Source organism: Triticum aestivum, chromosome 2A (genome assembly GCF_018294505.1).
Source record: "Triticum aestivum cultivar Chinese Spring chromosome 2A, IWGSC CS RefSeq v2.1, whole genome shotgun sequence".
Classification (NCBI taxonomy): Eukaryota; Viridiplantae; Streptophyta; class Magnoliopsida; order Poales; family Poaceae; genus Triticum; species Triticum aestivum.
The window spans coordinates 756,955,669-757,027,226 of record NC_057797.1 but is presented as its reverse complement, the minus strand read 5'-3'; the positions used below and the strand labels follow the sequence as shown (position 1 = coordinate 757,027,226).

Below are 71,558 nucleotides of genomic sequence, written 5' to 3'. Positions count from 1 at the left end.
CCCATGGGGGAGATTGTAGCTGCCGGTTTCGTTAGCTGGGACAGCACCCCCGGCGAACGTTTCTGGTCGTTCGCCAGAGCGACCCCGATACCTAAAAAGGCCCAGTTAAAATATTTTTCTTTTGTTTAAAATTACCACGTTAAAACTTTTCATAAAAAAAGACGAGTGATCTTATAAAACTGCCATCCTCTACAGAAAAATGACATCCTCTCAAGCATTAAAAAGGAAAAAAGCCCAGCTTAAGCACCACACTAAAAAAATGTCTTTATAAGTATCACATAAAAAATGACATCTCTCGATAATAAAAATGCCATCTCACACGTAAAAAAAAGTGATCTCTTAACAAAAAAATGCCATCTCTGAAAATTGAAATTGCCATCTCTTAAATAAAAATTGACATTCTTAATATAAAAAATGCATCTCTTAAATAATAAAAATGCCATCTCTTAATAATAAAATTTCATCACTTAATAAATAAAAATGCCATCTCTTAACAAATAAAACATGCCACCCCTTAATAATAATAAGTGGCATTTCTTAAAATAAAAAATGTGATCTCTTAAAATAAAAAAAGTCATCTCTTAAATAGTAAAAATGCCATCTCTTAAACTAAAAATGCCATCTCTTAAGAATAAAATGTCATTTGTTAATAAATAAAAAATTCATCTCTTAATAAAAAAATTCGTCTCTTAACTAATAAAAATACCATCTCTTAAATAAAAAATGTCATCTCTTAATAATAAAATTTCATCATTTAATAAATAAAAATTCCATCTCTTAACAAATAAAACATGCATCCCTTAATAATAATAAGTGGCATCTCTTAAAATAAAAAAGTCATCTCTTAATAAAAAAATGCCATCTCTTAAATAGTAAAAATGCCATCTCTTAAGAATAAAATGGCATCTGTTAATAAATAAACAAAAATCATCTCTTAATAAAAAAATCATCTCTTAAAATAAAATTGGTATCTCTTAAATAATAAAAATACCACCTCTTAAATGAAAATTTTGATCTCTTAATAAAATAACCCATCCCTTAAATAATAAAAATGCCATCCCTTAAATAAAAAATGTGATCTCTTAATAATAAAATGCCATATCTTAATTACTAAAATATTCCATCTCTTAATAAGAAAAAATGTCATCTCTTAGAATGAAAATGTATCTCTTAATAATAATAAATGTGATGTCTTAATAATAGAAAATGCCATCTCTCAAATAATAAAAAATGCCATCTCTTAATATAAAATTGTTATCTCTTGATAATAGAAAATGCCATCTCCTAAATGAGAAACAAAATTAGGTTTTCTGAAATATATGCATGTATTCAAATTAAAAAAGAACTTGAAGGTATATGTATGAAATTTTATTGCATTTTATGACAAAAGGACGGATTGGTACGGTGGTGGAAGCCCACCTCAATCTATAAGGAGGTCGCCGCCTTGATCCCCACTACCCGCGCCACCCGGTTTCCTTTTTGTTGGAAAGAAAAAGAAAAGGGAATTCGCCGACTAGCCGTTCGCAGCGAACTGGTAGGGGAAACTAACGTGGCACCATCGTTGCCCAAAAGCAATCTATGGCTGGATGGGGGTTTGTTGGTTCCTGGCTCCTGGCTGACGTATGCCAGGTAAGATTTACAAATTTTTGGGTGACAATTTTGCACCATACAAATTACAAGTTATAAATTTAGCCCAATTTTGAAGGTGCCCATTTGTGCTTATGGGCCAACTAAAGTTATGGAAAATTTCCAAAATTTTGGCATAATTTTGACCCAAATTACTAAGACATGGAGGCAAAGACCAACATACATAGCTCTAGGCATGTTCTAAAATTCTTATGACACAAGGCATGAGAGAGCCTTTGGATAAAATTCCAATTAGTTGGGAAGTTATAAGGGTGTAATTGTGTCCAATTAAGGGATTCATTTCGTGTAGCACGGCATTGGCTGCTATAAGTGACCAGAAGATGCCCTAGTTCACCCCCACTCAGTCTGAAACCCTACACGAGGGCCAGGAATAACGATTATGGGCAGCACATCTTGTTGTGTTCGCTTGTTGCACTGCCACCGTTGTTCGATTTGATCGACACAGTTGGTTGACCATTTAAACTACTCCCATCCGGCCATATTATTTGTCTCGGATTTGTCTAGATACAGATGCATCTAGACACGTTTTACTGTTAGATTCATCAATAGAATAGTTATCACATAGTTCTGTCATACTAGCAGATAGAGAGGACGCAGAAGCCCCCAGCCAAACCTCCCGATCCGGGAATTCTGGATCAGAGATCTCAAACCACCGACCGACCCATCTGCTAGGTAGTTACTGCTAGTGGCCAGTCACCCTTGTCAGCTTTGGCTCTGTAACGCCACGGCCATAGCCATCCTAGAATTACTCCAAGCCAAGCACACTTAACTCTGGAGTTCTTTCCGAATGGGGGCTGTCGAAAAAGAAGGAATTCCTTGTTGATGTGAGTAGTCTATCATTCCTATTGAGCTAGGCTCTCACATGCTCCTCGGCTCTATCACCCAGTTGGACGGTACCGAGGTCCTCTTCAACCGATCACCATGGACGCATCAAGGCTTCTGACGTCATGACACCAGGAGGAGGTGCACTCTTTGGCAGCTGCGGTGTCGACCACGAAGGGTTTCTTGTGAGCATGACGCCTACCCCCACCAGTCTGTCTCCCACCTTAGCTGCGGTGTCTACCCCCACCTTAGTGGCAGTGAACGTGATTGCACAAGCGGCCAATGAGACATAGAGGCAATGGCGGCCTGCATGGGACATGGACGTGTTAGAATAGTTCCCAAAGGGAAATCTGGATTTTCAAGGGGATCTTGGCTTACCAAATCCACCTATAGTCATTTCTAGCACTGTTTTGTTCAAACAAACTATACACAAACTTAGTGGTAAAGCTGGATTTAGGGTCAAGAGACCACTTAATTATGTCTCCATCACCAGAGACACAAAGGTCTGTGTGTTTCTAGCCATTGCAAAAACGCCATTCCATTTAGCATAATGATCTGGACTTAACCTTCTCCTAAAAATGGAACTAATACCTTAACTGTGCAATCATGGAAATTGCAAATGTTAAAAAACTGATGAAATTTCTCAGGAGCATATTATCAACAAAAGTACCGTTCTAAAGTTTGGCAATATTACCATTTACGGATTTCCACATGTCTTCCAACCATATAAAATTATTTCACTTTGGGAATGGCTTTCTAACAAGGAGAATCGTTGATTTTTTTAACTTTCTTTCACGATGGCTATAGTAGCTCTTTGAAATACTTAGCCATCACAATGTCTTGTCATAATACTTTATATGGCCACACTTTATCTTAGACCTGCAAGTTCTAAACCATTTCACCAGGTAATATCTTTTTTTGCCATTACCAGATTGCCAAAAAACCTCCTTCTGTGTGTTAACAAATCTCTTGATAAATGTCTTTGTCAAAAGGAACATAGACATGTACTAGTATGTTATACTAGAAAGATTAGAGTTCAAAAGAGTTAATCTACCACAAGAGGATGCTGAACTACCAATCCAAGAGTCACATTTTTTTAATGTATTTGGATTCCATGAAATCCCAATCCACCCCCCTCAGGCAAGAGAAGCTCACATGAACCCCAAGGTATTTATAGGAAAGTACCCAATCTGACAGCTAAAAATGTGAGCATAAATCTTAAGTATTTCATCATCATCTCCCACACATAGGATTTCACTTTTGTCGAAGTGATCTTTAACCCATGCATCATTTTAAACATATGAAGCAATAATCAGAGGTTCAATGCCTTGTGAGGAAGACGATCAATGCATAATACAATATCATCTCCATATTGAATAATAGCTACACCATTTTTAATCAGATCAAGAGCAAGACCTACTAATAAATGATATCCTACTATGTGTCATGCATGACAATAAAAAAAGTCATCTGTAAAATATTAATATATAATACTATGCACTACATAGATAGCATCTTATCTTTTATTCTGCAGGAATATACTAGTATCACAAATAGCGAATCATATTCCCCGCTACAGGCAACCTAGCCGATGTGATGTCTTTCTCAAATTACAAATAAGAAGATGAACACATCACATATGACCAACAAATCCATACATTTTTTGTTGTTGCAGAAAATCCATACATACATAAAAACCCGGTAATAAACTTGAGCGACTACCATCCAAACCCCCAACACGAAACCGTTGGATCATTGTACGGATTTTGGGTTCGGTAGCGATTGTGACGAGTAAGATGGAATGGCATGAATACGAAGGAAATATGCCCTAGAGGCAATAATAAAGTTATTATTTATTTCCTTATATCATGATAAAAGTTTATTATTCATGCTAAAATTGTATTAACCGGAAACATAATACATGTGTGAATACATAGACAAACAGAGTGTCACTAGTATGCCTCTACTTGACTAGCTTGTTAATCAAAGATGGTTATGTTTCCTAACCATGGACAAAGAGTTGTCATTTGATTAACGGGATCACATCATTATTTGAATGATCTGATTTACATGACCCATTTCATTAGCTTAGCACCCGATCGTTTAGTATGTTGTTATTGCTTTCTTCATAACTTATACATGTTCCTATGACTATGAGATTATGCAACTCCCGTGTGCCGGAGGAACACTTTGTGTGCTACCAAACGTCACAACGTAACTGGGTGATTATAAAGGTGCTCTACAGGTGTCTCCAAAGGTACATGTTGGGTTGGCGTATTTTGAGATTGGGATTTGTCACTCCGATCGTCGGAGAGGTATCTCTGGGCCCTCTCGGTAATACACATCACTTAAGCCTTGCAAGCATTGGAACTAATGAGTTAGTTGCGGGATGATGTATTACGGAACGAGTAAAGAGACTTGCCGGTAACGAGATTGAACTAGGTATTCGATACCGACGATCGAATCTCGGGCAAGTAACATACCGATGACAAAGGGAACAACGTATGTTGTTATGCGGTCTGACCGATAAAAGATCTTCGTAGAATATGTAGGAACCAATATGGGCATCCAGGTCCCGCTATTGGTTATTGACTGGAGACGTGTCTCGGTCATGTCTACATTGTTCTCGAACCCGTAGGGTCCGCACGCTTAAGGTTTCGATGACAGTTATATTATGAGTTTATGCATTTTGATGTACCGAAGGTTGTTCGGAGTCTCGGATGTGATCACGGACATGGCGAGGAGTCTCGAAATGGTCGAGACATAAAGATTGATATATTGGAAGTCTATGTTTGGATATCGGAAGTGTTCCGGGTGAAATCGGGATTTTACCGGAGTACCGGGAGGTTACCGGAACCCCCCGGGAGGTATATGGGCCTTAGTGGGCCTTAGTGGAAGAGAGGAGAGGTAGACAAAGATGGGCCGCGCGCCTCTCCCCCCCTTGGTCCAAATAGGACAAGGAGAGGGGGCCGGCCCCCCTTCCTCCTCTCTCTCCTCTTTCCCCCCTCCACGAATCCTATTCCAACTAGGAAAGGGGGGAGTCCTACCCCCGGAGGGAGTAGGACTCCTCCTGGCGCGCCTCCTCTTGGCCGGCCACCCCCTCCCTTTGAGCCTTTATATACGGAGGCAGGGGCACCCCCTAGAGACACAAGTTGATCCACGTGATCATATTCTTAGCCGTGTGTGGTGCCCCCTTCCACCATAGTCCTCGATAATATCGTAGCAGTGCTTAGGCGAAGCCCTGCGACATTAGTACATCAAGATCGTCACCACGCCGTCGTGCTGACGGAACTCTTCCCCGACACTTTGCTGGATCAGAGTCCGGGGATCGTCATCGAGCTGAACGTGTGCTAGAACTCGGAGGTGTCGTAGTTTCGGTGCTTGATCGGTCGGGCCATGAAGACGTACGACTACATCAACCTAACGCTTCCGTTGTCGATCTATAAGGGTACGTAGATCACACTCTCCCCTCTCGTTGCTATGCATCACCATGATCTTGCGTGTGCGTAGGAATTTTTTTGAAATTACTACGTTCCCCAACAGTGGCATCCGAGCCAGGTTTTATTTGTTGATGTTATATGCACGAGTAGAACACAAGTGAGTCGTGGGCGATATAAGTCATACTGCTTACCAGCATGTCATACTTTGGTTCGGCGGTATTGTTGGACGAAGCAGCCCGGACCGACATTACGCGTACGCTTACGCGAGACCGGTTCTCCCGACGTGCTTTGCACATAGGTGGCTTGCGGGTGACAGTTTCTCCAACTTTAGTTGAACTGAGTGTGGCTACGCCCGGTCCTTGCGAAGGTTAAAATAGCACCAACTTGACAAACTATCATTGTGGTTTTGATGCGTAGGTAAGATTGGTTCTTGCTTAAAGCCCGTAGCAGCCACGTAAAAATTGCAACAACAAAGTAGAGGACGTCTAACTTGTTTTTGCAGGGCATGTTGTGATGTGATATGGTCAAGACATGATGCTAAATTTTATTGTATGAGATGATCATGTTTTGTAACCGAGTTATCGGCAACTGGCAGGAGCCATATGGTTGTCACTTTATTGTATGCAATGCAATCGCGCTGTAATGCTTTACTTTATCACTAAGCGGTAGCGATAGTCATGGAAGCATAAGATTGGCGAGACGACAACGATGCTACGATGGAGATCAAGGTGTCACGCCGGTGACGATGGTGATCACGACGGTGCTTCGGAGATGGAGATCACAAGCACAAGATGATGATGGCCATATCATATCACTTATATTGATTGCATGTGATGTTTATATTTTATGCATCTTATCTTGCTTTGATTGACGGTAGCATTATAAGATGATCTCTCACTAAATTATCAAGAAGTGTTCTCCCTGAGTATGCACCGTTGTGAAAGTTCTTCGTGCTGAGACACCATGTGATGATCGGGTGTGATAGGCTCTACGTTCAAATACAACGGGTGCAAAACAGTTGCACACACGGAATACTCAGGTTATACTTGACGAGCCAAGCATATACAGATATGGCCTCGGCACACTGAGACCGAAAGGTCGAGCGTGAATCATATAGTAGATATGATCAACATAGTGATGTTCACCAATGAAACTACTCCATCTCACATGATGATCGGACATGGTTTAGTTAATTTGGATCACGTAATCACTTAGAGGATTAGAGGGATATCTATCTAAGTGGGAGTTCTTAAGTAATATGATTAATTGAACCTAAATTTATCATGAACTTAGTACCTGATAGTATCTTGATTATGTATGTTTGATTGTAGATAGATGGCCCGTGTTGTTGTTCCGTTGAATTTTAATGCGTTCCTTGAGAAAGCAAAGTTGAAAGATGATGGTAGCAATTACACGGACTGGGTCCGTAACTTGAGGATTATCCTCATTGTTGCACAGAAGAATTACGTCCTGGAAGCACCGCTGGGTGCCAGGCCTGCTGCTGGAGCAACACCAGATGTTATGAACGTCTGGCAGAGCAAAGCTGATGACTACCCGATAGTTCAATGTGCCATGCTTTACGGCTTAGAACCGGGACTTCAACGACGTTTTGAACGTCATGGGGCATATGAGATGTTCCAGGAGTTGAAGTTAATATTTCAAGGAAATGCCCGGATTGAGAGATATGAAGTCTCCAATAAGTTCTATAGCTGCAAGATGGAGGAGAACAGTTCTGTCAGTGAGCATATACTCAAGATGTCTGGGTATTGTAATCACTTGATTCAACTGGGAGTTAACCTTCCGGATGATAGCGTCATTGACAGAATTCGCCAATCACGTCCACCAAGCTACAAGAGCTTCATGGTGAACTATAATATGCAAGGGATGAATAAGACTATTCCCGAGCTCTTCGCAATGTTGAAAGCTGCGGAGGTAGAAATCAAGAAGGAGCATCAAGTGTTGATGGTCAACAAGACCACTAGTTTCAAGAAAAAGGGCAAAGGGAAGAAGAAGGGGAACTTCAAGAAGAACAGCAAGCAAGTTGCTGCTCAAGAGAATAAACCCAAGTCTGGACCTAAGCCTGAAACTGAGTGCTTCTACTGCAAGCAGACTGGTCACTGGAAGCGGAGCTGCTCCAAGTATTTGGCGGATAAGAAGGATGGCAAGGTGAACAAAGGTATATGTGATATACATGTTATTGATGTGTACCTTACTAATGCTCGCAGTAGCACCTGGGTATTTGATACTGATTCTGTTGCTAATATTTGCAACTCAAAACAGGGACTACAGATTAAGCGAAGATTGGCTAAGGACGAGGTGATGATGCGCATGGGAAATGGTTCCAAAGTCGATGTGATCGCGGTTGGCACGCTACCTCTACATCTACCTTCGGGATTAATATTAGACCTAAATAATTGTTATTTGGTGCCAGCGTTAAGCATGAACATTATATCTGGATCTTGTTTGATGCGAGATGGTTATTCATTTAAATCAGAGAATAATGGTTGTTCTATTTATATGAGTAATATCTTTTATGGTCATGCACCCTTGAAGAATGGTCTATTCTTATTGAATCTCGATAGTAGTGACACACATATTCATAATGTTGAAGCCAAAAGATGCAGAGTTGATAATGATAGTGCAACTTATTTATGGCACTGCTGTTTAGGTCATCGGTGTGAAGCGATGAAGAAACTCCAGACTGATGGACTTTTGGAACCACTTGATTATGAATCACTTGGTACTTGCGAACCGTGCCTTATGGGCAAGATGACTAAAACGCCGTTCTCCGGTACTATGGAGAGAGCAACAGATTTATTGGAAATCATACATACAGATGTATGTGGTCCGATGAATATTGAGGCTCGTGGAGGATATCGTTATTTTCTCACCTTCACAGATGACTTAAGCAGATATGGGTATATCTACTTAATGAAACATAAGTCTGAAACGTTTGAAAAGTTCAAAGAATTTCAGAGTGAAGTTGAAAATTATCGTAACAAGAAAATAAAATTCCTACGATCTGATTGTGGAGGAGAATATTTGAGTTACGAGTTTGGTGTACATTTGAAACAATATGGAATAGTTTTGCAACTTACGCCACCCGGAACACCACAGCGTAATGGTGTGTCCGAACATCGTAATCGTACTTTACTTGATATGGTGCGATCTATGATGTCTCTTACTGATTTACCGCTATCGTTTTGGGGTTATGCTTTAGAGACGGCCGCATTCACGTTAAATAGGGCACCATCAAAATCGTTGAGACGACACCTTGTGAACTATGGTTTGGCAAGAAACCAAAGTTGTCATTTCTGAAAGTTTGGGGCTGCGATGCTTATGTGAAAAAGCTTCAACCTGATAAGCTCGAACCCAAATCGGAGAAATGTGTCTTCATAGGATATCCAAAGGAGACTATTGGATACACCTTCTATCACAGATCCGAAGGCAAGACTTTTGTTGCTAAGTTCGGAAACTTTCTAGAGAAGGAGTTTCTCTCGAAAGAAGTGAGTGGGAGGAAAGTAGAACTTGACGAGGTAACTGTACCTGCTCCCTTGTTGGAGAGTAATGCATCACAGAAACCTGTTTCTGTGACACCAACACCAATAAGTGAGGAAGCTAATGATAATGATCATGAAACTTCAGAACAAGATAGTACTGAACCTCGTAGATCAACCAGAGTGAGATCTGCACCAGAGTGGTACGGTAATCCTATTCTAGAAGTCATGCTACTAGATCATGATGAACCTATGAACTATGAAGAAGCGATGGTGAGCCCAGATTCCGCAAAATGGCTTGAAGCCATGAAATCTGAGATGGGATCCATGTATGAGAACAAAGTGTGGACTTTGGTTGACTTGCCCGATGATCAGCAAGCGATTGAGAATAAATGGATCTTAAAGAAGAAGACTGACGCTGACGGTAATATTACTGTCTACAAAGCTCGACTTGTCGCAAAAGGGTTTCGACAAGTTCAAGGGATTGACTACGATGAGACCTTCTCACCCGTAGCAATGCTTAAGTCTGTCCGAATCATGTTAGCAATTGCCGCGTTTTATGATTATGAAATTTGGCAGATGGATGTCAAAACTGCATTCCTGAATGGGTTTCTGGAAGAAGAGTTGTATATGATGCAACCAGAAGGTTTTGTCGATCCAAAGGGAGCTAACAAAGTGTGCAAGCTCCAGCGATCCATCTATGGACTGGTGCAAGCCTCTCGGAGTTGGAATAAACGCTTTGATAGTGTGATCAAAGCATTTGGTTTTATACAGACTTTCGGAGAAGCCTGTATTTACAAGAAAGTGAGTGGGAGCTCTGTAGCATTTCTGATATTATATGTGGATGACATATTACTTATTGGAAATGATATCGAATTTCTGGATAGCATAAAGGGATACCTGAATAAGAGTTTTTCAATGAAAGACCTCGGTGAAGCTGCTTACATATTAGGCATTAAGATCTATAGAGATAGATCAAGACGCTTAATTGGACTTTCACAAAGCACATACCTTGACAAGATTTTGAAGAAGTTCAAAATGGATCAAGCAAAGAAAGGGTTCTTGCCTGTGTTACAAGGTGTGAAATTGAGTCAGACTCAATGCCCGACCACTGCAGAAGATAGAGAGAAAATGAAAGATGTTCCCTATGCTTCAGCCATAGGCTCTATCATGTATGCAATGCTGTGTACCAGACATGATGTGTGCCTTGCTATAAGTCTAGCAGGGAGGTACCAAAGTAATCCAGGAGTGGATCACTGGACAGCGGTCAAGAACATCCTGAAGTACCTGAAAAGGACTAAGGATATGTTTCTCGTATATGGAGGTGACTGTTGGAAATATGCCCTAGAGGCAATAATAAATTGATTATTATTATATTTCCTTATTCATGATAATCGTTTATTATCCATGCTAGAATTGTATTGATAGGAAACTCAGATACATGTGTGGATACATAGACAACACCATGTCCCTAGTAAGCCTCTAGTTGACTAGCTCGTTGATCAATAGATGGTCACGGTTTCCTGACCATGGACATTGGATGTCGTTGATGACGGGATCACATCATTAGGAGAATGATGTGATGGACAAGACCCAATCCTAAGCATAGCACAAGATCGTGTAGTTCGTATGCTAAAGCTTTTCTAATGTCAAGTATCATTTTCTTAGACCATGAGATTGTGCAACTCCCGGATACCGTAGGAATACTTTGAGTGTGCCAAATGTCACAACGTAACTGGGTGACTATAAATGTGCACTACGGGTATCTCCAAAAGTGTCTGTTGGGTTGGCACGAATCGAGAATGGGATTTGTCACTCCGTGTGACGAAGAGGTATCTCTGGGCCCACTCGGTAGGACATCATCACAATGTGCACAATGTGATCAAGGAGTTGATCACGGGATGATGTGTTACGGAACGAGTAAAAGAGACTTGCCGGTAACGAGATTGAACAAGGTATCGGGATACCGACGATCGAATCTCGGGCAAGTACAATACCGATAGACAAAGGGAATTGTATACGGGATTGATCGAATCCTCGACATCGTGGTTCATCCGATGAGATCATCGTGGAACATGTGGGAACCAACATGGGTATCCAGATCCTGCTGTTGGTTATTGATCGGAGAACGTCACGGTCATGTCTGCATGGTTCCCGAACCCGTAGGATCTACACACTTAAGGTTCAATGATGCTAGGGTTATAAAGGAAGTTTGTATGTGGTTACCGAATGGTGTTCGGAGTCCCGGATGAGATCCCGGACATCACGAGGAGTTCCGGAATGGTCCGGAGGTAAAGATTTATATATAGGAAGTCCTATTTCGGCCATCGGGACAAGTTTCGGGGTCATCGGTATTGTACCGGGACCACCGGAAGGGTCCCGGGGGTCCACCGGGTGGGGCCACCTATCCCGGAGGGTCCCATGGGCTGAAGTATCCAGCCTAAAGTGGGCTGGGGCGCCACTTTCCCCTAGGGCCCATGCGCCTAGTGTGGGGGAAACCCTAAGGAAGAGTCCCAAAAGGGGAAGGCACCTCCTAGGTGCCTTGGGGAGGAGGGATTCCTCCCTTGGCCGCCGCCCCCCTAGGAGATTGCATCTCCTAGGGCCGGCGCCCCCCCTTGGCCCCCCTATATATAGTGGGGGAGATGGATGACTCCTTACCTTTGCCTTTGGTGCAGCCCTCCCCCTCTCCCAAGTCCTTCTCCTCTCCCGTGGTGCTTGGCGAAGCCCTGCAGGATTGCCACGCTCCTCCACCACCACCACGCCGTTGTGCTGCTGCTGGATGGAGTCTTCCTCAACCTCTCCCTCTCTCCTTGCTGGATCAAGGCATGGGAGACGTCACCAGGCTGTACGTGTGTTGAACGCGGAGGTGCCGTCCGTTCGGCACTAGGATCTCCGGTGATTTGGATCACGACGAGTACGACTCCTTCAACCCCGTTCTCTTGAACGCTTCCGCATAGCGATCTACAAGGGTATGTAGATGCACTCTCCTTCCCCTCGTTGCTGGTTTCTCCATAGATAGATCTTGGTGATACATAGGAAAATTTTGAATTTCTGCTACGTTCCCCAATAGTGGCATCATGAGCTAGGTCTATTGCGTAGATTCTATGCACGAGTAGAACACAAAGTAGTTGTGGGCGTTGATTTTGTTCAATATGCTTACCATTACTAGTCCAATCTTGTTTCGACGGTATCGTGGGATGAAGCGGCCTGGACCAACCTTACACGTACTCTTATGTGAGACCGGTTCCACCGACTGACATGCACTAGTTGCATAAGGTGGCTGGCGGGTGTCTGTCTCTCCCACTTTAGTCAGAACGGATTCAATGAAAAGGGTCCTTATGAAGGGTAAATAGCAATTGGCATATCATGTTGTGGTCTTTGCGTAGGTAAGAAACGTTCTTGCTAGAAACCCATAGCAGCCACGTAAAACATGCAAACAACAATTAGAGGACGTCTAACTTGTTTTTGCAGGGTATATGCTATGTGATGTGATATGGCCAAAGGATGTGATGAATGATATATGTGATGTATGAGATGATCATGTTCTTGTAATAGGAATCACGACTCGCATGTCGATGAGTATGACAACCGGCAGGAGCCATAGGAGTTGTCTTTATTTTTTGTATGACCTGCGTGTCATTGAGAAACGCCATGTAATTACTTTACTTTATTGCTAACCGTTAGCTGTAGTAGTAGAAGTAATAGTTGGCGAGACAACTCCATGAAGACACGATGATGGAGATCATGATGATGGAGATCATGGTGTCATGCCGGTGACGATGATGATCATGGAGCCCCGAAGATGGAGATCAAAAGGAGCAAAATGATATTGGCCATATCATGTCACTATTTGATTGCATGTGATGTTTATCATGTTTTGTACATCTTGTTTACTTAGAACGACGGTAGTAAATAAGATGATCCCTCATAATAATTTCAAGAAAGTGTTTCCCTAATTGTGCACCGTTGCGACAGTTCGTTGTTTCAAAGCACCACGTGATGATCGGGTGTTTGATTCAGACGTTCACATACAACGGGTGTAAGACAGATTTACACATGCAAACACTTAGGTTGACTTGACGAGCCTAGCATGTACAGACATGGCCTCGGAACACAGAAGACCGAAAGGTCGAGCATAGTTGAAAGGTTCAAAGAATTTCAGAGTGAAGTGGAAAAATCATCGTAACAAGAAAATAAAGTTTCTGCGATCTGATCGCGAAGACAAATATTTGAGTTACGAGTTTGGTCTTCAATTAAAACAATGTGGAATAGTTTCACAGCTCACGCCACCTGGAACACCACATCGTTATGGTGTGTCCGAACGTCGTAACCGCACTTTATTTGATATGGTGCGATCTATGATATCTCTTTACCACTATCGTTTTGGGGTTATGCATTAGAGACAGCTGCATTCACGTTTTAAAATAGGGCACCATCTAAATCCGTTGAGACGACACTGTATGAACTATGGTTTAGCAGTAAACCTAAGCTGTTGTTTCTTAAAGTTTGGGGCTGCGATGCTTATGTGAAAAAGTTTCATCCTGATAAGCTCGAACCCAAATCGGAGAAGTGCGTCTTCATAGAATACCCAAAGGAAATTGTTGGGTACACCTTCTATCACAGATCCGAAGGCAAGACATTCGTTGCTAAAATGGATCCTTTCCAGAGAAGGAGTTTCTCTCGAAAGAAGTGAGTGGGAGGAGAGTAGAACTTGATGAGGTAATTATACCTTCCCCCTTATTGGAAAGTAGTTCATCACAGAAATCAGTTCCAGTGATTCCTACACCAATAAGTGAGGAAGTTAATGATGATGATCATCAAACTTCAGATCAAGTTACTACCAAACCTCGTAGGTCTTCCAGAGTAAGATCCGCACCAGAGTGGTACAGTAATCATGTTCTGGAAGTCATGTTACTAGACCATGATGAACCTACGAACTATGAGGAAGCAATGATGAGCCCAGATTCCACGAAATGGCTTGAGGCCATGAAATCTGAGATATGATCCATGTATGAGAACAAAGTGTAGACTTTGATTGACTTGCCCGATGATCGGTGAGTCATTAAGAATAAATGGATCTTCAAGAGGAAGACGGACGTTGATAGTAGTGTTACTATCTACAAAGCTAAACTTGTCGAAAAAGGTTTTTAACAAAGTTCAAGGTGTTGAATACGATGAGATTTTCTTATTCGTATCGATGCTTAAAAGTCTGTCCGAATCATGTTAGCAATTGCCGCATTTTATGATTATGAAATTTGGCAGATGGATGTCAAAACTGCATTCCTGAATGGATTTCTGGAAGAAGAGTTGTATATGATGCAACCGGAAGGTTTTGTCGATCCAAAGGGAGCTAACAAAGTGTGCAAGCTCCAGCGATCCATTTATGGACTGGTGCAAGAATCTCGGAGTTGGAATATACGCTTTGATAAGTTGATCAAAGCATATAGTTTTTGTACAGACTTACGGTGAAGCCTGTATTTACAAGAAAGTGAGTGGGAGCACTACAACATTTCTGATAAGTATATGTGAATGACATATTGTTGATCGGAAATAATGTAGAATTATTCTGCAAAGCATGAAAGGATACTTGAATAAAAGTTTTTCAAAGAAAGACCTTGGTGAAGCTGCTTACACATTGAGCATCAAGATCTATATAGATAGATGAAGACGCTTGATAAGATTTTTCAATGAATACATACCTTGATAAATTTTTGAAATAGTTCAAAATGGAACAGTCAAAGAAGGAGTTCTTGCCTGTGTTGCAAGGTGTGAAGTTGAGTAAGACTCAAAGCCCGACCACGGCAGAAAATAGAAAGAGAATGAAAGTCATTCCCTATGCCTCAGTCATAGGTTCTATAAAGTATGCCATGTTGTATACCAGATCTATTGTATGCCATACCACTGAGTTTGGCAAGGGAGTACAATAGTGATCTAGGAGTAGATCACTGGAGAGCGGTCAAAATTGTCCTTAGTGGAATAAGGATATGTTTCTCGATTATGGAAAAAGGTTCGTCGTAAAGGGTTACGCCGATGCAAGTTTGACACTAATCTAGATGACTCTAAGTCTCGATCTTGAAAGTGGGAGCAATTAGCTAGAGTAGCTCCATGCAGAGCATTGTTGACATAGAAATTTGCAAAATACATGAGGATCTGAATGTGGCAGACCCGTTGACTAAGATTCTCTCACAAGCAAAACATGATCACACCTTAGTACTCCTTGGGTGTTAATCACATAGCGATGTGAACTAGATTACTGAATCTAGTAAACCCTTTGGGTGTTGGTCACATAGCGATGTGAACTATGGGTGTTAATCACATGGTGATGTGAACTATTGCTGTTAAATCACATGGCGATATGAACTAGATTATTGACTCTAGTGCAAGTGGGAGACTGAAGGAAATATGCCCTAGAGGCAATAATAAAGTTATTATTTATTTCCTTATATCATGATAAATGTTTATTATTCATGCTAGAATTGTATTAACCGGAAACATAATACATGTGTGAATACATAGACAAACAGAGTGTCACTAGTATGCCTCTACTTGACTAGCTCGTTAATCAAAGATGGTTATGTTTCCTGACCATGAACAATGAGTTGTTATTTGATTAACGAGGTCACATCATTAGTTGAATGATCTGATTGACATGACCCATTCCATTAGCTTAGCACCTGATCATTTAGTATGTTGCTATTGCTTTCTTCATGACTTATACATGTTCCTATGACTATGAGATTATGCAACTCCCGTTTGCCGGAGGAACACTTTGGGTGCTACCAAACGTCACAACGTAACTGGGTGATTATAAAGGAGCATTACAGGTGTCTCCAAAGGTAGATGTTGGGTTGGCGTATTTCGAGATTAGGATTTGTCACTCCGATTGTCGGAGAGGTATCTCTGGGCCCTCTCGGTAATGCACATCACATAAGCCTTGCAAGCACTGCAACTAATATGTTAGTTGTGAGATGATGTATTACGGAACGAGTAAAGAGACTTGCCGGTAACGAGATTGAACTAGGTATTGGATACCGACGATCAAATCTCGGGCAAGTAACATACCGATGACAAAGGGAACAACGTATGTCGTTATGCGGTCTGACCGATAAAGATCTTCGTAGAATATGTAGGAGCCAATATGGGCATCCAGGTCCCGCTATTGGTTATTGACCGGAGATGTGTCTCGGTCATGTCTACATTGTTCTCGAACCCGTAGGGTCCGCACGCTTAAGGTTACGATGACATTTATATTATGAGTTTATGAGTTTTGATGTACCGAAGGTTGTTCGGAGTCCCGGATGTGATCACGGACATGACGAGGAGTCTCGAAATGGTCGAGACGTAAAGATTGATATATTGGAAGCCTATGTTTGGACATCGGAAGTGTTCCAGGTGAAATCGGGATTTTACCGGGTTACCGGGAGGGTTACCGGAACCCCCCGGGAACCATATGGGCCATCATGGGCCTTAGTGGAAAGGAGAAAGGGGCAGCCCAAGGGGGCTGCACGCCTCCCCCCTTCCCCTAGTCCTATTAGGACTAGGAGAGGTGGCCGGCCACCCCTCTCCCTCTTTCCCCCTTGGGAATCCTAGTTGGAATAGGATTGGGGGGGAGTCCTACTCCCGGTAGGAGTAGGACTCCTCCTGCGCCTCTCCCTCTTGGCCGGCGCCCCCTCCCCCCTTGGCTCCTTTATATACGGAGGCAGGGGCACCTCTAAACACACAAGTTGACACAAGTTGATCCACGTGATCTATTCCTTAGCCGTGTGCGGTGCCCCTTGCCACCATATTCCTCGATAATACTGTAGCGGAGTTTAGGCGAAGCCCTGTTGCTGTAGTTCATCAAGATCGTCACCACGCCGTCGTGCTGACGAAACTCTTCCCCGACACTTTGCTGGATCGGAGTCCGGGGATCGTCATCGAGCTGAACGTGTGCTCGAACTCGGAGGTGCCGTAGTTTCGGTGCTTGATCGGTTGGATCGAGAAGACGTACGACTACTTCCTCTACGTCGTGTCATCGCTTCCGCAGTCGGTCTGCGTTGGGTACGTAGACAATACTCTCCCCTCGTTGCTATGCATCACATGATCTTGCGTGTGCGTAGGAAAATTTTTGAAATTACTACGAAACCCTACAGTTTGACACCACAAAAGTAGAAATCAAGAAGGAGCATCAATTGTTGATGGTTGGTGAAACCACTAGTTTCAAGAAGGGCAAGGGCAAGAAGGGATACTTCATGAAACAGCAATTCAGCTGCTGCTCTAGTGAAGAAACCCAAGGTTGAACCCAAACCCGAGACTAAGTGCTTCTGTAATAAGGGGAACAGCCACTGGAGCAGAATTACCCTAGATACTTGGTAGATTAGAAGGCTGGCAAGGTACATAGAAGTATATTGGATATACATTGTGTTGATGTGTACTTTAATGGTACTCCTAGTAGCACCAGCGTATTAGATACCGGTTCGGTTGCTAACTGTTAGTAATTCGAAATAAAAGCTACGGAATAAACGGAAACTAGCTAAAGGTGAGCTGACGATATGTGTTGGAAGTGTTTCCAATGTTGATATGATCAAGCATCGCACGCTCCCTCTACCATCGAGATTGGTGTTAAACCTGAATAATTGTTATTTGGTGTTTGCGTTGAGCATAGACATGATTGGATTGTGACTATTGCAATACGGTTATTCATTTAAAGAGAATAATAGTTGCTCTATTTATTCGAATAGTACCTTCAATGGTCTTGCACCTAAAATGAATGGTTTATTGAATCTCGATCGTAGTGATACACATGTTCATGCCAAAAGATATAAGATAGTAATGATAGTACCACCTACTTGTGGCACTGCCACGTAAGTCATATCGGTATAAAACGCATGAAGAAGCTCCATGTTGATGGATCTTTGGGCTCACTCGTTTTTGAAAAGTTTGAGACATGCGAACCATGTCTATTGGTGTATATGCATGAAGAAACTCCATGCAAATGGACCATTTTGACTGACTTGATTTTGAATCACTTGAGACATGCAAATCATAACACATGGGCAAGATGACTAAAAGCCTCATTTTCAGTAAAATTGGACTAGAAAGCAACTTGTTGGAAGTAATACATTTTGATGTGTGCAGTCCAATGAGTGCTGAGGCATGTAGTGGATATCGTTATGTTCTTACTTCACAGATGATTTGAGTAGATGTTGAGTATATTTACTTGATCAATCACGAGTCTGAATTATTGAAAGGTTCAAGTAATTTCAGTGTGAAGTTGAAAGATCGTCGTAACGAAGAGGATAAAAGATCTATGATATGATCATAGAGATGAATATTTGAATTACGAGTTTGGCACAGAATTAAGACATTGTGGAAATTGTTTCACAACTAATACAGCCTGGAACACCATAGTGTGATGGTGTGTCCGAACATCATAACTGCACCCTATTGATATGATGCATACCATGATGTCTCTTATCGAATTACCACGATAGTTTATGGGTTAGGCATTAGAGACAACCGCATTCACTTTAAATAGGGCACCACGTAATTCCGATGAGATGACACCGTATGAACTATGGTTTAGAGAAACCTAAGCTGTCATTTCTTAAAAGTTTGGGGCTGCGACGCTTATGTGAAAAAGTTTCAGGCTGATAAGCTCAAACCCAAAGCGGATAAATGCATCTTCATAGGACACCCAAAACAGTTGGGTATACCTCCTGTCTCAGATCCGAAAGCAATAAGGGATTGTTTCTAGAATCGGGTCCTTTCTCGAGGAAAAGTTTCTCTCGAAAGAATTGAGTGGGAGGATGGTGGAGACTTGATGAGGTTATTGAACCGTCTCTTCAACTAGTGTGTGACAGAGCACAGGAAGTTGTTCCTGTGGCACCTACACCAATTGAAGTGGAAGCTTATGATAGTGATCATGAAACTTCAGATCAAGTCACTACCAAACCTCGTAGGATGACAAGGATGCGTACTACTTCAGGGTGGTACGTAATCCTGTCTTGGAAGTCATGTTGCTAGACAACAATAAACCTATGAGCTATGGAGAAGCGATGGTGGGCCCGGATTCCGACGAATGGCTCAAGGCCATAAAATCTGAGAGAGGATCCATGTATGAAAACAAAGTGTAGACTTTGGAAGAACTACTTGATGGTCGTAAGGCTATTAGGTACGTATGGATTTTAAAAGGAAGACGGACAATTATGGTAAATGTCACCATTAAGAAAGCTCGACTTGTCGTTAAGATGTTTCCCGACAAGTTCAAGGAGTTGACTATGATGAGACTTTCTCACTCGTAGCGATGCTAAGAGTCTGTTGGAATTATATTAGCGATTAGTGCATTATTTATGAAATCTTGCAGATAGGATGTCAAACATTGTTTCCTCGACGATTTTCTTGAGGAAAGGTTGTATGTGATACAACCGAAAGGTTTTGTCAATCCTGAAAGATGCTAATAAGTATGCAAAGCTCCAGCAATCCTTCTAAGGACTGGAGTAAGCATCTCGGAGTTGGAATGTATGCTTTGATGGGATGATCAAAGATTTTGGGTGTATACAAAGTTTATGAGAAACTTGTATTTCCAAAGAAGTGAGTGGGAGCACTATAGAATTTCTGATGAGTATATGTTGTTGACATATTATGGATCAGAAATGATGTAGAATTTCTGGAAAGCATACAAGGTTATTTGAAAGTGTTTTTCAATGGAAAGCCTGGATTAAGCTACTTGAACATTGAGCATCAAGATCTATAAGGATAGATCAAAACGCTTAATGGTACTTTCAAATGAGCACATACCTTGACATGATCTTGAAGGTGTTCAAGATGGATCAGTCAAAGAAGGAGTTCTTGCCTGAGTTGTAAGGTATGAAGTTAAGACTTAAAGCTCGACCACGGCAAAATAGAGAGAAAGGACGAAGGCCGTCCCCTATGCTTAAGACATAGGCCCTACAGTATGCTATGTTGTGTACCGCACCTGAAATGTGCCTTGCCATGAGTCAGTCAAGGGGTACAAGAGTGATCCAAGAATGGATCACAAGACAGCGGTCAAAGTTATCCTTAGTAACTAGTGGACTAAGGAATTTTCTCGATTATGGAGGTGGTAAAAGAGTTTGTCGTAAAGGGTTACGCCGATGCAAACTTTGACACTAATCCAGATTATTCTGAGTAGTAAACTAGATTCGTATAGTAGAACAGTTATTTGGAATGGCTCCAAATGTAGCGTAGTAGTTGCATCTACAAGATGACATAGAAATTTGCGAAGTACATACGGATCTGAATGTTTCAGACCCATTGACTAAAACCTCTCTCAAGCAAAACATGATCAAACCCCAGAACTCATTGAGTCTTAATCACATGATGATGTGAACTAGTAAACTCTTTGGATGTTGGTCACATGGCGATGTGACCTGTGAGTGTTAATCACATGGCGATGTGAACTAGATTATTGACTCTAGTGCAAGTGGGAGACTGTTGGAAATATGCCCTAGAAGCAATAATAAATTGATTATTATTATATTTCCTTGTTCATGATAATCGTTTATTATCCATGCTAGAATTGTATTGATAGGAAACTCAGATACATGTGTGGATACATAGACAACACCATGTCCCTAGTAAGCCTCTAGTTGACTAGCTCGTTGATCAATAGATGGTCACGGTTTCCTGACCATGGACATTGGATGTCGTTGATGACGGGATCACATCATTAGGAGAATGATGTGATGGACAAGACCCAATCCTAAGCATAGCACAAGATCGTGTAGTTCGTATGCTAAAGCTTTTCTAATGTCAAGTATCATTTCCTTAGACCATGAGATTGTGCAACTCCCGGATACCGTAGGAATACTTTGGGTGTGCCAAACATCACAACATAACTGGGTGACTATAAAGGTGCACTACGGGTATCTCCGGAAGTGTCTGTTGGGTTGGCACGAATCGAGACTGGGATTTGTCACTCCGTGTGACGAAGAGGTATCTCTGGACCCACTCGGTAGGACATCATCATAATGTGCACAATGTGATCAAGGAGTTGATCACGGGATGATGTGTTACGGAACGAGTAAAAGAGACTTGCTGGTAACGAGATTGAACAAGGTATCGGGATACCGACGATCGAATCTCGGGCAAGTACAATACCGATAGACAAAGGGAATTGTATACGGGATTGATCGAATCCTCGACATCGTGGTTCATCCGATGAGATCATCGTGGAACATGTGGGAACCAACATGGGTATCCAGATCCCGCTGTTGGTTATTGATCGGAGAACGTCACGGTCATGTCTGCATGGTTCCCGAACCCGTAGGGTCTACACACTTAAGGTTCGATGACGCTAGGGTTATAAAGGAAGTTTGTATGTGGTTACCGAATGGTGTTCGGAGTCCCGGATGAGATCCCGGACGTCACGAGGAGTTCCGGAATGGTCCGGAGGTAAAGATTTATATATAGGAAGTCCTATTTCGGCCATCGGGACAAGTTTCGGGGTCATCGGTATTGTACCGGGACCACCGGAAGGGTCCCGGGGGTCCACCGGGTGGGGCCACCTATCCCGGAGGGTCCCATGGGCTGAAGTGGGAAGGGATCAAGCCCAAAGTGGGCTGGGGCGCCACTTTCCCCTAGGGCCCATGCGCCTAGTGTGGGGGAAACCCTAAGGAAGAGTCCCAAAAGGGGAAGGCACCTCCTAGGTGCCTTGGGGAGGAGGGATTCCTCCCTTGGCCGCCACCCCCTAGGAGATTGGATCTCCTAGGGCCGGCGCCCCCCCCTTGGCCCCCCTATATATAGTGGGGGAGATGGAGGACTTCTTACCTTTGCCTTTGGTGCAGCCCTCCCCCTCTCCCAAGTCCTTCTCCTCTCCCGTGGTGCTTGGAGAAGCCCTGCAGGATTGCCACGCTCCTCCACCACCACCACGCCGTTGTGCTACTGCTGGATGGAGTCTTCCTCAACCTCTCCCTCTCTCCTTGCTGGATCAAGGCATGGGAGACATCACCGGGCTGTATGTGTGTTGAACGCGGAGGTGCCGTCCGTTCGGCACTAGGATCTCTGGTGATTTGGATCACGACGAGTACGACTCCTTCAACCACGTTCTCTTGAACGCTTCTGCATAGCGATCTACAAGGGTATGTAGATGCACTCTCCTTCCCCTTGTTGCTGGTTTCTCCATAGATAGATCTTGGTGATACGTAGGAAAATTTTGAATTTCTGCTACGTTCGCCAACAGTGACAAAGAGCTCATCGTAAACGGTTACGTTGATGCAAGCTTTGACACTGATCCGGACGATTCTAAATCGCAAACCGGATACGTGTTTACATTAAACGGCGGAGCTGTCAGTTGGTGCAGTTCTAAACAAAGCGTCGTGGCGGGATCTACATGTGAAGCGGAGTACATAGCTGCTTCGGAAGCAGCAAACGAAGGAGTCTGGATGAAGGAGTTCATATCCGATCTAGGTGTCATACCTAGTGCATCGGGTCCAATGAAAATCTTTTGTGACAATACTGGTGCAATTGCCTTGGCGAAGGAATCCAGATTTCACAACAGAACCAAGCACATCAAAAGATGCTTCAATTCCATCCGGGATCTAGTCCAGGTGGGAGACATAGAGATTTGCAAGATACATACGGATCTGAATGTAGCAGACCCGTTGACTAAGCCTCTTCCACGAGCAAAACATGATCAGCACCAAGGCTCCATGGGTGTTAGAATCATTACTGTGTAATCTAGATTATTGACTCTAGTGCAAGTGGGAGACTGAAGGAAATATGCCCTAGAGGAAATAATAAAGTTATTATTTATTTCCTTATATCATGATAAAAGTTTATTATTCATGCTAAAATTGTATTAACCAGAAACATAATACATGTGTGAATACATAGACAATCAGAGTGTCACTAGTATGCCTCTACTTGACTAGCTCGTTAATCAAAGATGGTTATGTTTCCTAACCATGGACAAAGAGTTGTCATTTGATTAACGGGATCACATCATTAGTTGAATGATCTTATTGACATGACCCATTTCATTAGCTTAGCACCCGATCGTTTAGTATGTTGCTATTGCTTTCTTCATAACTTATACATGTTCCTATGACTATGAGATTATGCAACTCCCGTGTGACAGAGGAACACTTTGTGTGCTACCAAACGTCACAACGTAACTGGGTGATTATAAAGGTGCTCTACAGGTGTCTCCAAAGGTACATGTTGGGTTGGCGTATTTCGAGATTGGGATTTGTCACTCCGATCGTCGGAGAGGTATCTCTGGGCCCTCTCGGTAATACACATCACTTAAGCCTTGCAAGGATTGGAACTAATGAGTTAGTTGCGGGATGATGTATTACGGAACGAGTAAAGAGACTTGCCGGTAACGAGATTGAACTAGGTATTGGATACCGACGATCGAATCTCGAGCAAGTAACATACTGATGACAAAGGGAACAACGTATGTTGTTATGCGGTCTGACCGATAAAAGATCTTCGTAGAATATGTAGGAACCAATATGGGCATCCAGGTCCCGCTATTGGTTATTGACCGGAGACGTGTCTCGGTCATGTCTATATTGTTCTCGAACCCGTAGGGTCTGCATGCTTAAGGTTTCGATGACAGTTATATTATGAGTTTATGCATTTTGATGTACCGAAGGTTGTTCAGAGTCCCGGATGTGATCACGGACATGACGAGGAGTCTCGAAATGGTCGATACATAAAGATTGATATATTGGAAGCCTATGTTTGGATATTGAAAGTGTTCCGGGTGAAATCGGGATTTTACCGGAGTACCGGGAGGTTACCGGAACCCCCCGGGAGGTATATGGGCCTTAGTGGGCCTTAGTGGAAGAGAGGAGAGGTAGCCAGAGATGGGCCGCACGCCTCTCCCCCCCTTGGTCCAAATAGGACAAGGAGAGGGGGCCGGCCCCCCTTCCTCCTCTCTCTCCTCTTTCCCCCTCCACGAATCCTATTCCAACTAGGAAAGGGGGGAGTCCTACTCCCGAAAGGAGTAGGACTCCTCCTGGCGCGCCTCCTCTTGGCCGGCCGGCCCCCCTTTGAGCCTTTATATACGGAGGCAGGGGCACCCCCTAGAGACACAAGTTGATCCACGTGATCATATTCTTAGCTGTGTGTGGTGCCCCCTTCCACCATAGTCCTCGATAATATCGTATCAGTGCTTAGGCGAAGCCCTGCGACATTAGTACGTCAAGATCGTCACCACGCCGTCGTGCTGACGGAACTCTTCCCCGACACTTTGCTGGATCGGAGTTCGGGGATCGTCATCGAGCTGAACGTGTGCTAGAACTCGGAGGTGCCGTAGTTTTGGTGCTTGATCGGTCGGGCCGTGAAGACGTACGACTACATCAACCTAACGCTTCCGTTGTCGATCTACAAGGGTACGTAGATCACACTCCCCCCTCTCGTTGCTATGCATCACCATGATCTTGCGTGTGCGTAGGAATTTTTTTGAAATTACTACGTTCCCCAACAGAATATTGGTACCATAGCACTCCCTCTGTAAATTAATTTAAGATCGTTTAGATCACTAAATCTTATAGGAGTATATTAGTTTATAGAAAAGGGAGTACTGATAATCTTTTGATATTTTCTTCTGAAAATAGCCAATAGGCAGTGGAGAGTATTTGACAAAAAACTACCACATTAGGGGTATCCGTCCCACAGAACTACCACTTTCAAAAAAGTGACTAATAACTACCGAAAATTTCAAATTTTGTGACAAAAAACTACCAAGTCATGTTGATCGTCCAGTTAGCCGTTTTAACCGCTTAACTGACAAGGATGGCCCACATGGCAGGCCGACGGCGGCCCTAACGGCTAACGGACGCCGCTCGCGGCCGTTAGTGGCCCGGCTCAGTCGGAACCAGCCAGGGGCTAGGTCAAAACGACTGACCGACCGGCCGACCGGCCGAAACTCTCACTCACTCACTCCTCTCCTCGAGCTCTCTCTTCTTCCTTTGTTTCCTCCGACGACTGCGACGCGGCGGCGCGAGGATGCCTTCCTAGCCCAACAGCAATGAGACATCCAACGCCGACGATGACGAGTACATGGATGAGTACAGCAGCATGCAAATGGAGTATTTTGTAAGTGAGCTCACTCTGTTCTCTCCTATGCTAGGGTTAGGGTTAGGGTTTGAGCTCACTCTACTCTTCCATGTAATTCTTATGTGTGAGGTGTTGTGGCTGATATATATGGGGTTGGTACTGCAGCAAACTCCTGACACGGTGATAGATCCAAGTTTCAGTGGGCTTGTGGTTGAATCTGACCATAGGTGCATCCTGCACAGGCAGAGACCAGGCAGGTTTGTGGCATTTGAAGGGACTGACACTGGAAGGAGATTCATTGGATGTGCTACTACGGTAAGAGCAACTAATTGTCAGTGGTTTTCATGTGTAGATTTATTTGGTGGTACATAGTGCAAACAACATTGATATTCTTGTTGTTTCAGTATCTGTTTACTGTAAACTGAAGTACAAAGCTGGTGTGGTGTTCATGTGTTAGCTAAATCTCTGATAGGAACTGAATTTAGGGAACATCTAAAATTGGTCTAACTGAATTTCTTTCTTACTGCATTCAGACAAACATTGATATGTATGTATGAATTATGTAACTGAATTTTACTGGATTTAGGTATCATTAATATTTCACTGCATTTTCAGGATGGTGTGAACTGTGGTGTTCTGGAGTGGGTAGATGCCCCTTGGCCAGTAATTCTGCAGAGGTGTTTAACCAAGCTGTGGGATATGTATCATGAGGAGAACCTTGGTAGAGTCCAAGACAAAGAAGCTCATGAGATAGAGGCTGAGAAACTGAAGAAGGAGCTGGATTCTCTTGCCAATCAGTACAGTCAGCTTGTGGATGATGTATCCAAGCTATTTGATTACCAGGATGGGCAGAAATCCCATGACATGGATTACACAAGCCAGGCAATCAATGAACTTAAGGAGAAGAAGCATCAACTTGATGAGAAGGCAAAGATTGAGGTTCAAATGGAGAAGCTTAAGCTGAAGAAAGAACAGAGGTGCATCCTGCAGAGTCAAGCTGATATCATTCAAAACACCAGGAAGGCCATGAAGGAGATAAAAGTGGAGAGAGACCTCCTTAAAGAAGAGAAGAAGAAGCTGGAGCATGTCATTTCTGAGCTACTGAAGGCTGCTCATGGGTGCAAGGAAAAGCTAGACAAGATCAGAGAAGTTGTCATGGAGGAGTGATTTTTTAGGCATGGTTGGTAAGTAAATATGAGGCCTTTATATATAACTGGCCTAGCAATGAAGGAGTCTGATGCAAATATGCATCTCAGTACTAATATTAGCTAATGAACTGCCTAAGCCTAAGAACTGTCTATGGTTTCAGATCATTTTGGTTGTGGTGTGGGGTGCTGTTATGGCCCTGATCTGTAATGCTCTAAGATGATGTTATCTTTAATGCCCTGATGCTAAGTTAAGAACCTTATTATCTAAGCCTGCTGTAGTTTCTATCTGTCTTTTTTATCCTACCTGCAATATGGTCTTGAGAAGTTTGTTGTAACATTTCACACATTGCACAAACTTGGTAACACTGAACAAAGGTAGGTAGTTCACATAGGAGGCACCATAGGTAGCATTACATAGATAGCACAATACTTGCTAAAACTGAAGATTACTGACACTGACGAAACTGACATAGGTAGTTCAATTGACGAAACTGACATAGGTAGTTCAACTACTGACGAAACTGAATCTGAAACTTATACAGTTCAACTACTGACGAAAATGAATCTGAAACTTATAGTTTCAGATTCACTTAGTTGTCAGTCCTGCTAAGTGTCCAGATCGTCGTACCTCTTGCTTCAGTTGGGTGGGATTTGGCTGCACCTCCACCTCCTCTTCCTCTTCGTCTTCATCGATGACGATGATGGGAGGAGGACGGCGGCGAGCCTGCAGTAGGTCGTCGTCGTCTTCGTGCACCTCTGCTGTGTTTGCATTTGATGTAGCTTGTGCTGGAGCGACATAGCGGTGGTCTGCCCACCGCTACCTCTGCCCATCATCGCCGGAGTCGGCCTCCTTCATTGCCCATAGGAGAATGTCGATGGGCATGACCACCTTACCTGGGTTTTCATAGCGCTGCTCCATGCGCTGCTTCTCCTCGCTAGTCGCCTTCTTCCTCACTGCCTCTGCTGCATCTACCATCCCAATAGCGCTGGTGTACCTCATGGCGACCTTCATGTAGTCGAGGAAGAGTTCTTAGTCGCCGCGTGCTGAACCAAGAAGCATGGCAACCCATCCCTTGCCAGTTGGGAATGGGTTTAGCCATGGGTCTGGGGAAGGGGAAGAGGAAGAACCAGCCATGGTTGGAGCTAGGGAGAGGAGGAGTAGTTGTGGGTGCGGCAGAAGTGAGGTGGATAGATGCTGGAGTAGTAGTTATATGGATGAGTTAAGTGGGGGGGAGGTGTTGTGTGGCAGTGAAGTAGTAATAGTGAGGAGATTTTACTAGTCTGTACAGGTGGTAGATGTGCTGTATTTAATGTTCACATTTTCAGTGTGTTGAAACTTGTGATAATTTGCTGCCATTTCTCATCGGGAAAGTGAAAGTTAGGTAGCATGCTCTCAAGTATTTGCAAGACATTCATGAACGTAAAGCTAATTCATAAACTTAAACCAAATTTAGAAACATTCAGCAATGCTTAAATAGCATGATCCTTAACCAGATTCAGACATAGATAGAGACGAAACTTTCAGTACCACGCATTAAAACGCATAAAACATAGATAGTTCGAGCTGATTTAAGCAAACTTAGTACTAATACAAACGACGAAGATGACGATAATTTGCTGCCGCATCTCCATTGTTGCATGCTCTCTCACTCTGCAGACGACGAAGATGACGCCGCTCTGAACATTCAGAAGTAACAACAATAAGTGCAGGCAAATGTAGTATGAAGGAAGAAATAAGTTCAGAACTTACATAAACAGAAAACACAGAGCAATCAGAGAACATGCGGAGAACTAATCCTCTCTTGCTTCCAACGCAGCCAACATCCTAGTCCATCGAGTCCTTGTTACTTGGAATCGATGGAAGCTTGCCCTGTCTCTTGCCCACCAGATGACAAGGTCATCTATGATGTGCGTTCCTTCTGGGAACGCCTCATTGAACTGCTTGACATCGTTGGCGTTGCGTTCTGCCATAATCCTGGCAGCCAGCCTCCGCCATCGCTCCAGCGCACGCGCTCTGCGATTGGCCCTCGCAGCAGCCCTATCAACCTCCTCATGGTCATCCACTACCTCTCCTAATGTTGGATCCATCTCTGGCTGAACTAGGGTCCGCGTGCTTCTGCAGCGGCTAGGTTTTATGCTAGGGGAAAGATGTTGTACGACCGCTGCGTCTTTTGTAGACAGAATGGCAGGCTTGGGAGGGGGGTGGGCAGAGAGATTCAATAACCGAGCCCAGTACCAGGCCCAACATAATAAAGCATAACAGGGCAGCAGGCCCATCTTAGACAAGTTCAGTTTCACACAAGTTCAATTTCAGACAAGTTCAGACAAGTGCAGAAAGTAAGAGCAGAAACTAAGAGCAGAAACTAAGTTCAGAAACTAAGTTCAGACTTACCATTAGTTACCACTTGCATAGAAGTAGCCCTTCAATTTGGAGCTTGGATACCTCTTCCTTTTGGTCCTTGCCAAACCTTGTGCAGAAGTTGTGGCAGATCTTGGTGCACAGAAACCAGAATTTCTCTCTCTACCTGCAGGTCTGCCCCTTCTGGATGTAGCAATAGGGGCTGGTGCTGATGCAGAAGGTCCTGGAGCAGAATGTGATGCTCTATTTGCTATTACAGCAGGGACTGATATGGTAGGATTGGCTCTTCTTCCAGTTATAGCATGGCCTTGAGCTGGTGCAGCTGGTGTATCTGCATAAACTGCCCTGTTTTCCTGCATTCAAGAACCAGGACACATTTAGTGAGGTAAATACCATAGAAAAAGGAAATTTGTAAGTCATGTAATTACCTGATGTTTGTTTTTCCTCATCTGAAGCTTAGGCCTCAGAGCCTTCTGGCAACTTGTATACTTGTGTCCTTCTAGCCCACAGTTGCTACATGTTATAGTCCCCATCCTACTACTATCTCTTGGACCTGGAACTTCAAACTGCCCTTTCCTCCCTGCAGTTTGTTTTTTCCCTGCCTTTTCTTTAAAAACAGGAGGCTCAATGTCTGGTGTGTTTGTTTGAGGCTAGCAATCTGGACCAGGGATAGGGTATATAATTTCTCTGTATGTCTCAAAATATAATGTCTTCTTGAAAAATTCACTAACATAGTCCTCAGGATGCAGTTTTTGCTTTGTCATTGCAGATATGGCATGACTGCAAGGTACTCCTGACATGTTCCATCTCTTGCAATCACAGGTACATTTTTCCATGTCAACAGAATATTGTTTTTCTTTGCTGGTAACTTGCCATATTGTTTCACCTGCTCTATCATCCTGGCAATACTTGGCATATTTCTTGTTCTCTTCTAAAATCTCTGCATAATTGGGTGTGATTGTCCACCTGCTAATCTGTAACTTCTCTCTGGTCTGCTGCCTCTTGATCATCTGCTTGGTCCTAATCCCTTCAAACATTGTCCTTATAGGCTTAGCCCTAACATCCAGTATCATCTTGTTGAACACTTCACTCAGGTTGTTCACCACTAGATCTGTTTTGCATGTATGATCCATAGCAAACCTAGCCCAAGCAGAAGCATCAATCTTTTTTAGCCATTTCCAAGCATTCTCACACTGTGCTTTCAAATCTGCCATCCCTAATTCATGACCATGTTTTGTGTAAGAGTAGCTAGCCTGGTCCACACATTTCTTTAGTTCCTGCCCCCTAAATCCAGCTGCTTGGAAATTTGCATATATGTGCCTAAGATAGTACCTTTGAGGTGAATCAGGGAATACCTCATTTATTGCCTTAAGCAAGCCCTGTGCATTAACAAATTAGTAATGCACATGATCAAACTTAAATAATTCCAATATTTACTAAAACAACATTTATCTAACATATTTGTGCATAAGACACTAACCTTTTGCCTGTCAGATATGATGGTGTATGTTCCAAACTTGTTGCCACTACCAATGCAACATCTCAACTGAGTTAAAAACCAAGTCCAACTCTCTCCGTCTTCCTTGTCAACCACACCAAAAGCTATGGGGTAGATGTTGTTGTTGTTGCCATCCCTTCCTGTGGCTGCAAGTATTTGTTGTCCAGTGGTTAACTTGATGAAGCATCCATCAAGACCTGGATTAAGTGACAAATTAGCTACAACATAGAACTACTAGGAAACCACTAATTAATAACAGTTAAATCTTCAAAAGTTACCTATAAATGGTCTGCAACCATTAAGGAAACCTTCCTTTGAAGCTGCTAAACAGTAGAAAAGATACTTGAATCTAGGAGTAGGTGCTGGGTTTTCTGGATCTTCAAATGTTGTCACTATACACCTGCTCCCAGGGTTTGTATCAAGAACAGCTTGAAGATAATCTCTTAACCTCAAATACTGCTGCTTGTGATCACCTTGCACCACATCAACAGCCTTCCTCCTTGCCCTATATGCCACACTCCTTGACACATCCACTGAAAACTTGGTCTTTGTCTTTTTAATTAATGCATCCACAGGAGATCTAATGTCTTCTCTCAATGCTTCCTGTACTGATCTGGACAACCACTTTGTAGTAACCTTTGTGGACTCTGCACATGCTCCACAAGTGTGCACAATATCACACTTCTTAATGCAGAAAGTTTTCTCATGAGCTATTTTAGAGGCAGTGATATAAAAATCACATCCTTGTGCTCTCTCTGAGCACCAAACAATAATCCTATCTGGGGCATTTCTATGGTATTGAAAGTTCCTCAATGTCCTAATGTGAAAATCCCTAAGTGCATCTCTGTACTCATAAACACTGGTGAAGCACAATCCCTTACAAAACTGATCTTCTGGGTTTGGTAGTTTGGGATTGAACCATACCCTTTCCTTCAACTTCATATTCCTTCTCTTCCTACCACTTGGTAGTTTATAGGATCCTTCAGGCTCATCTTCTTCATCACTAATGCCATAATCACCAGGAAAACATTTTTCATCAGCTTCAGGCACCAATCTGGTGTTTCCATTTTCTCAGCCTCATTGTGTGATCTAATTGTTGGACCAGGATTTCTCACTGGCTTTAGTTTTTGTGCCATTGGTCTATCTTCATCATCAGATGAAGAAACTGCTTGCAGTTCCACACTGTTGCCATCTGAATCAGACAGAAATTTTGATACATCAGTGTCACCTTCAAAATGATTGAGGTCAGCTTCTCTCTGAAGAATACTTTTCTTAAGCTCTTCCTTTCTGTCCATGCTTGTATCCACCAACTTAGTGCAACTTTGTTGGGTGTTAATGCAATGATCAACAAAATAATAATCTCTGTTTTCATCTGCATTACACAGCTCATTTTCTCTCACAACTCTTATGTTCACACTCTTTTCATTTAGAGAGTGGAGCAACATCTATTGCACATCATCTTCAGAAGATGTTTTCTCTAAGCCTTCTATCCCTTTATGAGCATCACTAACATAGTACATATAATCATCAGAGCAGCAACCCTCACTCATAATAAGAGATATCAGAGTCCCAAATGATATGTCTGACTGGTACATGTTTCTAACAACTGAATCTCTGCCTTCTAAATGGAACCAAATTCCCCATTTTGGGTCATCAATACTGGACAAAAATGGAATGAATTATTATAAAGAATGCACACTGCTAAAGTTTCTAACAATTTGCAATTACTCTGTTATCATACATTAGGGGAAATTACCTAAAATACATCCTGTCAATAAAACTGAAAAGGAAGAAGATATGTTGTACCTGCCGCCTCCCGCAGGAGGAAGCTTGCGCCGGCCACGAGGTGCACTTCTTGTCGTCGTCGGTGGTGGAGCCGCCACCAACTCCTGGGATGGCTCGCCGGTGGTCGAGCCGCCGCCGCCAACTCCAGATTCAGGCTGTTGGGTCGCAAAGCTAGAGCTTCCTAGCCACGTATCGACCTCCGAAAGGTCGACGCGGCCCCCAACTACGTCAGGAGGTTGGCCGCCGAACAAATCGCCGTCGGGGTTTGGATCCAACGCCGCCATTACCACCGCCGCCTAGGAATACAGAGGAGAGAGCTCGGGGAGAGAGATGTGGTTCGGCCGGTCGGCCGGTCGGTCGGTCGTTTTGACCTAGCCCCTGGCTGGTTCCGACCGAGCCGGGCCACTAACGGCCGCGAGCGGCGTTCGTTAGCCGTTAGGGACGCCGTCGGCCTGCCATGTGGGCTATCCCTGTCAGTTAAGCGGTTAAAACGGCTAACTGGACGATCAACATGACTTGGTAGTTTTTTGTTACAAAATTTGAAATTTTCGGTAGTTATTAGTCATTTTTTTGAAAGTGGTAGTTCTGTGGAACGGATACCCATAATGTGGTAGTTTTTTTGTCAAATACTCGGCAGTAGACAAGGAAAAAGAATCCGGTTCGGTGCCCCCGGCACCGCCGCCGCGTTGCCCTCCGACGCTCCCCCGTCCCGTCCGTAGCCGCTGGCTATTTCGGCCCCCCGCCCTCCCTCGCCGCCGCCCGTTCCGTTTCTTCCTTCGCAAGTTGGTCGCGCGCTCAAGGAGCCGAATCGCCCACCTTCCCCCCCAAGCCCCGCTCCCCCCTATCCCACCGAGCGAGCGGAGGACACCCGAGATGGCGGCTCGGCGGCTGGCCGGCGCGGGCCGCGCGGTGCTCTCGCTGCCCAGCGTGCGGCGGCGGGCGACCAACTCCTGGGCCGCCGTCCGCGACACCTTCTTCTCCACCAAGGTAAGCTCCCCCCGCCCCGCCCCGCCCAGATCAAATCAAAGTTAATCCCATCCCTGACGCGCCCCCGACCCGCGCGCCCCTCGTGATCTGGTTTTGATGCCCCGACGCGGTGCGTGCGTGCAGGAAGTGTTCGAGAGCCACCGCGTCGTCTTCACCATCGGCACCTCCATCGCCTCCGTCCTCACGGCCTGGGCCGGTAAGCCCCCTGTTCCATCCCCTGCCCTGCTCTCCCCCGCCGTCCGTATGCTGTCTTCGGGTTCAGAGTGTATCGCTGGCCCGTCCGCTTGATTACCTTTTTGTCTTCAACAATCGCCGCTGTATCTGAATGGAGAGAGTCAGGGAGTGATGCAATTGTGCAGCTGCTTGCTGCTGAACCCTAATTAGTTTGTTTGTCTTATGTAATACCATTGGGCACACCTCAATTGGAACCACAGCTGCACCAGAGCAATTTTGTTTCAGAATGCCCCTTGTGGTGGTGACTGAATGCAAGTGCACCAAGTTACAGTCTAATTGATGATTTTTTTCTCCCCAATCACTGCACACTAGTACAGTAGTAATTATTTCAATTGAAATGTTGAATTTCTTTGGTGATCCTCTGTTTAGTTGAGTTGTGGAACTACTTTCGCCCCTCACCTGACTAGTAAATGGTAAGAAATTCCAACATGTGTGCTTAATTTGAAGTCAGACTACTTGCCATTTTCAACTCATAGGCCCCCTTTCATGTACTACGATTATCAAGGGAAGTCCGCTTTATGAGCTGTTTTTGTTCATGTTGGTAATGCATGCCGAGTGGAGCATATGTCATTATGCTGTACATCTGCACTGTTTCTTAAGTTAGTTGGTAATTCTCTCTTTGGATGATTTACGGTTTCTAATACGTTTTTAATTTCTTGTTATAGGTTATTCTCTTCGTCATATGCAGCAAACAAAGATCGACAAGAGGCTCCATTCCATTGAGGAATCTGTAAGCAATTTAGGAGATAGTCTGTTAATGTCATGGTTATTTTGTTTTGTGAATGGGTTACATTCTTCTCCTTTTGTAATGTGCATTTCTCGGTGTACGACTTATAGAAATGCCAATAGGCAGTTAGACTCTTGACAGAAGTTCAAGATGGCTCCAGGGTAGGCTTAGCATAAGACAATCAGAACCCTGTGTGCATATGTCTTACTTTGTCAATTCAGTGCAACATGCTTTCATGTTTTCTGATGATGAGATTAACATGTATTTTGTTGTTTGTTTCATCTCTTTTTTAAAAAAATTTGAGGTGATGATATTTAACATCTGTGATGAGTTATGGTGTGTTTATAACAGTGGAGTTTTACACTCTGATGGTCACAACTTTCATACAGTTAGAAACATTTGCTTCCGTTTCCTGTTTCATTCTAGACGGCGGATCGACTACCTGATGTGCCTTCAGTATTTATTTGTTACTTTTATTGAATAGGTACTCTGGAGTCTGGACAATCTTTGATATATTTCTTCTCTTTTATTTTCTGAACAGTTGAGGAACACCCACAAAGTTGAACATGATGAGATCAAAAAGATTGTTACCTCCTATAACATTAGCACTTCAGCTTGTATAGCCACTGCATTGACAACTACGGTTGTTGGGTATGTTCATGCTGTTCTTAATATATATACTACTGTGATCCAAACCTTTTTCAATATTATATGTATTGGTAGCACCAGGCATATGTTACTTACTCTCTACATACATAAGGTTTCAATGCCCTAGTGAAGCTTATATATACTCTGTATGCTCATATTAATATAGTCAATGCTGATCAACATGCCTCAACTCTCAATCAATCATAGAATCATATGTTCTTATAAACATTGGCTGTAACATATATACTACAGTGAGTTAGGATTAATACTGAGTTAGGATGTGAAGGCCTATTTACTTTTGTGTTATTTTATTGGTTGCTTTCAAGTTTATTTTTTATTTTTCTGCAGTATTTAATATCACGGCTGGTTTTCTATTTACCTGCTCCAACTTAGTGTAGCCCTCATGCTGCCACATATTTAGTTGAATACCCTGCTCCAACTATACACATTACTGGGACATGCGTAGACGACATAGTTTTGCTGTGATCTTCTGTATATGTTCCAAAGGAACTCCATGATTGAAATCCGTACTAAAGTTCCTGTTACATCCGAGTTCATTTTGAAATAATTAAGAGTGAATGCTGCACATAGGCTATTTACTTTGGGTTATTTTATTGGTTGCTTTCGAGTTTAGTTTTAATTTTGTGCAAAGAATGCACAGTATTTAATATTGCATCTGGTTTTGAATACCCTGCTCCAACTTGGCACCACCTGGATATGCATAAAAGCAAAAGTGTAGTAGCTCTGATGCTGTCATTTATTTAGAATAGCACCCTCCTCCAACTATATGCATCACTGGGACATGCACAAACGACATAGTTTCGCCGTGATTGTGCGTATTCTCCGAATTTTGAAAGATATGCTAAACTTCCTGTCATGCATCAGTTCATCTGAATCAAATACGAGCGAGTGCTGCACATAAGTGGTCCTGGTCTCTGCCGTGAATCTTAGAATCCATTCTGACACCAACTCTCAATTGTCAGTGTTATCATCCTGCAAACCTGAATGATGAAACCTGCCAATCTTATGTTACTTTCAGATACGCCCTGGGGTGGCGCGGCGGAGCTTGGTACACCCGGAGGATCGTCCGGAGGGAGCAGCAGAAGCTGATGGGCCAGATAAAGTCGCAGAACCGGTGGCACTGGCGCCCCTTCAGCAAGCTCAGAAGCAGGTTCAGGAGCAACCGGCACGCCTCCAAGAGCTCTGACGCCCCGCCACTTCCCGGCAAGGATGCCGAGGCCCCCTCGGTTAGCGGGGTGTCTGTCAACAAGGCTCAGGGCGCCGAGGCCCTTTCGAACAACGCGGCCTCTGCGAACGTCAGCAGCGGCTCTCGGCCAGCAGCAGCGGCGGCGGCAGGCTGCAGATGACTCTAATTAGAAAGAAAACGCGGGGTCTTGAAGTGAACAGTCGATGATGCGCCTGGGAATCGAGGGCAAAGATGCTAAGATGATGTTAGTTTCGAATGGACTGGCGGTCAGCCAGCCGCCAGCCGGTCTGATTCGGTGGTGGATAATTTTGTAGCACTAGCCACTAAACCTGCTGCTTGATTGATAGTAAGTAACAGACGGGGCTGACGCACCATAGTCCTGAAATCCTGGCGATATTTGTGTCGTCGCCATGTGTTTTTTTTTTGGAAGCTCGTCGCCATATTTGTGTGTGGATAACTCAGCATGCGGTTGCCTGGTAGGTAGTGGCATGCTTGACCTCCGTTCGAAAAAGCTTGTCTCTTAAATGGATGTGTCTAGCAGACTAGCACTAACTTGATGCTAGATATGGGACAAGCTTTTTGGGAGGGAGGGAGTAGTTCCGATGTCGATCGTGCTGCCCGGCGGGTCACAGCCGTACAGATGTTAGAGTCACGGCGAATGTTGACCGAGTTCGTGGCGTGCGCCACCTCCCACTCTGCCGCAACCCGTTTGGCACCGGGGGGACACGGACGGCACGAGCCACGGGTGAGGCCTCCCCCGCACTAGCGATCAACCAGCGTGGCCGGTCGGCAGCACTAGCCGGCCCACTGCCCACGCGCACCCGGTCGCGGTCACGCTAGCCTCACTTCGCCTCCTCCGTCCGCCGCGCCGTCGTTTCCGCGGCCGTCGCGCTCCCGCCTCCCCACGACGACAAAACGCCCCACGCGCCGTGCGCCCGCGCGAATATACCCACCACGGCACCACCCCACCATTCCCCTCGCCGCCGAGCCGCGCCCCTCTCGCACACACTGCCACATCCCCCAGACCCCGGGCAAATATCGCCATGGCCGCCTCCGCGGCGCCACTCCGGGCCGCGCTCGCCCGCAGCCCCGCCCCCGCCGCCGCGCGCGCTCCGCCCGGCTTCCTCCCACTCCCTCCCCGCGCCCGCCGCGTCCGCCTCGGTCCGGTCGCCCTCGTCTCCGGGTAACCCGCTCGAATCGATCCCCCACTCCCTCCTCGCCGTTCCCCTCTCCGCTCGGCCTGTTGATTTCGTGTCTGCGCAGGAGGGGGAGGAGGATCCGCGCGGAGGCGACGGCGAGGACGCGGCAGGAGAAGGAGCAGCAGGAGGCCGAGGTGTCCGCCGTCGAGGACTCCTTCGCCGTCAGGGAGGCGGCCGCAGCTCCTCCCCCGGAAGAAGAAGGTGGATTCGATGAGGAGCTCACCCTCGCCGGCGAGGACGGCGACTGGGTCGTCAGGTTCGAGCAGTCCTTCAACGTATTCCTCACGGTGAGTGTCTGACTCCAGCCCTGATTCCCGGCGCATTCGAGGTCATCAGATTTCACTCTCGGCCTCAACGTTTGGTGTGTCCGTCCGCAGGATACTGTCATCTTTATACTCGATATTCTGTACCGCGACCGCGACTACGCCAGGTTCTTCGTGCTCGAGACCATCGCCAGGGTGCCCTATTTCGGTGAGGATCTCATCTTCATGTCTGCAGCTCACTGAATTCTGCCTCTACATATATGGTTTTGGTATGGTCTGGCATACAGTACAAATTTAGTCACTGTCTTGTTAACTGACTGATTGATTGTTGAACAGCGTTTATATCGGTGCTTCACTTGTACGAGACCTTTGGGTGGTCGAGAAGAGCTGATAACATCAAAGTGCACTTTGCTGAAAGCATGAATGAGTTCCATCACCTCTTAATCATGGAAGTATGCACAAAAATCTTTTATATGTCTGTTCATTCAATGTTTTTATGTCAAATTGAATTCTGATTATATCCTGTTTTCTTCCTAGCCCTTAACCTGAGCTCTAGATATATAGTTTTCTGTTTGATTATGTTATTGCATATTTCTTACTTTCTTCCTTCGCTCGGTTCCTATCAGGCATTGGGTGGTAACTCTGTATGGCTTGATCGCTTTCTTGCGCGGTTTAGTGCCTTCTTTTACTACTTCGTCACTGTTGCCATGTACATGCTGAGCCCAAGAATGGCATGTGAGTGCACATATTACTTCAACTCATGAAGTAGATGTTTCTTTTTTATTACTGTGTTTTTGTGATGATAAAGCTGCTCTGAACTCGAATATCTTGTATGCAGACCACTTTTCTGAATGTGTTGAGAGGCATGCATACTCAACTTATGACAAGTTCCTTAAGCTCAATGGAGGTAAGGCAACTTTACTGGGCTAAGTAAATTCTTCCTGTTGTGCAAGTTCTCTATCTAGGATTTTATGGAATAACAGCACCTTGCCTATTGAATACAGAGTATTAGCTTATATAGTCAAGTTGGTTATCTCTTGTTTCCCATGTTTGATTTGAAGTATTTAACCTTCTGTTCAGAATTTTTTGAGCTGAGGGGCTGAGGGCCAAATCATTGTAACTTTGTAATGGAATCCATTTTGCAATTTATATCATTATCCTTTAACCTATATTTAAATCTGCCCTTCCTAATCCTACCAAAAAATGGAAAGCTTAAATCGTACAAACCATTGATTGCTCTTTGCTTAAATCATAGTTTTGGTGCCTACCTACCTGGGCACTGGGAAAGCTGCTAACTCAGTTAATGTGTTCTCCCAATGCAAACATTTTTGCTTTGCTCTAATGACAATTCCAATTCCGTAATAATGTCAGCTACTCGTTCTTATTTCAGAGGAGTTGAAAAAACTACCAGCTCCAGAGGTGGCTGTAAACTATTACATGAATGAGGATCTCTACATGTTTGGTAGGCCCTTACTTCACTTGTGTTCTTTTCTAGATGTACCTTAACCTGTATTTATTCTATGCTTTATATTAAACATTAATATCTATGCTTATTGCTTGCATGGCTTGTTTCCCAGATGAGTTTCAAACATCAAGAGCTCCAAATTCTAGGAGGCCTAAAGTTGGTATAGTTCTTTCTCCCCCCTGGCAGTTTTACTGAGTTAAGGTTTTCAGAATGTCAGGGCTTAACAAGTTGCCTGTAGCTTTGGGAATTAATTTCACTGATTTGTCTGTTCAAAGACATGAGTTCATTGGAAAAGTGTGCTAGCTGCCACCTTTTGCTGGAACATATATTATAGAAAACCCATCAAATCACAGTTATGATTCATTTCAGTAGAGAAAATTCCTTATTTGACACTATCTTAAAATCTGCATCCTTATTTGACACTGGAAAAGTTTTTCTTCCCTATTTGACACAAGTTCTAAATTTTATTTCCTATATGACATTTCCGTCCATTTTGAGCTTAAATGACACCTGAAAAGACTCTTTTGCCCCTCACGTGGTATGTGTGTGGGGGACAATAGCGCACACACGCAGCATCAATGCGAGGGCAGGAGCACACACGCAGCAACACATACACATGCACCAACACACACGCACGCGCACACACACGCAACAACACACACACACACGCAGCAACACACATGCACGCGCACACACGCGCAGCAACACACACGCACGCAGCACACACACATACACACACACGCAGCAGCAGCACACACGCAGGCAGCACATAGGCACGCAACAGCACACACACACACGCGCGCGCACGTACACACGCAGTAGCAAACACACACGCAGCAGCACACATGCACACACACACATGCAGCAGCAGCACACATGTGCGCGTGCACCCACACACGCAACAGCACACATGCGCGCGGACACACATACCGCATGAGGGGCAAAATCGTCTTTTCAGGTGTCATTTAGGCTCAAAATGGACGGAAGTGTCGTATAGGGAATAAAATTTAGGACTAGTGTCAAATAGGGAAGAAAAACTTTTCCAATGTCAAATAAGGAACCGGATTTTAAGATAGTGTCAAATAAGGAATTTTAACCCTCTGTGCTTGATCTGCTGACTCTCCTACTCCTGCCATTCGGATTTTAACCCTCTGTGCTGATAATATAGCGCCTATAAAAAAACCTGGACTCCCCCCTTTAATGCTGTCCATAAAGATTATGAGTATGAATGAACTGTTCACTGCTCCCCTTATCCAATTGCAGATAACTTGTATGATGTATTCGTGAATGTACGGGACGATGAGGCGGAGCATTGCAAGACAATGAAGGCCTGTCAAACGCATGAAACCCTCCGTTCTCCTCATGCCGTGCAGAGCTCACTAGAAGCTGACGCAGAATGATTCTGTCAAGAAGTCCCTTGGAAATGAAGACTGACCGTTTGTACGTACCTCCGTGCTAGAGCATCGTAGAGTATCATACTAAATTTTTGTGATATATTGTATTCCATCCTTTTTCTCCCTTCTCTTCGTATGTAGACATTAGCCAGACTTTCGTACTTGTGAATCTTACATAGTGAATATAGGTTTATAAATGCATCACAGATTTACAATGAGAGATGTGTACTGTTGGTCAGGCATTACCGCGGGCCATGAACGGTGTAATCCAGCTGTGTTGTGGTCTGTGTAACATCAAGGGTTTTGAACTTTTGTTGCTTGTTGAAGGAAAAGTCTTGATGTTTTGCTGATTCAGTTTTTGCTGTTGAAAAGACATTGGGAAAACCGTGATGACGATACGTGTTGCGTATATCGTCAGTTTAGCTCAAGATTGGAAATGGTATTAAGTCTGTCCAATCAATCTATTGTATTATATTCATAAGGGTTAAAAAAGGCTTGAACATTCGTTCTAGGAGATTATAAAATATATAGCTCAAAGGTAATGTATCGACAATGCTTATTTCTGCTGGTCTAGATATATAATGGTGTAGAATAGTAAAATAAGCATTAGTACTCTTACAGGTGTATAAGGAACGCAAATGGATTTTTCACATATAAATAGTACAGATAGCAGGCAAATATAACTGTTTTTGTGACCAAATTGCCCCAAGTACGGGGTTACTTTTTCGTTTCAGTGCTCTTAGCATCTGCAGGCTGAACTTTTATTGAACTAAAAAAAAAAAGTGCATATGTGATGTTGCATAACCAGAACTAAACACTAAAGTTATCTATGTATGGAACTGACCGCAGAAGCAGATGTGGAAGTATTTGACATGGAAATGGAATCATGAAATCAAATTTAAAATAGCCGCAGCAGGTGCCCAGTTGATACAGTATCTGACGCTTATTAAGCTGCCAACGGAATTCAGAATACAAATTCACCACAAAAGGAACAAGGAAAAAAGAATCCAAATACAACGGTGAAACATCACTAAGCATTTGATTTGTCGGGGGACCCTGTTACATATCTCGAGCAGTTTTCAGCCTTCAAATAGCTCTCCCAACATCTCCTGCAAAACTTCAGGACTGCTGCTTTCGCGGCCAACATGTTTCTCCAGCTCTGGATGCTCCTCTAGGTAGCTGCGGTACCCTGAAACGACTCTTTGGGTGATAACTGTCCTCAGCTCATCTCTGAGCTGAGGGTCTGGAACCTTCCACAACTTCTGAGTCTGGTACGTTTTGTGAAATGACGACTCGAATTTGGCCAGTGAAGAGGTGTTGATCCAACAATGGATCGGTCCAGGAAATCTCGATTTTGGTATGCAGGAGAGCACATGTCCCCAAGAAACATCGAGATAACTATTCATGTAGTTCTTACGTTCAATCTTAAGTTTAAGTGTGAGGTGCCTCATCTGAGGAATGGAAGATCCTGATGACTCAGACACCACATGAGCTACGAAATAGGTATTGTTGAGCAGGAACAAGTACCTGAGGCTTTGATCCGAGCATGACTCGGATTTTGTGAAGAGCAGACCCTTGAGATAATTGATTGTGCCATTGATCAAGCCACCAAGGTTTTCAGTGTGGTGGCTCGGTGCAGTGTTTTGCGTTGAAGTGTGTGCATTCATCATGGATACTATGCAATTCATGATGAACTGAGTGATGTTGTGAATTTCGCCGCCTCCTCGCGAGATCTCCATAGCCCATGAGTCATCATCTTCCTCCACGAGTGTCCTCACTTCCTCCATCGTGCTTGCTATCATCTCGCTTAGCCTGTTTGCTTGTCTCTCTAACATGCTGCCTATCACGTTGAAAATGCTTTGGCCTTCTGATGAAGAGATGTCGACCGGCGTAAGTATGTGTGACGCACCACAGACACCGGTAAACATGTCAAGCACGACCTGTAGATTATAAAATATATAGCTCAAAGGTAATGTATCGACAATGCTTATTTCTGCTGGTCTAGATATATAATGGTGTAGAATAGTAAAATAAGCATTAGTACTCTTACAGGTGTATAAGGAACGCAAATGGATTTTTCACATATAAATAGTACAGATAGCAGGCAAATATAACTGTTTTTGTGACCAAATTGCCCCAAGTACGGGGTTACTTTTTCGTTTCAGTGCTCTTAGCATCTGCAGGCTGAACTTTTATTGAACTAAAAAAAAAAGTGCATATGTGATGTTGCATAACCAGAACTAAACACTAAAGTTATCTATGTATGGAACTGACCGCAGAAGCAGATGTGGAAGTATTTGACATGGAAATGGAATCATGAAATCAAATTTAAAATAGCCGCAGCAGGTGCCCAGTTGATACAGTATCTGACGCTTATTAAGCTGCCAACGGAATTCAGAATACAAATTCACCACAAAAGGAACAAGGAAAAAAGAATCCAAATACAACGGTGAAACATCACTAAGCATTTGATTTGTCGGGGGACCCTGTTACATATCTCGAGCAGTTTTCAGCCTTCAAATAGCTCTCCCAACATCTCCTGCAAAACTTCAGGACTGCTGCTTTCGCGGCCAACATGTTTCTCCAGCTCTGGATGCTCCTCTAGGTAGCTGCGGTACCCTGAAACGACTCTTTGGGTGATAACTGTCCTCAGCTCATCTCTGAGCTGAGGGTCTGGAACCTTCCACAACTTCTGAGTCTGGTACGTTTTGTGAAATGACGACTCGAATTTGGCCAGTGAAGAGGTGTTGATCCAACAATGGATCGGTCCAGGAAATCTCGATTTTGGTATGCAGGAGAGCACATGTCCCCAAGAAACATCGAGATAACTATTCATGTAGTTCTTACGTTCAATCTTAAGTTTAAGTGTGAGGTGCCTCATCTGAGGAATGGAAGATCCTGATGACTCAGACACCACATGAGCTACGAAATAGGTATTGTTGAGCAGGAACAAGTACCTGAGGCTTTGATCCGAGCATGACTCGGATTTTGTGAAGAGCAGACCCTTGAGATAATTGATTGTGCCATTGATCAAGCCACCAAGGTTTTCAGTGTGGTGGCTCGGTGCAGTGTTTTGCGTTGAAGTGTGTGCATTCATCATGGATACTATGCAATTCATGATGAACTGAGTGATGTTGTGAATTTCGCCGCCTCCTCGCGAGATCTCCATAGCCCATGAGTCATCATCTTCCTCCACGAGTGTCCTCACTTCCTCCATCGTGCTTGCTATCATCTCGCTTAGCCTGTTTGCTTGTCTCTCTAACATGCTGCCTATCACGTTGAAAATGCTTTGGCCTTCTGATGAAGATATGTCGACCGGCGTAAGTATGTGTGACGCACCACAGACACCGGTAAACATGTCAAGCACGACCTGTAGATTATAAAATATATAGCTCAAAGGTAATGTATCGACAATGCTTATTTCTGCTGGTCTAGATATATAATGGTGTAGAATAGTAAAATAAGCATTAGTACTCTTACAGGTGTATAAGGAACGCAAATGGATTTTTCACATATAAATAGTACAGATAGCAGGCAAATATAACTGTTTTTGTGACCAAATTGCCCCAAGTACGGGGTTACTTTTTCGTTTCAGTGCTCTTAGCATCTGCAGGCTGAACTTTTATTGAACTAAAAAAAAAAAGTGCATATGTGATGTTGCATAACCAGAACTAAACACTAAAGTTATCTATGTATGGAACTGACCGCAGAAGCAGATGTGGAAGTATTTGACATGGAAATGGAATCATGAAATCAAATTTAAAATAGCCGCAGCAGGTGCCCAGTTGATACAGTATCTGACGCTTATTAAGCTGCCAACGGAATTCAGAATACAAATTCACCACAAAAGGAACAAGGAAAAAAGAATCCAAATACAACGGTGAAACATCACTAAGCATTTGATTTGTCGGGGGACCCTGTTACATATCTCGAGCAGTTTTCAGCCTTCAAATAGCTCTCCCAACATCTCCTGCAAAACTTCAGGACTGCTGCTTTCGCGGCCAACATGTTTCTCCAGCTCTGGATGCTCCTCTAGGTAGCTGCGGTACCCTGAAACGACTCTTTGGGTGATAACTGTCCTCAGCTCATCTCTGAGCTGAGGGTCTGGAACCTTCCACAACTTCTGAGTCTGGTACGTTTTGTGAAATGACGACTCGAATTTGGCCAGTGAAGAGGTGTTGATCCAACAATGGATCGGTCCAGGAAATCTCGATTTTGGTATGCAGGAGAGCACATGTCCCCAAGAAACATCGAGATAACTATTCATGTAGTTCTTACGTTCAATCTTAAGTTTAAGTGTGAGGTGCCTCATCTGAGGAATGGAAGATCCTGATGACTCAGACACCACATGAGCTACGAAATAGGTATTGTTGAGCAGGAACAAGTACCTGAGGCTTTGATCCGAGCATGACTCGGATTTTGTGAAGAGCAGACCCTTGAGATAATTGATTGTGCCATTGATCAAGCCACCAAGGTTTTCAGTGTGGTGGCTCGGTGCAGTGTTTTGCGTTGAAGTGTGTGCATTCATCATGGATACTATGCAATTCATGATGAACTGAGTGATGTTGTGAATTTCGCCTCCTCCTCGCGAGATCTCCATAGCCCATGAGTCATCATCTTCCTCCACGAGTGTCCTCACTTCCTCCATCGTGCTTGCTATCATCTCGCTTAGCCTGGTTGCTTGTCTCTCTAACATGCTGCCTATCACGTTGAAAATGCTTTGGCCTTCTGATGAAGAGATGTCGACCGGCGTAAGTATGTGTGACGCACCACAGACACCGGTAAACATGTCAAGCACGACCTGTAGCTTCTTCTCCGCTTCGAGAGCGGTGATGATAACATCCACGACATCAAGCATCTCGGTGATGCTCGCTTTGACAAACCGTGCGTCCGCTGCCGTCGTGGGGAAGGGGAATACAGACTCAGTGATACTGGCGGCAATTACGATAAGAGCCCGGATCCACTTCTTGACCAATTCTTGCGTCATCGCCGGCTTGTCTCGAAGCAGCCGCCGAAATCCTTGCTCGTCGTGGATTTGGAGAACCCAGTCGACGTCGAGCTCCGAGAACCAATTTTCCAGGGCATGGACCGGGCTGCCGAATGCTTGTGCGAATGAAGCGTCTTCAAATGCTTGGACCATGCGCCGGATGTACCCGTGGCTGATCATTTGGCGAGCAATCCTTGTGAGCTCTTGGTTGCCAAAGCGGTCCAGCGCAACGGCGGACGCTGAACCGGAGGAGTAGGCGGAGTTGGTGGAGGGGCAAGAATTCGAAGCACTGGAGTGGCTGGATCCGCCATGACCGAAGATAGTTGATCTTCTCCACACGCCGGACACGGAGACGGCCTGGATCTGGTCGCGGTAGAGTCCCACCACCGGCGGGTGGTCAGCTTTGGCGCCGTCCGTGCTCCCCTCCGGTACGGCAGCGAGCCGCCCCGGCCCCCCTCCGGTACGGATGCTGATATTTGGTGGATGGATGAACGCCATTGGTTTGGTTCGATGGACGATGAGACTGGCAGGGGAGAGAGAAAAGCACCGTGTGAAGTGCAGTACTGGGAGTGGGAGTCCGGGCGAGAAGAATAAATACTGATATATCGGAGCCCCGTGACGAGACCGACGAAGAGTCAATTACACGGGTGGTGCTAGAAGTTGGCGTAAACAGTCACTTTAGTGCTAGAACTTGCGGCATACATTGAACTGGTGCAAAAACTTGGCTCGAACATGCAAATACGGTGCTAATCGTGTTTCTATACACCGGTGACACTGACGGGTCATGCCAGCATGGCATCAGGCCCATTGTCAGTGACCCCATGGTGGAGTTGTGACATGTGGCATGCTCCTTTTGCGAAAAACCCCTTTGATTTTTATTTTTCAATTTTTTATGGAAAGGCCCCTTAGGTGTAAACTAATTGTATGTGTGGCCTCAGGTGGGTTTCATCTGTGAGCCAACATCACAAAATTTATCAGAATTTTAAAAATAGGTCGCCCAACATTCTAACTGGAGACATCGGGATAACCCATGTGCGTAGCTAGCCAACAAACCCACATAACAATTCAGGTCCCATTAGGATAGTGACCATTTATATCTTTTAGCTAAATGATATGAACTCTAGAATTTTATTCGAAAAGAAAAGACAAGGCAGACGGGTTTCAACCCAGCGACCTGATAGATACCATACCAGCAGGAAGAACTACCAATACAACCACGGGCTTGGCTTAGCTAGAATGGATTTTTAGCATCTATGTCTACGACAGATCGCCCGCTGGACAAAATCAGACTACAGTTTGAGCGACGGATTTTAAATGTATTATTTTTTCTTTTCATTTTTCCAAATTTGTAAAGAATATGTAAACTATAATTACAATTATAGTTATAAATATGTATTTATTTGAGAATCCATAGTCTGCTGGCACACTAGGCTCATATTTTTTCCATACGTATAGTTATAGTTGTTTTAAATACATTTTTTATAAAACACATAAACTTTATTAAAATGCATTAACAGTTTTAAAACACCATAAAATTTTTAAAGCATGAACACTTTTATATAAAACATTAATATTAATTAAAATCTTTTATATGATCGATTTTCTAAATATATCTTCTAAAATTAATTAAAATGCACACACTTATTAAAATTATACAAATAATTCATAATTTAATTTGATGGATTTTCTAAATTAATACATGAACAATTTTAGTATATTTTATTGTATATTATTTATATTGTAATTTATATTTAAGAAAATCAAAAATGAAAGAAACTAACAGAAATTATAGCCCACGGGCAGGTTCTGCTATAGACAAAAAAAACTACAACAATTCTACATAGGCATGAGATTCCATAACTTGGAGTGGCACGCCTTCTTTCTTTTACACGGGTCGCTGGTTAGAAACCCGTAACTGGATTGAAATTCTTAATTTATGTTAGGCATGTACAATGGTGCTAGCTTAGTAGTGCCACGTAGATTAAATGTTGAGGTGGAGGAGAGAGAAACCGAAAAAAAGGTCTTGCCTTCGCTTAATTAAGCGATGACATCTTAGCCCCGATTTTGACGCGATCTGTGATCCGTGCGCCGAACGGCCACAGCCGGATCCTTCTCGTTGCCTCGCGCGAAAATTTTCTTCTTGGCGCGCCTCTCTTCCTTCTCGCCCGTCCTGCGCGCCAAATTTCTCATCCCGATCCTGGAGCCCGCCAGAAGAAACCTAGGCCCGCTGCCCCCATAAATCCACAGCAGCAGACTCCATCTTCCACCCGTGCGACTTGCAGGTTCCTTGAGCACCAACATGGCTGGCCATGGGAGGAAGAAAGCGGCGCCCCCATCCCAGGTGATGGACGGACCAGACGGACAAGACCCAAAATATGGCGCCCCTCCCCTGCCGATGGGGCGACCTAAAGCTGCCGCAGCAGCCGTAGCGGCATCGAACGCTTGGTTGGCTGGGCATGCTGCCGCTAGATCCGATTCTTCCCTTCAAGTTGATTGGTAAGTTTCACCGTCCTCTAGTTCCATACTTCTAAGATTAAGCTTTCATATGTGCTCGTTCAAGTAGGTGCCTGATTAATCTTTGGATCTGGACAGTACGGTCGATCTTCCATCTAAATTTGTTTCAAGTCAATTTGTGCAGTTTTAATTTTGTATCAGTCCAATGCTATATAGTTTATTATGAGAATTAAGCTTGCGCCAGATCATGTTGTACAACGAGGTGATGATTCATATACTGATACATTAGTCACATTATTTATTTTTCTAGATCATGCCCATTTCAGTGCCGGATCATGCAAATAATCAGTGCAATTTTTACTAGTCCAATTTGTGCACTTGTTGATTAAGTATTATAAGAATTAATTTTCAATAACCATATGCGTACTCTTGTTCTAAGGATGGTTTCACGAAAATAATCCGGATGCAATGAATTAGTTCATGATCGTTTCGTAACAATAATCCAGATGCAATTACTCAGCCTTGCTTTAGTTATTGTGTAATAATTTGTAGTAGCACATGTTCATAAATTCTTCGCTGAACTGAGGCTATATGAACATACACGCATTTCTTATGTTTGAGTGTCTACATTCTTTTAGGGGAAATGATGTTTACCCACCTGGTGGTTTTGTAAATTATTTGAACAATTCATCGAGCTTCAGTCTTCCACAACAAATTCCTCCTCCACCAGCCATGACACATGGTGCTAATTTCGCGGCACCGCTGACATTTGCATCTCAAAAGAATCCAATTACAGCAGTGAAGAAACGATCCAAACGTGCCCATGTTGAAATTGCGGATGATGCAGGAGAAGGTAAAACTATGAAGAGATTTCCATGGACATCAGAGGAGGATGATAGATTGGTAAGTTAACCATTATATTTATCATATTTAGTACTCCATATGGCTATGCCAATATTCACATAAGCTTTTTGTTTACAATATAGATGAGTGCTTGGCTCAAGAACTCAAATGATCCTATCGGTGGTAATTTCAAGAAGAATGACAAATATTGGGGAGATGTGGTCGTGGACTACAATAGCAACACCCCCTCAGATCGCAAAAGACAAGTCAATCAAGCTATGAACCGATGGCATCGAGTTAACAAAATGATAAATAATTTCCATTCCATCCACGGGGAGATTAGCGGTGTATATGCTAGTGGGCAGTCCAATCAGCAATTGATGGAGAAAGTCCACAAAGCATATGAGAACAGACACGGAGGACCATTTCTTCTGGAAAGTACCTGGCAGGTTGTTCGTCACTATCCGAAGTGGTCTACGTACAATGCAGAACTGAATGGATTGAAGAAAATAGATGTGGCCGACCTGGGGAAGGCAGAGGATCATGAGGCAGCTGATAGTGATGATATCCCACGGCCTCCAGGTACTAAAACAGCTAAAAGAGATGGGAATGGCAATGACAAAAGAAAGTTGAAGTCAGAGGATTTAGAAGAGCTTGAGAAATTCTTAGAAGCCCAAAAAGAAGCTACTAAAAGTCGCACGGATGTCCTTGAGGTTCAAAAGCGTATTGCAACCGATAAACTTGAGTCGTCGAGGCTCATTCTCCTTGCAGCGAAGGAGAACAAGGAGGCAAAAACAAGAGGGAAAATGCTAGAACAGTACGGTAAATTATTGACACAAGATATGGCAGGGATGACCGAGTTTCAGAAAGCTGAGCATGCGATTGCACTTAAATTGATGCGGGAGGAGTTATTCCCCAACGCTCGTCAATAAGTTTGGAAGGTATGGTTTTGTGTTCCTATGAGGCTTTGTTGTATCATGCCAGGTTCTAAGATGTTGCATTGTACAACTATTCAATATGATAATTGTTTAACCTCCACGCTTTTTGTATGCAGGAACCTGTTCCTGTTTGATGAATGAAGAGAGAAGAACAGCCAATGAAGCAATGTGGTTCATGTCCTAGTACTGATGCTTCAGGAGTGCACAAGCTTGTTTTTGTTTTGTTGACAGAAGTAGTTATTATCAATAGATTTCTGTTGGTCTCGAGCTAGTTATTTATGTATGTCAACTTCTTGCTTAAGTACTTCCAAAAATTGTTTTCTAATCCGAAGTCAGTAATAATCATTAATCCGTAATGATTAAAATACTAGAAGTCGTATTGATCTCCGACTTTGCTGATCCGTGCGTGCCAAGGACTTGTAGTCCTTTTCTACATGGACTTTGATAGATTAGATTAGTATATTATATATAGCCTACGCCCTGAACAATCTCTCCGTGCCAATTGTTTCTTTGCAATTTGTGCATGCACTATGTCCCAATCTAGCTCTAGTTCCTCGGGTGATCATGATGCCATGGATGAAGACATTGACAACCTAGTCGAGGTCTACACAATGGAAGACTTCATGGCCGAGCAAGAAATTCTAGACGTACTTAGTCAGCACATCGGAGAGAAGTTGAAGGCCATGCTAGAACAAAGTGTTGACTCCTTTCATCGCCGAAGTGGTCCGAGGAGGTTCATACCTAGGGATCATGCAGATGCACACGGCCGGCTTGTTGCTAATTATTTCTCTGAAAATCCCCTCTACACTGAGCAGTTGTTCCGTAGAAGATTTCGGATGAGAAAACCCCTTTTCCTACGAATTGTAAGTGCTCTTGGCGATTGGTCTCCATATTTTACTAACAGGGTAGATGCTACTAATCGTGAAGGGCTCTCGCCACTCCAAAAGTGTACAGCGGCTATTCGTATGCTTGCCTATGGGACCTCGGCCGACCAGCTTGATGAGGTGCTAAGTATCGGCGCAAGCACATCATTGGAGTGTTTGGGTTATTTTGTGAAAGGTGTGATTGCTAAGTTTGGTGAAGAGTATTTGCGACCTCCGTCGGTAGATGAACTTGAACGTTTACTGCAAATTGGCGAGTCTCGTGGCTTCCCTGGCATGATAGGAAGCATTGATTGTATGCATTGGCAGTGGGAGAATTGTCCAGTTGCATGGAGGGGTCAGTTTACTCGTGGTGACCATGGTGTCCCAACTATGATACTTGAAGCGGTTGCTTCGCACGACCTTCGGATATGGCATGCTTATTTTGGTGTTGCTGGGTCCAACAACGACATCAATGTTCTGAATCGGTCGACACTGTTCACCAATACTTTGAAAGGAGAAACTCCTAGGGTGCAATTTACTGTCAATGGGAGACAGTATAACTCAAGTTACTATCTCGCTGATGGAATATATCCAGAATGGGCTGTCTTCGTGAAGACAATACCACTTCCTCAAAGTGAAAAAGATAAAATATTTGCAAAGCGTCAAGAAGGGGCGAGGAAGGATGTCGAGCGAGCTTTTGGGGCATTGCAAGCTCGCTTTAATATCGTTCGTCGTTCGGCTAGACTGTGGAAACGGAAAGCCATCGGGGATATCATGAGAGCTTGTGTCATACTTCACAATATGATAGTTGAGGATGAACGAGAAACCTTTCATGTTCCACTCGACTTGAATAACGATGCGGGGTCATCATTTGCTCTACCACCGGAAGTCATCGTCGGTCCACACGTCGCATTCGCAGACTACCTACAGAAAAGTTCCGCTATTCGTGACCGGCAAACGCATCTCCAGCTGAAGGATGATCTAGTTGAAAATATTTGGCAACGTTTTGGCGGCGAATAATGTTTATGATTACTTTAAATACATTTTATGATGCAATTTGTGTTATTATATTACCTATTCAAACTATTTATTCTTTCCGTATACTTTACACCAAACATTATTATATTTGACAATGACACAAGCTTATTCTGGTATGCATCTCCAGCACGATCCGTGCAGCTACCCATGCAAATTACGTTCATGCAATTCATTTGCTCATGTAATTAGCCGATGTATAAAGCTGACACAAAAGAGTCTACAAATATGCTGCTACAGTGGATCACCACATTTTTAGTCACCTGAGATAAGGCTAAGAGATAACCGTTGTAGATCATGTTTTTATTGCCTTATCTTGCATACGTGGCAGACTTAAGATAAGACTACCTTATCAACCATTGTACATGCCCTTAGTGTGAAGATATAAGGGCATGTACAATGATGCTATTTTAGGAGTGCCATGTAGGATAAATGATGAGGTGGAGGAGAGAGAACTCATAAGAAAAAGACTTGTCTTCTCTTATTTAAGATAAGACAAGAGATGATATCTTAGCACAATATATGTCACCATATTTTTAGGAATAACTAGTTATGAAGATAAGGCTAAAAAATGATTCATTGTGAACATCTTTTTTGTCATCTCTTAATTACATGCAAGATCTAAGATAAAACTATCTTATCAACCACTGTATCAATCAACTCAACTCTGGGCTGGGTGCTAGCCATGCGTGCGTGGTTGACCGATGTCTCTATACCTGACAGGGGCCTTTTATGAGAAAAAACAAAATAAAATAAAATACAGTCGTTTCTTGAAAAAAGAGAAAAAAATACAGGCGTTTCTTGAAAGAAAAAAACGCCACAGGCCCATCTTCGCCATGCAGTCACTGACATCATATGTTGTCATGCCCTTTCAGCATCATCGGTGTATACAAACGCGATTAGCACCGTATTTACACGTTCAAGCCAAATTTTTGCACTACTTCAATGTATGCCGTAAGTTTTAGTACTAAAGTGACCATTTACGCCAAGTTCTAGCATCATTGATGTAATTGACTCACCGACGAATGCAAGATCTGGATCAAGTCAACAACATCAAGTAGTGGAGCCGCGTGACGACGGTTGGCGGCCACAACAACAGCTTCTACGAAAAGCGCTCGCACATGCCTTCACGAAAGGATCCAAAGCCACAGCATGCGGGTTCCGTAAAAAAAAGGAAAATAAAAAAGCACAGCATGCCGGTGCCGGGCAACAGCGGGAGTGTTACAGTGTTGCTGGTTGTTTTCCAAGGAGGTTGAAACTCTCGGCTTCTCCATCGATACACATAATTATTTTTATTAAAGTTAATGCAAAACAACGAGGCTACAATAATGAAATAAGCAACTACATCTGAACCGTTACAAGTTATGAATGTAACACATCCGACTAGGTCGATGTTCGCACACGAATACATCATCATATACCTCCAACGCTGAGGGTGATGCACCGCAATTCACGTCCAAGAGGACCCGTCCATAAATGCGGTACACAAGCAATCTGGCGGTCGCTTTTGACCACCTGAAACCCCACGTGTCCGGAAGGGACCCTGTTTGGATGCGCGGCGGCTATGAGTTGCCCTAGATCGGTTCGCCCACCGCTAGACCCTCGAGGATCATTGCCCTTCAACATGAAGAACGAACGAAGAACGAGAGAGAAAGAACAAAAGAGAGATGTAAAATTAGGGTAAAAAGTAGATGTGTTTTGCGATTATGTGTTGTTGTTCAATCGGTCGTCACCTCTTTACTATATTATTATTTTATTGAGGGGTCATCACCATGCTTTATTTTAATCTCAATAATGTTTTTGGTACAAAGACAACAGTAGGGGTGGTAGATAACCAAAAATGCCGACCGGCGTCGAGAGAGGCCGAAGCCTTGGCCAGATCATGGGCTTCAAAAATTGGATTACCTTCCCCCATAGCAACATAGCAACATAGGAAAGTACAACATACGCATTTCAACATAAGAGGCGGATGGATAGCAACATAGGAAAGTACAACATACGAATCGAATCACGTTTGACGTGAGATCCCATCCCTAATTCAGTACCCTATTCTTTTTTTTGGAACAGGTTTTCGCCCCATTTTATATATAAATCATCAACCAACCAGAGTACACGGCCGAACGATATAAACGGATCGGTGTCCCTCAAACAATGCCGATCCCAAGCTAACTGATCACGCAACATGCACACAGCTATGCAACCGAAACAGAGTATAGGAAGAAGTGAAAACAACACCACCCTAAGCCCTATAGCACCTAAGTTCCACGACAATGCCCCCGGGAGGGAAAACGGCGTTAGGCGTCGCCGTTGCCGAGTTCCGATAGACATAGGTTTACACTCGGAACCCGGACATAGAGAGGAGCACCACGACGACGTCTTCAGGAAGATAACTGCGCCCGCGAGCGTCGCCGTCGTCGGTGACAAAGCGCGGAGCTTTCACTCGACAACTCTGATGAGCACATGACTACCTTGGATACGACCAAAAATATTGCATACATGCATATTTGTGAGGTGATTTCTAATGCAAACTATGCAATAATTTATTTATGTTATCGAGGACAAAAATACTTCACAGACTTTTGTGTCATGTCTAATTGCAGGTGTATGAGACATTTGTACAATTCACATATGAAGATAATGAAAAAAGAGAAGTTTAGGTGCCGTTCAAAAAGTCCTCTCACGTCACTTTTGGACCAAAAGAAGATAGAGTCAAAGTCTCACATTCTGACTCAAAACGCCAAGATCCCTTCCATCCGGACTTCGAATTGGGTGATTCTTCTTTTCTTGAAAAGTAGAATACATGCTCTTTCCAACCCAATTGGATTCATCTTCAAATTCGTTCGGAGCTTTGAGATATTGATGAAACAGTATGACACTGCAGCAGAATCTGAGTGAAATAACAAGTTCAAAGGTGTCGCATCACCTCCACTTGGCCCCATGGGCCTTGTATGACCTAGGGTCAGTTTTAGGCTGCCTTGGGACCTCCTCCGACCTCCTTGGCCGCCACCCCTTGCTCCTATATAAGTAGATCAATCTAGTAGCTTTTTTGCTTGGGATTTGTTTAGTTAAAAGTTAGCCATTGCAACTTCGTGTACTTTGTTTGTGTCCAACGATCAGACCAAGACCGCTTTCGGATCCCCACCTTTATCAATACTTCATCTATATTCGCAATATTCAGATTGCATTATCATATTCTTGCTTATCTTCGATTGCGTGCAGGAATAGACCTTCGTGGTCAGGCTGATCGTGCTTCCGGCATCATCAGTAACCACGGGAGATTGGTTTAGCGGTTGCTAAGGCGTAACGTCATGCACGTTTGTAGTCAGATCGTCAAAGTAAACTCCACCAAATCGATTGTTATCATCTCATCCAAAGATCGAGACATCCTCGCCTCTATCAAACTCCATCGTGTCCCTAAACGAGGTCTCCAGGACAAGCGTGCCGAGCCCATAACTCCAGATCCAGATCAGGGCACCACCATCATCAGGGACAAGAGTGCGCTCGAGCCACCCGCTGCACCACCTCTTGCCTCCCACACGACCAAGAGAGAATGACATCACCGTCGCCATGGTGCCCGCCAGAGAGCCAACCATGCGGACCGCCATCCGGGGCTGCCACCCCGGCTTCCATGTCCAAGGCTCCACTAACCATCCACGTCACGTTGCATCCACCATGATAGGAAGAGTAAAAGGGATCTCCTTTCACTCCTAGCCCCACATCAGTCGTAGAGTATGGGCCGACGCCTCCACGGTAGGAGGCACCCACGCCTGCGTCTCCAGCCAGTCCTGGACTCAGGCACCCAGGACTCACGCACATCAGCCTTGGCAATTGACAGCGCCGAGCTCCTCCGGCCGGTATCTAGTTTCCAGGCACTGGGCATGTGATGTGGACTGCAGACGGGAACACGCACATCAATGAGTGCCTCATTGCTGAACGTCTAGTCACCGAAGCCGATGTGATTGGTATGAGTTATATCATCGTACTACTACCTATTCCCCAGTCCTTATATGTATGTTGCTAATTAAAGTAATTTACCTTCGCATACATAAATGATGCATATCTTGCAGTGATAATTTTTTTGAACACAAGGAAGGCGCCATCAAGAGCCACTATTTCATTCAACTCATAGACAATGTACAACATGAATTACATAGCCCTGAACCTAGAAATTGAGAAGGGACTGCAGAAAAGGGCAAGGTACATTGGCATGAGAAGAACGTGAACAACTAAAGAAAGGTTCTACTCTCGAGTTGAGAACCTGATGAGCACAATTGTGAGCAATTCCATTGGTATTCCCGGAGATGTGATAAACATCATTAAGAGAATGAGAGATTTGAAAGAACTCGCTAATTGGTTGTCTGCACCTCCAGCTGATGTTGGTGTTATTGATATCTCTTGAAGCAGCCATCTTTGCTATTGAAAGATTGTTAGTGAGAAAAGAACCTTGTTGAAGTTGAAGCCTGCAAGAGATTTTAGCAGCAAATACAAGTGCATAAACTTCAGCAATAAGTGGTGAACAAACATCATGAGTAGAGGCTTGAATCATTATTCTTGAACCAGAATCGTCTTTGGGGAAGAGGATGTGAACACCAATACCAGTAGCCGGATTGCCACCATACCCAGGCACATTCTTCTTATGCCAAGAAGCATCTGAATATATTTTGGTACCTGAAATAGCCAACACTACTAGGAAAAGGCCTACTAATGGCGCACCTAATTTGGCCATTAATGGCGCATTAGTGGTGCGTCATTAGTGCCACGCCATTAGTATATTTTACTAATGGCGCACCACTGGTGCGCCATTAGTATCTGATATACTAATGGCGCACCTCAGATGCGCCATTAGTATATACAACAGTGCGCCATTAGTATGCCTCCCAGGGGGCCATGTATACCCAGGTGCTTTGGCATACTAATGGCGCACAACAACAAGATGCGCTATTAGTAACTTCGGCATACTAATGGCGCACTGTTTAATGATGCGCCATTAGTATCCTTTGGCATACTAATGGCGCACTGTGATGTGATGTGCCATTAGTATGAATATTAGGTTTTTTTATTTTTTAATTTTCTATTTTTTGCACAGGATACAAAATGTATAATTGGACAAAATATAGACAGCACATATCAACAACAGATTCATCGAATACAATAGAAGATTAATCTCTGAATACAATTCATCATATTAGTCTCCGAATACAATTCATCATATTAGTCTCCGAATTGAAAAGACCGAAGAAAGATAGAACATTATATTACAAGTCTCGAGACCGCGAGTAGCGAGTTTGTCTTCACATTACAAGTTGATATCGATCATCTAAACTACCATCAGATAGAAGAGAGCTGCGGTCATCATGATGAGCATCATCACGATGAAGCTCGTCTTCATCCGGTTCCTCCAGCGCTCCCTCCCCTCTCCCGCTAGATAGCGGGCGTATCTAGATTCGGCCTCGGCCCTAGTGGTGTACCCTTTGTAACTGTTACCGCTGAATCGATGAACCTGTCTCCGACACTCCTTCCAATCGTCGTAGACTCCGGAAACCTTACCCTTGTACACGACATACGACGGCATCGCTATGCAGTAGGCAAACGAAACGTTAGTACCAATTCACAGACAATACATAAGCAATATATAAGTATGCAACAGAACGATCGGAAGAGAAAAGCAAGACATTAATAGCATCGATTACATCTAAGTTGAACGACTCTCGAAACCAAAGAGACATACTACAAGTTCATTAAAGTTTAATTACAACATGAGCCAATCGATGTTTCAGAACTAGACACAGCATCACTGCTTTCGACTCGACTCAAGGGACCGGAGCGTGGGTGAAGCCGCCGTCTATCGTGGGAGTCATGAAACAACGGTCGTTGTCAGCCTGCATTTGTAGCATTGTGTCGATGTCACTGTTGGACGGTTGATTTCTGAGGTAGAACTGCCCCGAGGTATGAAGGACATCTTGATGGATGATTTCCGCAAACTCCGACTGGATGCGAAAGAATTCTTGTCTGATGTCCGCGTCCTGGATTACCGACATGCTAGCGGCCCAATCTTTGAGTTTACTCGGTAGCAGAAGTTGATGATGGTCCCGTACGATCGCCCGCATGTGATGGATGGCGTAGTAGGCACCCTTCTGACCGCCAGGCGGCTGCTTGACGCAGCAGAACGTCGTATTATGGGAGAACACGTGCTTGCCGTACTTACGAATAGGCCTGGTGAAGGTGCCTCCAGATTTGACGTAGCCGGGGAGAACATCATCAAGAACCTTCTTGACATTTGTGTAGTCTACGTTCGACTGACGGTCCGGGACGAAATACGTGGCCATGGAATATTTGGGGCTTAGGAGGATGAGCGTGCAATGTGTGTCACTGTAGAAAACACGGAATGTTAAAAGAAAAATGATCGAAATCTAAGAATTCATATGTTACGGGGCGGTTGAGGGGAGGACTTACTCGGGAAAGTAAGGCACGAGGAAGTTATCCTTATCTTGGTTTGCTAGAATGACACCTTCGCGGTAAGAAGTCGCGACTTGCCGGTCCCCAGCGCTGCCCAAGATCTTGGCACGCATGTAGAAGGGGTCGACTATCACGATGTCCGGGGTCTTGTCGCGAATGATCCGCATCTCCATACTCAGCGAAAATAGCCGAACGAAGGTGTAGTGCAGCGGATGAAGGTTCAACATAGCGTGGATGTCACCAAACCGCAGGACGATCGTACCCCCGATGGAGTTATCCACAAAGCCCTTGCCCTCTGGCACCTTGGCCGCGAAAACCGGGTATGCCACATCCTTCTCTCCGAGACGCCGCTTCTCCAAAGAAAGAACACTGTCATGCAGACTCCGCATTGCACCGGTTGCAGCATCGAGCATATTTCTCGGTAGCATCGGCCTACCCGCCACATGCACCCTCCTCGAGATATCCTCAGGTGAAGGTGGCTCGTCCTGAGCACGGATCGTACTCGGTGCTGGCTGGCCCGCACCCTTGTTAGTCTTTCTTTTGCGTGCCTTCTTCTTCTCCTGTAATGGGACCGAGTTCTGCTCACAGACCGCCTTCTTGAGTGTGTTGGGGCTGATAATATTTTGCACCTCCCCTATCTGAGGCTCGGTGAAGTCGGCAGCTGGAGGCGTCTCCTGAGAGCTGAACGGCAGACGACGCCTGTTGCAACTTGGCTTCTCCGCGGTACCAGCTAGATCGCGCACGTCTTTTGTTGGGTTGGGTTCTTGAGAAGGAGGCCCCATGAAGTCGCCACCGTACCCATGATCGGTAAAGTACTGATCGACGTTGGCAAATGTATCGTCGTCACCGTTCTGATCCTGTGCCATATGCATGTTTGGATCCAGTGGCATAGGGATGTCTGGCACCGTTGCGGCGGTCTTGCCATGGGGCCGACTTGGCACCGGCATGACTGGCGGTGTTGTCTTTGGGGTGGTGTCCCCGCCCCCAAACGAATCTGGCTCTTCGGCCAAAGCAGGGGCCAGCTCAGGCAGGCGCTGAGGGTCATCATGTCATCATCATCGGCCCCGACGGGTCGAATCGGAGGTAACAACTCGTCGCAGCCTGGCAGCACCCGAACCAGTTGAACCCTAAACAGGTTGGGTGGCATCTGGGTACCGTGGAACAAGGGGTTGCCCGGTTGAACGATTTTGCCCTTGGCGACATCGACCAACTCGTTGTTCACGAAGTGCAGGAGAGTGCACGGAACGTCGGTGGTGCCCTGCGAAAACATGTAGGGCGTCAGGGATGCCCAGTCAAAGGCAAGGAGATGAAGTCCTCGGCCGAGAGAGGCTTAATTAGTTACCGTGATGATGGCGTCGAGCTCGGCTAATGTCGAGGCACCGCCAACGGCGGGCGTGCAGTTGACGGAGGGGCCGCTTGCTGCAGAGGTGCCGGCCGGCGTACACCCGGGTGCATTAAGCTCCCGTGCCGGCGTCGGAGACACCAATGCCACCTCCACCGGAGACACCAATGGCCCCGCCATCGCGTTCTGCGAGTTGCTGGCCGTGAAGCTAGGAATCGGGGGCGGCCCCTGTTGGCCGCTCGCAATCCACGCACTAATCCCCTGGATCAAGGTAGGCACAATGGCGGTGATCGTCGCTCTGAATTATTGTTGCACTTGCTCTTGGACAATCTCCGGAATCCGCGCCACCTGTGCCCTGAGTTCTTGAACCTCGCGCGCTTGGCTTTCCGAGCTGGTCTTTTTCTCCTTTCGCCCACCAGTGTTATAGTATGACGACCATTTTGTCGACAAGCCTTTGCCGGCCACACGACCAGCTGACGTCGGCTTACTGAGCTTATCCTTGTTCTTCATTATATTCAACGCCCTATTTAGAGTGGTGTCCCAAGGGTTGCTCTTAGTCGACCCCGCGCTACTGCTTTCAGTCGCCTGCGGAAGGAATGTGAACCATTTAGAAATTTGGCTTCATTAATTAGAATGCAACCATATGGAGCTAATTACGCGGGGGTGTATTCCTTACCAGAACAAGCTCAAGCGCCCGGGTCTTCGGATCCGTGGTAAGCTCCTTTGTTTTCGGGTCCTTCTTGTACCGGGCCCTGACAAAGTTCCTGGTCTGCTTGTCACCGTATTTATCGAAGAGGGGCGGTAGGCCTTGCTCGGCACGGTCCGCCTCCTCCTTGTCCCATATAGGCTCCGCCACTCTGTAACCGCTGGGACCGAGTGTGTGTTCCCCTTAGTTCAGCTCTCGCATTTCTTTCCCCCACTTACTTGATTCGGAGTTTGCGGTGCTCGAGCAATTGATCTTGAAGTCGTTGTAGTCATCTTTGGTGATCGAAGGATTTTTCTCCTTGATCTTCTCATAACTCTCACCTTTCTTGATCATTCTCTTCACATTGCTTTTCTAAGTAGACAGGGCCTTGCTCATCTTCGTGAGGGCAGCATTGTTCACTTTATTCCCTTTGAGGCTTGTGTTTTCAAATTCAGCGGGGAACTTGTATCGTTCGTGCAGCTTCGTGAAGAGGAGGTTGCGCAAATTCCCTCGGTCAGGATGCCTCAGGTTCTCGGTGTTGATCGAGACGGTGCTCCGGAGAATGCACCCGAGCTGAAGCGAGTACCCCTTGACTATTCGTTCGGGCGCCGTTGGATTCCCGTCGGAGTCCACTTCAGTAACTTCCTCCTTGAGGGTGCGGAGCACGGTCGGGCTCCGGTCCTTCCGTTGCCTCTTCGGTTGGCTGCCATCTGTGCATGCGCCGCCATCATCAGTGGTGGCATCCTCGGGGGAACCATCAGTGGTGGCATCAGTGGGGTCATCCTCGGCGGTACCATCAGTGGTCTCAGGATCGGTGGGGAAGGCGGCGTCCTCATACAAGTGAGGTTGTTTCTCCATCTCCTGGGACAGCTCCCAGAATGCCTTGACGCCCGAACCCCCGGCCTCATCGTTGTTGGCCATGTTTCTCTCTAAATAGGAACAAAGTTTGGTCAAAAAGTTGGTTATTGTCAAGGAACAAGATCATGGTCTCATCATTTAGGGTTTCTCGACACCGAGGCATCCTAAAAGCTAAGCTTTTATTATTGAGGGTTTTTTGACACGCTTTGCAATGATGCCGAAATGGCGAACGAAGCGCCTGTAATAGCCGGCCAAACCTAAGAAGCTGCGGACTTCTTTGACTGATTGCGGAGAAGACCTGTTGGCAATGTTCTTAATTTTGTGGGTTTCAGTGGCAACCCCATGCTGGCTGATAGTATGGCCCAAATAGGATAACTGGCGTTGAGCGAAAGAGCACTTGAGGCACCCTAAAAGGCTAAGCTTTCATCATTTCGGTTTTTATTGACACCGAGGCACCCTAAAAGCCATGCATTAGTCACAAGTACGCCGGGGCACTTGATCCTACTTAATTAACTACTAAGATACCCCGGCCCATGCATTAGTCACAAGTACCCCATATGTCCTATTTTTAGCAAAGTCATGCTAAAATTCACGGAAAATTTCAGCATGACCTTTGCTGAAAATAGGACATATGGAGTACCCGAATTTGCCGGAACGGAAGTTAATCGACATTCCAGCAAACTCAAGGGCCTCTCGGGTGGACAAGGCAAAAAAGGCCTCCATCACAACATGGAAAATACATTGGCATGTGAAGAGGTGAAACAATATATGCATCTCCAAGCAGTATCATTCAACATTTTGGACAAACCACTACAAGCAATACTGGATCAGATACAAGAAGAATGTGAGAAAATGCAGACAAATACTAACAGATTCAAGTCAAAACCTTTTCTGGTTAGTAAGTGTTTCTTGAGCATATGTATGTAGTAAGTGTTTCTGCTCTCAGTGTTTCAGAACACATATTTTAGCTACCTAGTACCAGTGCTATTACCCAACAGTTAATTAGCTTTTGCTTTTGCTTTTCAGTGCCAAATTCTAGCTAGTACCAGCAAATTAACATCTAGCAGCAATCATTTTCAAATATATATACACTAGACATTTTAATATTAACCTAAGGAAAAAAGAATAGTTAGGTTAATATTAACCCAAGATACATCAACTATTGCACTGTCCTGCCTAATAAAAACAGTCATGCCAGCATATAGTATATAAATCTGAATTTGTGTTTACAAGAAGAGTGCCCATTGCAATGTAAACCTGAGAACACAACTCACCTCAAGTGCAGGATATAGCAGACACCTACTTCTTCAGTCAAGTGCAGTAAAAGACCGTTTGCAGAACCTGTTTAGTCAGAGTTGAACATTACATAAGATGAGAACTCTACATAACTAATATTGGTATGACATATAGAAAACTGAGAATGGATAAAAAAACTAAGCATGGCAGCAAGACGCTGATGCATCTTCTGTGTCGCCAACTGGACTAAAAGATGAGTGTTTTTTTATGGTTCTTAGTTAGGCATGAAAACTAAAGCAGCAGCAGCCTGCAGAAAAGCAAGCACCAGCAGGGAATAATGGCCAACCAAAAAAAGGAAGAACTTAATTGCATTCATCACCGGCGGCTTAAATATTGATAAGATGACAGTGAAGCAGTTTCAGTTTCCGTGTAAAGGTGCTGGATCAGAAAATACTGAAAACAGAGCAATGACTTTCCCTATATATATAGCAAGCAAATAACCCCCCCTAAATAACTGCACCGAGAATCTAAAAATACTTTGCGCGTAGATCATGGAGCAAACACTCATAAGATTTTACAATTAACCAAACCGATAAAAGCCTTACAAAAACGAATGGACCAGGAGAGGTCCATGTGAGTTATCACAAAAAAAGAAGAAGAGATAAGACCATGTGTTGGGTATTTTGTATGAAACACCCTATGCCCAAAACAAAGCTACTGAAGAAACCTGTACCTGTAGTGTTGCACAAGTGCCTACACACAAACTGCCCAGAAATCAGTATGAACCAACTCAGAGAACATGGTAATAAATTCCCAACAAGTACCATCTCAGCAGCACAAATTGGGCAAAAAATGAATGCTTTCTCTCCGTAAGATCGTCGCGTACACCCTACCCATGAGAACAATAGTGCTATCTGAACTCTGAAGTCCTTCCTTCTTTCTCTGTAGAAGCAAGAGAACATGCTAGTACTAATACTAACTGTACCACTCTACCAAGTGGAGTCCATTGCTTAGGATGCACTGCCACTGAAGCATTGGGTACAAGACTGTTACATGAAAGTAAATGCAGCAGTTGAAGCAGAGATTGGTGTACAAGCAAGAACAGAGCTAGGGAATAATGGGAAGCCTTTTGACACGACGGTTAAAGGAGGGAGGAATGAGGATGAAGCCCATGCGCAATGACACAAAGGAGGCTACAAAGGTGGCGCTGCTGGCTATCTTTTTCTCACGCAAGCACACAAAGGCTTGACTTGCTTTGCAGCAGCAGCCGCCAAATCTTCTCTAATTTCAGAAAAAGAAGAAGTAGAAGAAGAGAACATATGCTCGTTTTCAAAGTCTGCCATTCTAATAATGGAGCTAAACTACACAACACATGGCAAGTCTCTGGCAATTAACTTTAGTTTCCATCCTATCTCAAGCATCACTCAAAAACACATTTTTCAATGAACATGGTTATTTTAAATACCTTGTACAATATAGATACTAAAAACCTGCATCCGTATTATTCGATCCCAGAAGTGGCTACGCTTGACAACATAGAAAATTTAACAAGCAGGACACATATACATTTGTAACTTCACACATCAGAATCATCCATCCTAAGCTACGGCGGGGGAGGATCCGCACGAGGACGGATCCGGGGCCGCGCGGCGGCGGGGGAGGATGGGAGGGGAGGGGAAGGGAAGGGCGATGGTTGCTCACCTGCGCTTGGCGGCGGGAGGGGAGCGGCAATGAGGAGGACGACGAGAGGGAGCGGGAGCGCAAGCGCGAGCGAGAGGAGCCCGAGGACGCGGAGCGGGAGCAGGAGCCCGAGGAGGTGGACGGGGCGGCGTCCGGGCCGCCGGTGACGAGGGGGAGGAAGGGGAGAGGGAGGCGGCGGGGGCGCGTGGGCGGCTGCGACGCAGTGGTTCGGGCCGGCGGCGGCGGCGGCGCGGTGGAGGGAGGGACGAGGGAAGGAGCGGCGCGGTGGATCGAGGGAGAGGGAACTGGCGAGGGGGAGAGGGAAGGGGGGATCGGGCGAAGGGGGAGAGGGAAGGGGGGATCGGGCACAATACTAATGGCGCACCATCCCTCGGTGCGCCATAAGTACACCCATACTAATGGCGCACCTCACCGTGGTGCGCCATTAGTAGTTTTTTTTCTTATAGCAATGGCACAATACTAATGGCGCACCACCCCTCGGTGCGCCATAAGTACATCCATACTAATGGCGCACCTCACCGTGGTGCGCCATTAGTATTTTGTTTTGATTTCTGCTCGAGCCAACATGTTATCTTCCACCTGACCTGATCCACACCAAGTTCCCTCTACTAGCTCGACTGGTCAGCAGCCAGTTCTCACACCAGGAGGTCTTGGGTTTGATTCCCAGGCTCCACAATTTTTTTTATGCATTTAAAATGCTGTTTGATACTTATTTGTGTTTAAATATGTTCAAACTTGTTTAAATCATAACAGTAATATATTTTTATAAGACAGTAATAATTTTTTTAAAAATATCATCAAACAGTAATGCCGGTGGAGCGGGGGAGGGTGCGCGGGGTGCGGGGGGTCGGCGGCGGCGGTTGAGTAGGGGAATCGAGGGTGCGGGGGGTCGGCGGCGGCGGCCGGTGGACCGGGGGTGCTCGGCGGCGAGGGGGACCGGATCTGGCGAGGTGGGATAGCGATCGAGATGGAGGGGGGTCGAGATCGAGTGTCCATGAAATTTAAAAATATTCATGATAGTTCAAAAAGTGCCCATGAAATACAATCGAGAAATGAAGGCTACGATTTAAATACAATCGATCTTAGCTAGCTATCTGTTCACAATCTTCTTGCCCTTCTTTTTCGCAAATGGAGTTCTTCTGTGGAACGGGCGTCCTTTAGGTAGGGTGGTCCTGCTTCTTCTTGTGGTGTATGCTGCTACTTCATCATCGTCGTCATGTTCGATCCTCGGGTCGCCGTACTTGTCGAAGTCTTGCTCATTGGCTACTCCATCCATTCCGATGATCTTCCTTTTGCCTCTCCTCACAACAACACGACTGGGCTTTGACGGGTCGGTAATGAAGAAGCATTGGTCCACTTGGGAAGCCAGTACCCATGGCTCATTTTTCGCGGTGACGTTTGCGTCCGCGGTCTTGGATTTGACTTCGGGTATAACCATGGTGGTGAAATACCCGTCTTCTTTTAGGACGCTCTTGGCCCATCTGACACGGAACATCGGGACCTTCTCTCCAGCGTAGCTCAGCTCCCAGATCTCCTCGATCCTTCCGTAGTATCTGTCCTTGTCGTTACCGGTGTAGGATTCCATCGTTACCCCGGAGTTCTGATAACCATCGCTCTTCATGTCCTTGGCCTCGGTGTAGAATGTGTAGCCGTTGATATCGTACGCCTCATAGGTCATCAGGTTGTGCTCGGCGCCCTGTGACAAGGCGAATATGAGTTGTTCTTTGCGGAAGAATCCTCATGTAAAGGGTACGACAGAAGCTTCTGCTTGAACCAACGCGTGAAACACGAGTTGTGCTCTTTGAGTATATCTCCGTCCGTCCTCTGTTGGCCTCGGTCATTGTACGTCTTCTTAATAAAGGTTTTGTGCTCTACCACCCAAGGATCAACCACATCTATGTGTTGTAGCGCGACTAGGTTTGCTCTTTCAAAGTCGGCGAGTCGACCCTCGAAGTCGACATGCATTTCGCGACGACCCTCACGGTGACCCCATCCAGCGAGCCTGCCGAGGTGCCTGTTGACGGGCAGACAAACGGGGTTCTCGATGCCTAGATAATTCATGCAGTAGGAGATGCACTCTTCGGTCAGAAAGCCCCTGTCTATGCTTCCCTCTGGATGTGACATGTTGCGAACGTATCCTTTGATGACACCATTCATCCTTTCGAACGACATCATGCTGTGCAGGAACGTCGGCCCGAGTTGGATGATATCGTCCATGATATGGACCAGCAGATGCACCATAACATCGAAGAATGCGGGCGGGAAGTACATCTCAAGCTTACATAGTATCACCACGATCTCTTCCTGTAGCCTTCTGAGTTGCCTCACGCCAACAGACTTCCGAGAGATGACGTCGAAAAAGTTGCATAGGCCAAATAGGGTTTCACGGACGTGCGCGTCCATGATCCCACGGATTGCAACTGGAAGTATCTGCATCATCAGCACGTGACAGTCGTGAGACTTCATCCCGCTGAACTTCAGCTTCGCTGGGTCTAGGTATCTGCTTATCTTCCCCGCGTAACCATAAGGAAGTTTTACTCCTATGAGGCAGGTGAAAAACTGCTCGATCTCCTCCTGACTTAGAGTGAAGCACGCGGGAGGCTAGTCATTTCCGGTCTTCTTGGCCTTTTTGCCTTTGCGACGACTTTCCGTGTCCTGCTGCGCCTCATCATCATCATCATCATCATGATCATCATATATAGCGTGAATCTCCTGCCTGATGCCCATTGATTTCAAGTCTGCCCTTGCTTTCGGCCCATCTTTGGTCCTCTCTGGCATGTTGAGCAGGGTACCAAGCAGACTCTCGCACACGTTCTTCGTGATATGCATGACATCAAGGCTGTGAGGCACACGGTGGATCTTCCAGTACGGCAAGTCCCAGAAAACAGACCTCGTTTCCATACCTTCAGCAGTGGCTCTGGCGCCTTTCGCTTCTTTCCCGGCTCTGGCGCCTTTTGCTTCTTTCCCGGCAGTGGGCAGTCTTTCCAATTTTTCAATAGCTCGTCTATTTCCTCGCCGCTCCTCATACGCGGGCGTCCTCGGGGTTTGGTTTCACCATCGAACAGATCCTTGCGTTTCCTCCACAGGTCATCGTCGCGAAGCCACCTTCGATGTCCCATGAACACGGTTTTCGAAGACCCGGGATCTCTATCTAGCTGGCGATACGTTGTGTCATCCATGCACCTGACGCATCCAGAAAATCCGTGGACCACCTGCCCCGCGACATATCCGTAACCGAGATAGTCGTGCACCGTCGTGAGCAGCGCGGCTCTCATAGGGAAATATTCTTTCTCTGCGGCGTCCCACGTATTGGCTGGCATTTTCCACAGCGTGTCAAGCTCCTCTTTCAACTGCCCCAGATACAAATTGATGTCGTTCCTGGTTGTTTCGGTCCTTCAATTAGCATACTCATGTGAATGTACTTCCTCTTCATGCAAAACCAGGGGGAAGGTTGTACATCCACACAAACACAGGCCAGGTGCTATGTGTGCTTCTCTGGCTGCCAAACGGATTGACTCCGTCGGTGCTCGCGCCCAGCACGATGTTCCTTGGATCGTTCCCAAATTCTGGGTCTTCGAAGTTCAACGCTTGCCACTGGCTCGCATCCTTAGGGTGACTCAGCATCTTGTCTTTTTTATCTATCTCCGGATCATTTGCGTCATCTTCTCGCTTCTTCTCCTCCCTATCCGCGTGCCAACGCAGGAGCTTTGCTACCTTAGGGTCCGCGAAATACCGCTGCAGACGAGGAGTGATCGGAAAGTACCACACCACTTTTCGAGGAGCTTTCTTCCTCTTCTTGTATCGAGTGACGCCGCACACCGGACATATGGTAGACTCCGCGTGCTCGTCCCGATAAATGATGCAATTGTTCATGCACACATGGTATTTCATGTGCGGTAAATCCAGAGGACACACGATTTTCTTCGCCTCCTCCAAACTGGTCGGGCACTTGTTCCCCTTGGGAAGACGTTCGTGCCAGAATGACATGTTCTCGTCGAAGCATGCATCGGTCATTTTGTGTTTTACCTTCATCTCCAAAGCCATGAGCGTTACTTTCAGGCGGGTATCCTCGGGCCTGCATCCTTCATACAATGGAGTAACCGCGTCTAACTCAAGTTGATCCATCTTGTCTTTCTCTCGGGCGGTAGCTCTTGCGTTATCCGTCTGCTTGAGAAGCAGCTCTTGAATATGAGGGTCCTGCACCCAGCCCATCGATGGTCCAGCGTCGTCTGCTCCGCCGGCATCATCATCTTCATGATCATGCCCGTCGTCTGCTCCGACATCTTCCTCATCATCATGTCCTGCATCTTCTACATGATGACTGTGTACATCATCACCGTCATGATCATCTCCTGGGGATTCTTCGTCTTCTCGCCCGCCCGAGCCGCGGTGGTTGTCTTGCTGCCCTTCCTCATTTCTTGCCCGGCCCCCATGGACGACTTCATAGTCATCTTCATCACCTTGCCACCGATAGCCATCCATGAAACCACGCAAGAGCAGGTGGTCCCGCACCTGCCCGGAATCCGGGTCCGCAATAAGGCTCTTCAGCTTCCATCTTCGACATGGACATCTTATCTCCGTCTCGTTCTTTTGAAGCATCTCGGCCTTCGCGGACCTCAAAAGCCTATTCACGATGCCTTTGGTCATCATGCGGACCATGGTCGCCTGCGGGGTAGAGCAAAATGATATTTTAGAACCAAGAAAAAATTTGGCATGACTTTCCCTAGAAATAGGACCAAAAAGAATGCTTAATGCCAAAATTCTCGCCGAAACGGAAATGAATCAACATTCCGGCAAAATATTGGCAACTATCGCATTTCAAATACCGGTACACCTCCAAACACAAACACATATGCAACACCACAAACATATGCAACACCACGAACATACATAGATCTAGCTAGGCCATAAAAAGTGCATGTGCACATTGTTGTAGGGAGAACAACGTAAATATAGCTTCCCCCCTTACTTACCTATCAAAACAAGGTAATTTAACCACTTAATTTGAATGAATCTATGGTGGAAATGAGGTGAAAAAGAGGAGGCACCCGAGACAAGGAGGAGGTGGAGAGAATGAAGTGGGGAGAAAGTGAGTGTGGGTAGGAGAGGCTGTCCAAAATATCTTGTTGCTGCCCACTTACTAATGGCGCACCAACTCTAAATACGCCATTAGTAATCCAGGTTACTAATGGCGCACCTTCTGGTGGTGCGCCATTAGTAGTTTTGCAAAAGAAAAAAAAAGAAAACATACTAATGGCGCACTGTTCCACAGTGCGCCATTACTAGTTTAAACTAGTAATGGCGCACGGTGGAACAGTGCGCCATTAGTAGTTTTGCAAAAAAAGGAATAAAAAATATAATTAAAAAAACATACTAATGGCGCACTGTTCCACAGTGCGCCATTACTTTACTAGTTTAAACTAGTAATGGCGCACGGTGGAACAGTGCGCCATTAGTAGTTTTGCAAAAAAAGGAATAAAAAATATAATAAAAAAACAACATTAGTGGCGCACTTTCCGACCGGTGTGCCATTACTAGTTACAACTAGTAATGGCGCACTGTGTTGGATGCGCCATTAGTATGTTTGGACAGGCACACTAGTTCAATTTTTTTTGATACTAATGGTGCACCCTGGGCCAGGTGCGCCATTAGTAGTTTCAACTCTAATGGCGTATCAGAAGGTGGTGCGCCATTAGTATATACTAATGGCGCACCGCTTGTCTGGTGCACCATTAGTGTCAATTCCATCTATAGCCCTTTTTCTAGTAGTGCAAGTCAGATTTGAGGGTGGAGCCTTGCTATACTTGTTCTTGCCCTTGAGAGAGTATGGTTGTAGATTGCTTCTCCTTCGAAGAAGGCAGCTCCCAATTTAGGTTTTCTTGGGGATCTTGCATATCTTGGACAAAGGCGATGGCTAGAGCATCTTGGTGCACCTGATGGGGATGTGATTCTTTCCTGCAAAAAAGAACATTCTTTCTTGCTTTCCACAAACACCACAAGAAGGTAAATATATTAGGAATAGATGCTTGCAGATGGTTCATGTTAATTAGAGCCTAAATAATATCAAGAACATAATTTTGATTGAGAGCAAGAATATCAGATCTAATATACCAGGGGTGCCCGAACCAAGAAGCTCTAGCAAAGCTGCAAAGAAAGAAAAGATGCAATTCATCTTCATCTGAATCACATCTAGAGCATGTAGAAGAAATATGAGAGGAAAACCTGCCACCTCTAAGACCAGTTGGGAGAGCATGCCTAAGTAAGCGCCGCGCAAAATTTTTGACCCTTGGAGCCATGAATTTGTGCTTCCAGACCTGGTGCAAAATATCTTTGGTTGATTGGTTCACCTGTCTTGGTTGATTTTGTTGGGGAATGCAGTATTTCAAAAAATTTCCTACGATCATGCAAGATCTATCTAGGAGATGCATAGCAACAAGACGGGAGAGTGTTTCCACGTACCCTCATAGACCGAAAGCGGAAGCATTTAGTAATGCAGTTGATGTAGTTGAACGTCTTCACAATCCAACCGATCCAAGTACCGAACGTACGTCACCTCTGTGTTCAGCACACGTTCAGCACGATGACGTCCCTCAAGCTCTTGATCCGGTTGAGGACGAGGAAGAGTTCCTTCAGCACGATGGCGTGGCGACGGTGATGATGAAGTTACCCACGCAGGGCTTTGCCTAAGCAATACGACGATATGACCGAGGTGGTAAACTGTGGAGGGGGGTACGACGCACGGCTAAAAGATTGTCTGTTGTGCTTTGGGGTGCCCCCTGCCCCACTATATAAAGGAGGGGGAGGAGGAGGCTGACCAAGGGGGGACACGCGCCATAGGGGAGTCCAACTAGGATTCCCAATCCTAGTTGGAGTCCCGGCCCCTTCCTTTTCCAAGAGGAGGGGGGAGGAGAAAGAAAGGGAGAAGGAAAGAGGGGCGCGCCGCCCCCTCCCTAGTCCAATTCGGACTTGCCATGTGGGGGGGGGGGCGGCCACCCCTTGTGGCCCTTCTCTCCTTTCCACTAAAGCCCATTAAGGCCCAATACTTGCCCCCCCCCCCCCGGGGGGGGGGGGTCCGGTAACCTCCCGGTACTCCCAAAAAATACCCGAATCACTTCGGAACTATTCCGGTGTCCGAATATAACCTTCCAATATATCAATATTTACCTCTCGACCATTTTGAGACTCCTCGTCATGTGCATGATCTCATCCGGGACTCGGAACAAACTTCGGTCATCAAATCACATAACTCATAATACAAATCATCATTGAACGTTAAGCGTGCGGACCCTACGGGTTCGAGAACTATGTAGACATGACCGAGACACATCTCCGGTCAATAACCAATAGTGGAACATGGATGCTCATATTGGCTCCTACATATTCTACGAAGATTTTTATCGGTCAAACCGCATAACAACATGCGTTATTCCCTTTGTCATCGGTATGTTACTTGCCCGAGATTCGATCGTCGGTATCATCATACCTAGTTCAATCTCATTACTGGCAAGTCTCTTTACTCGTTCCGTAATGCATCATCCCGTAACTAACTCATTAGTCACATTGCTTGCAAGGCTTATAGTGATGAGCATTACTGAGAGGGCCCAGAGATACCTCTCCGATACACGGAGTGACAAATCCTAATCTCGATCTATGCCAACTCAACAAACGCCTTCGGAGACACCTGTAGAGCATCTTTATAATCACCCAGTTACGTTGTGACATTTGATAGCAAACAAAGTGTTCCTCCGGTATTTGGGAGTTGCATAATATTATAGTTAAAGGAATATGTATAAGTCATGAAGAAAGCAATA

General features: G+C 44.9%; 5 protein-coding genes across 5 annotated transcripts; 2 read left to right on the top strand and 3 right to left on the bottom strand.

Moving 5' to 3' along the window:
- The first annotated feature begins 32,894 nt into the window (after nt 1–32,894).
- On the top strand, nt 32,895–36,413 carry LOC123190938 (uncharacterized). Its single transcript, XM_044603666.1, has 5 exons — nt 32,895–33,212; nt 33,336–33,408; nt 34,112–34,176; nt 34,715–34,824; nt 35,861–36,413. Exons 1-5 carry the CDS (start codon nt 33,099–33,101, stop codon nt 36,186–36,188), a joined length of 690 nt encoding a protein of 229 aa, XP_044459601.1. The 5' UTR covers nt 32,895–33,098; the 3' UTR covers nt 36,189–36,413.
- Nucleotides 36,414–36,836: 423 nt separating this feature from the next.
- On the top strand, nt 36,837–40,703 carry LOC123190937 (ubiquinol oxidase 4, chloroplastic/chromoplastic). Its single transcript, XM_044603664.1, has 9 exons — nt 36,837–37,211; nt 37,292–37,514; nt 37,605–37,698; nt 37,827–37,942; nt 38,117–38,225; nt 38,329–38,397; nt 38,881–38,952; nt 39,068–39,115; nt 40,219–40,703. Exons 1-9 carry the CDS (start codon nt 37,072–37,074, stop codon nt 40,353–40,355), a joined length of 1,008 nt encoding a protein of 335 aa, XP_044459599.1. The 5' UTR covers nt 36,837–37,071; the 3' UTR covers nt 40,356–40,703.
- Nucleotides 40,704–41,224: 521 nt separating this feature from the next.
- LOC123038216 (exocyst complex component EXO70A1-like) lies at nt 41,225–42,653 on the bottom strand. The gene is made up of 2 exons (XM_044462106.1): nt 42,624–42,653; nt 41,225–42,289 (listed from the first exon to the last, which is right to left on the bottom strand). The coding sequence occupies exons 1-2, from the start codon at nt 42,651–42,653 to the stop codon at nt 41,429–41,431; spliced, it is 891 nt and encodes a 296-aa protein (XP_044318041.1). The 3' UTR covers nt 41,225–41,428.
- A 1-nt stretch (nt 42,654) lies between these two features.
- LOC123038215 (exocyst complex component EXO70A1-like) lies at nt 42,655–44,084 on the bottom strand. The gene is made up of 2 exons (XM_044462105.1): nt 44,055–44,084; nt 42,655–43,719 (listed from the first exon to the last, which is right to left on the bottom strand). Exons 1-2 carry the CDS (start codon nt 44,082–44,084, stop codon nt 42,859–42,861), a joined length of 891 nt encoding a protein of 296 aa, XP_044318040.1. The 3' UTR covers nt 42,655–42,858.
- A 1-nt stretch (nt 44,085) lies between these two features.
- Nucleotides 44,086–45,892, bottom strand: LOC123190936 (exocyst complex component EXO70A1-like). The gene has a single exon (XM_044603663.1). It carries the CDS (start codon nt 45,832–45,834, stop codon nt 44,290–44,292), a length of 1,545 nt encoding a protein of 514 aa, XP_044459598.1. The 5' UTR covers nt 45,835–45,892; the 3' UTR covers nt 44,086–44,289.
- Between the last annotated feature and the right edge of the window lie 25,666 nt (nt 45,893–71,558).

Excerpts from the sequence above, each read along its gene's own strand:
- LOC123190938 (XM_044603666.1), top strand. The coding sequence starts at position 33,099 with ATGGCGGCTCGGCGGCTGGCCGGCGCGGGCCGCGCGGTGCTCTCGCTG. Across the intron at positions 34,177-34,714 it reads TCCATTCCATTGAGGAATCT|TTGAGGAACACCCACAAAGT; the intron begins GTAAGCAATTTA and ends TTTTCTGAACAG. Across the intron at positions 34,825-35,860 it reads TTGACAACTACGGTTGTTGG|ATACGCCCTGGGGTGGCGCG; the intron begins GTATGTTCATGC and ends TGTTACTTTCAG.
- LOC123190937 (XM_044603664.1), top strand. The coding sequence starts at position 37,072 with ATGGCCGCCTCCGCGGCGCCACTCCGGGCCGCGCTCGCCCGCAGCCCC. Across the intron at positions 38,226-38,328 it reads GCTGAGCCCAAGAATGGCAT|ACCACTTTTCTGAATGTGTT; the intron begins GTGAGTGCACAT and ends TCTTGTATGCAG. Across the intron at positions 38,953-39,067 it reads TGAGGATCTCTACATGTTTG|ATGAGTTTCAAACATCAAGA; the intron begins GTAGGCCCTTAC and ends CTTGTTTCCCAG.
- LOC123038216 (XM_044462106.1), bottom strand. The coding sequence starts at position 42,653 with ATGTCAAATACTTCCACATCTGCTTCTGCG. Across the intron at positions 42,290-42,623 it reads CTTCCACATCTGCTTCTGCG|GTCGTGCTTGACATGTTTAC; the intron begins GTCAGTTCCATA and ends TATAATCTACAG.
- LOC123038215 (XM_044462105.1), bottom strand. The coding sequence starts at position 44,084 with ATGTCAAATACTTCCACATCTGCTTCTGCG. Across the intron at positions 43,720-44,054 it reads CTTCCACATCTGCTTCTGCG|GTCGTGCTTGACATGTTTAC; the intron begins GTCAGTTCCATA and ends TATAATCTACAG.
- LOC123190936 (XM_044603663.1), bottom strand. The coding sequence starts at position 45,834 with ATGGCGTTCATCCATCCACCAAATATCAGCATCCGTACCGGAGGGGGG.